This window comes from Notechis scutatus, chromosome 4, assembly GCF_049901735.1.
Source record: "Notechis scutatus isolate UNSWTSFEM ecotype Mainland chromosome 4, rNotScu1.2, whole genome shotgun sequence".
NCBI classification, from domain to species: Eukaryota; Metazoa; Chordata; class Lepidosauria; order Squamata; family Elapidae; genus Notechis; species Notechis scutatus.
In genome coordinates, this window is record NC_142012.1 from 7,649,268 (window position 1) to 7,716,623 (window position 67,356).

At 54.8% G+C, this 67,356-nt stretch overlaps 4 protein-coding genes across 12 annotated transcripts; 1 reads left to right on the forward strand and 3 right to left on the reverse strand.

Moving 5' to 3' along the window:
* Positions 1 to 1,437: 1,437 nt before the first annotated feature.
* LOC113417887 (programmed cell death protein 4-like) lies at positions 1,438 to 7,619 on the reverse strand. The gene is made up of 11 exons (XM_026676501.2): positions 7,504 to 7,619; positions 6,979 to 7,267; positions 6,779 to 6,876; positions 6,239 to 6,352; positions 4,927 to 5,148; positions 4,730 to 4,827; positions 4,489 to 4,603; positions 3,745 to 3,852; positions 3,415 to 3,525; positions 3,152 to 3,291; positions 1,438 to 2,264 (listed from the first exon to the last, which is right to left on the reverse strand). The coding sequence occupies exons 1-11, from the start codon at positions 7,591 to 7,593 to the stop codon at positions 2,213 to 2,215; spliced, it is 1,437 nt and encodes a 478-aa protein (XP_026532286.1). The 5' UTR covers positions 7,594 to 7,619; the 3' UTR covers positions 1,438 to 2,212.
* Positions 7,620 to 10,195: 2,576 nt separating this feature from the next.
* Positions 10,196 to 16,917, reverse strand: CCDC142 (coiled-coil domain containing 142). Its single transcript, XM_026676497.2, has 10 exons — positions 16,746 to 16,917; positions 15,070 to 16,389; positions 14,187 to 14,273; positions 13,896 to 14,054; positions 13,651 to 13,808; positions 13,226 to 13,366; positions 12,522 to 12,636; positions 12,062 to 12,239; positions 11,780 to 11,988; positions 10,196 to 11,476 (listed from the first exon to the last, which is right to left on the reverse strand). Exons 1-10 carry the CDS (start codon positions 16,771 to 16,773, stop codon positions 11,214 to 11,216), a joined length of 2,658 nt encoding a protein of 885 aa, XP_026532282.2. The 5' UTR covers positions 16,774 to 16,917; the 3' UTR covers positions 10,196 to 11,213.
* A 1,411-nt stretch (positions 16,918 to 18,328) lies between these two features.
* TTC31 (tetratricopeptide repeat domain 31) lies at positions 18,329 to 36,242 on the forward strand. Of its 8 annotated transcripts, none has more exons than XM_087965710.1 (15): positions 18,329 to 18,603; positions 19,822 to 20,072; positions 20,463 to 20,546; positions 20,632 to 20,694; positions 20,962 to 21,096; positions 21,441 to 21,578; positions 23,331 to 23,382; positions 26,188 to 26,278; positions 31,994 to 32,135; positions 32,227 to 32,331; positions 33,115 to 33,169; positions 33,333 to 33,426; positions 34,580 to 34,654; positions 34,823 to 34,925; positions 35,503 to 36,242. In XM_087965710.1, exons 1-15 carry the CDS (start codon positions 18,492 to 18,494, stop codon positions 35,611 to 35,613), a joined length of 1,611 nt encoding a protein of 536 aa, XP_087821836.1. In that variant the 5' UTR covers positions 18,329 to 18,491; the 3' UTR covers positions 35,614 to 36,242. The 8 variants fall into 8 exon arrangements, with proteins under 8 accessions (XP_087821836.1, XP_087821843.1, XP_087821840.1 ...); XM_087965717.1 differs by having other exon boundaries at positions 18,331 to 18,603; positions 33,115 to 33,168; positions 33,326 to 33,426; XM_087965713.1 differs by having other exon boundaries at positions 18,340 to 18,543.
* Positions 36,243 to 53,208: 16,966 nt separating this feature from the next.
* On the reverse strand, positions 53,209 to 58,367 carry LBX2 (ladybird homeobox 2). Of its 2 annotated transcripts, none has more exons than XM_026676538.2 (3): positions 57,289 to 58,367; positions 53,935 to 54,413; positions 53,209 to 53,559 (listed from the first exon to the last, which is right to left on the reverse strand). In XM_026676538.2, the coding sequence occupies exons 1-2, from the start codon at positions 57,608 to 57,610 to the stop codon at positions 53,941 to 53,943; spliced, it is 795 nt and encodes a 264-aa protein (XP_026532323.1). In that variant the 5' UTR covers positions 57,611 to 58,367; the 3' UTR covers positions 53,209 to 53,559; positions 53,935 to 53,940. The 2 variants fall into 2 exon arrangements, with proteins under 2 accessions (XP_026532323.1, XP_087821858.1); XM_087965732.1 differs by having other exon boundaries at positions 53,209 to 54,413; positions 57,289 to 57,380; positions 57,414 to 58,358.
* Positions 58,368 to 67,356: the final 8,989 nt, after the last annotated feature.

Here is a 67,356-nt window from a genome sequence, read left to right on the forward strand (position 1 = left end):
CCTATTTGTGCGCAAGATCGGGCCCGCCGGCTGTGCTCTTCAGGCCGGAGGAGCAACCGGCGCTCGAGACGGACAGCCGGCTGACCCCAATGGGGGAGAGCTGGGAAGGCGAGGCTGCGCCCGGGCATCCGCCTTAATCGGGAGCGAAGCGACTCCGCTTTGGCCTCGCAGGGCGGCGCCTCTCCTCCTCCGGCTGTTGCTTAGGAGGCGAAGGCGGCTTGTTCCGAGAGCGGCCCTGCCTTTCTTGAGGACGATCCTCCCCCGTTTTCTCCTCATGATGTAAAAAGAGGCGAATCTTATCGCCGCCTCTTTGACAAAGCGACTAAATCAGTCAACCAGGGAAATGACAGATTTGGAAGGGACCTTGGAGGTCCTCTAGTCCAACCCTCTGCTCAAGCAGAACCATTTCAGACAAATGATAGCAGTCTTCCAATATTTAAGGAACCACAAAAAAAGGAAGTCAACCTATTCTATGAAACAGCCGAGCACAGAACAGAAAGCAACAGATGGAAACTAATCAAGGAGAAATTAGCAACTACCTGTGAAAACGATCAGTGGAACGGCTTGCTTCCAGAAGCTGGGCCTTCTCCAACACTGGAGGGTTTTAAGAAGAGATTGGACCGAAATGGCATAAGGTCTCCTATTTGAGCAGGGAGTTGGATTGGACCTCAAAGGTCCTTTATTATTCTGTCAAAATCTCATACTGCTTTATATCACAATGGTGATAGTTCTGGTCACAATACAAAAAAAAAAAAGAGACCCGCCGAGAAAGCATGCAGAGAAGAGCAAGGAAGATGATAATGGGGCTAGAGGCTAAATTGTATGAATGGTTGAAGGAACTGGGTTATGTGTAGCCCAGGGGTCTCCAACCTTGGCAACTTTTAAGACTTGTGGACTTCAACTCCCAGAGTTCCTCAGCCAGCTGGCTGAAGAATTCTGGGAGTTGAAGTCCACAAGTCTTAAGTCTCCCAAGGTTGGACATTCCTGGGTTAGCCTATTGAAAAGGAGTAGGGAGAGACATGACTATCATCCAGTACCTGAGCAACAATCACAGAACGTGGTCTTCAAAAAATAGACTGGTATGACCACGATGGTTTAAGGCTCCTGCCTTGACCAGGGGGTTGAAGACTTGGATAGCTCAGGAATTCTGGGAGTTGAAGTCCACAAGTCTTAAAGCTGCCAAGTTTGAAGACCCTCGTTTTAAATCTATAATTTCACAATTGAGCATCTCATGTGAAAACAGCTCTTCCTTTGAATCTATTCAGGAGTTCCAGCTGCACATTGAATCCTGTTCGTTTGGGGGTGGGGGGGTTGTTCTTCATAAGACACTCTACACTCGTGTTTTTGCGAGCCAGATGCCACTCTTACTTCCAAAAAACAAAAACAAATGACCAAATAGCCGTGCTGTTTGCAGCAGGAGACAAGAAGCCGGAGTCCTTTTGAGTAAAATCATTTATTTTTCATTTCCCATTAGACTCACCCGTCCCTACCACCTTTGCCTGCAAGACCACTAAGCAGTTTGGCACAATTCCCTCCCAGGACGATGTCCACTTGCTCGGCCTCTCCACCAGTCGTGGGCAGCGCCAAGCAGAAGCAGCTCCCCTCTTTAACTCAGGAAGAATTAGCCCTGCGCTGCTCAGCTGCTACTCCCTCAGCCCTCAAACCCAGCCACCACCACCACACCCCGCCTGCATCTGTGGGTGGCATCGGGGCTTCAAGGGGTCCTGGGATCAGGAGGTTCTTTGGCTGCAGGGAGTCCAGCTGACTTCCTTCCCCACAGTACCTTGGAACTAGCTGCACAGGGCAGGAACCGACTGGTCTGCGCTAGCCAGAGGCTGTGAGAGAGGTGCCCGTCCTCTTGCCTCCTCAGCCCTGCTGCCCAGCAGGTCCAAACAGCCCCACCATTAACCACTGCAGCAGTTCCAGCTAGCCTGAGGCTTCCTGAGATGCATCGCTGGTGCCCTGCAGGAGAATTCTCCCCCTTCTACCGAACTATCGGCCCCCCATCTGTCAGGCAAAGTGCAGGCTCCCCAGCTCGCCTCCCCGATTAAGCTCGACCGACCGCCCGCATGGACACGCTGTTCGGGGGTGGGGAAGGGAATGGTGGGTGCTCAGCAAAGGTTTCTGGGCTCCTCTGTTGACTGGCAGGTCTGACTGGGTTGAAGGCATTGCTGGGGAGGGGGAGCAGTAGGGGGGTGCTGAAAGCTTCCAGTTATTGCTTGATTTGGCCGCCGTCTCCTTCACTGACAAAGCGCTTCCGGCCCCTGAGGAGGAGGAGGGGAGTTAGAGGCAGGGTAGGATGACCAGCATGTCCCTGGGGGCTGTTTGTATAGGCCAGGGGTTGCCAAACTTTTGGACCTCAGGGACCATCAAACTCATTATTTTAAATCCCGCAGACCACTAATGTGAATTTTGACTAACGTGGCTTGCTGACGTTGGTGGGAGTGTGAGGGAGATCTCTCTCTCTCACACACACACACATACACACCCCTTTCACACACACACCCATCCCCTCCAAGGCAGCCACATTCCTAGCCTGCTTTTGAGCTCTGTTTTTTTTTTGGGGGAGAGACTTCTGTCTTCATGCAAGGAAAGCAGCAGAAGCAGCAGCAGTTTTTCTTTCTCTCCCCCCCAAACTCCACCAGAAAGGAGTCTTTGCGCAGCCTCTGGGAGCAGGATGCCTTTGCATGCAGCCAAAAGCAGAAGAAGAAAGAAGCAGAAGTAACAACCCAGTGGCCAGGCAAGTTCCCACCCCCTCTGCCCTTTCCCCGCTCCCCTCACTACCTCGTGTTTTCCTAATGCAAGCGATACAAGCCTTGTGTTCCCGCAGGCCATGTGGGCAGCGCAGCCTTGTGTTCCTCCGCAGCCTGGGTTAATTGCTTTGGGGGTGACACTTCTCTGTGGACCACCAACATTTTCTCACGGACCACCAGTGGGCCGCAACCCACCGGTTGGTGACCACTGGTATAGACCACCTGATCCTCCCGTCCCTCCAGCGTGAGGAACAGCCCTCAAAGAGGAACCTCTGGACACAACGCCTTTCTAAAACAGGCCAGGCAGCCATCTGGGGTGCGGGTGGGGGAGGTCAGTCCTTCCCTGAAGCCAACAAGGTGTCGTCGTCTCCCCACCCACCCACTTGGGTGGGACCTACCGGGCGGGGCAGGTCTCTCTCAGCTGCCTGGTGATGACACCCTCCTCGAAGCAGAGGTCCACCATCCGCTCGAGGATGCTGTGGGCCAGCGGCACGTCCAAACTGATGTCTCCAAGCTCATCGTAGACCCGCTGGAAGCCCTGATAGAGGGAGGGAGAGAGAGGGAAGAGTGTGTGTGGGGTGGGGGGAGGCGCTTGCTGCAGGCAGGAGCCAATGCCAGCTCCCTCTATGGCCCTGTAGGGTGGAGCCCCTCCGGGCCTTACCCGGTTCATCTGATCCAAGGTCACCAGCCCCGTCTGCCACAGCACTTTCAGCAGCTTCACCATCATGGCAACAGCCGTATCTCCCGAAGACTCCATCACCATCACCACAGCCTGGCACAAACACCCCGGGGGGGGGGAGGGGGGGGGAGAGAGAGAAGCACCATGAGCACCCAGCGAGAGTGGGCAAGGCAGGGGTTTCCGAGGGCAGCAAAACAGGCCCAGCATGCCAAGGGGGCCAGAGCTCCCTGTCCTGGGCCTGGCAAGCCCGATTGTGGGCCTGTTCCCTCCCCACCAGCTCCAGCAGAGCTCCTGCCCCCCTTCCTTCTTTACCTCATAGACAAGCTCATGGTGGAAGTGGGGCACCTCGAGTTGGCGCAGGCAGCGCTCGGCCTCGGACACCTCTCCGGAAAGCAAGTATTCACGCAGGAGGAGGTTCATCTGCGGAAGGGGAGTTGGGGGGGGGGGGCTGCAGTCCAGTCAGGCCTCTGGTGCAGCTGCTCAAGACTTTTTGGAGGGCAGAAGAGCTCTGCACCAGGACCTCCCCCCCCCGGGGGGGAGGGGGCTGGATGGGTTCTGCCTTCAGGATCTGACTGCTGGTGTCTCCCAGCTGCCTCCTCCCTTTATAGTTCCTGTGTCTAAACCTCATCCCCACCCACCCCTTCACAGCACACTGCCCAGTCCCTCCTGGGGTCCCCAAGGCCCCTCTAGCTGGCCCCTCTCCTTTATTCTATGGACTTGAGCAGTCCTTCCTAGGCAGAGAGCTGCTCCGTGTTTCACCGGTGCATTTTAATATGTCTTCTGAACTGTGCCAACTTGAATTCATTAACTAAGATTAACGGTTGCTGGAACTGGTTTCTTCAGCAGCTTTGGGTGCTTGCAGAATCCGGCATGGAGCAGCCTCCCTCCCTCCCTCCGCATGCTTGGCCCCAAAGACATCCCTCGGTCAGTCGCCCCATCTCCAACCCCATCTCCATCCGGCAGACGGCCAAGCATCCAAGGGCCGCTCAAGAACCGCGGGAGGGGCAGTAGAGGGCAGACCGAGCGTGCCCCCCGCCCACACTTCCAGCTCTTCACCTCCTTGATCAGGTGCTTGACTGGCCTCTGGCCGCCCCCCACGCCCCACACATTGTCCAGCCGGTTGACGTCTCGCTTGATGCGCAGCAGGACAGCAGCACGATCCAGGGCAGCCCTGCAGGGAGAGGAAAAAGCGTATCCAGCAACCGTCTTTCTCGCTCACACACTTCCTGTTAGCCTGGGGGTGGCCCTCCCTCCCCCACCCCCGAGGGCATGGCATCCACGAGGCCGGCCCTCTCACCGTGCATGCTCACAGTCCACACGCCCCTTGTAGCGCTCGAGGAAGTTGAGGGGGAGCGCATGGTCGGCCACAGCCCGGGCGATGAACTGACCCAGCATCTGCACAGGCAAGACAAGGGGGGGGGCGCGAGGTCAGGGCCCACGGTGTCCAGAAGAGGAAAGCACCTCCCCTTCCCCCCCTTCCTGGGCAGGACTGACCTGGGGCGCCTCGGGCGTGTCGAGAATCAGCTCAGGGAGGTCGTGCAGCATCCCGTCGAAAGCAGCCGCAATGTCCTCGGCACTCAGCACCTTCCCCACCAAGTCCGAGAGCAGGCGGGAGGTCAGCTCCCGGTGGCTGGCCTTCCCCTCCAGAGAGAGAACCACGGCCAGCGACGACACGGTTGCCTTGTGGCCCCCCAAGTTCAGATTCCGAAGGAGCTCCTGGCGAAGGAGGAAAAAGGGGCAGCAGGTGAGAGCTAGGCCTCTGACAGCTGAGACCCCAGAGCCCACCCCATGCTTCTCAGGGCTTCTCCAGGCAGCAGAGACGCTGCTTGTTTCCTTGCCCGCACGAAGGGCTTAAACCAGCTCTCAGGAGCTGTGTGTTTAATAAATGCAAGATTGTCTTCAAAGATAATCACGTGATTTAAAAGGCCTGTACAACGCAGAGGTGCTCATTCCAATAAAAGGCCAAAATACACAGCAGGTCAAACTGCTCCAGAGAAGGTGACCCAATTAAATAAACCGTCTACGTTAAAAATTCTATTACATTTTCAATGTAAAAAAAAAGAAGTTAACTTTTAAAAAGAAACCAGTCAGCTTTTTATGAAGCTTTAACTTCATCTGTCCCTATATAACTGTCTGGTTTGGTTGTGCAACCCAACAGGAACAGACACAGACTCCAGAGAGTAATTAGGACTGCAGAAAAAACAATTACTATCAACCTCCTTTCCATGGAGGACCTGTATCCTGCACGAGTCAAAAAGAGGGCTGTGAAAATATCTACAGACCCCTCACATCCCCGACATAAACTGTTTCAACTCATACCCTCAAAACGACGCACACCAGAACAACTAGACTCAGGAACAGTTTTTTCCCCCCGAACGCCATCACTCTGCTAAACAAATAATCCCCTCAACACTGTTCAACTATTTACAAAGTCTGTATTACTATTACGATTAATCTTCTCAACCTCCTTATCACCCATCCCCTTCCACTTGTGTATGACTGTAATTTTGTCGCTTGCATCCTAACGATTTTTGAGTGTTTCCTAGTATGATTTGATTCCTTATGGCTATTATTAAGTGATGTACCTGATGATTCTTGACGAATGTCTCTTTTCTTTTATGTACACTGAGAGCATTTGCACCCAGACCAAGCAAAGCTGGCCGAGGAACTCTGGGAGTTGAAGTCGACCAGTCTTAAAGTTGCTACGGTTGGAGACCCCTGGTCCAGAGGCTCCCTCTTGCAAGGGGGGGTGGGGTGTTCCCTGCCTGGAAGAACTCGGGGGGATTCCACTCTTGCTAAGACTCACCACGACTTCCAGGGTGTCTCCGTGCTCAAAATATTCCAGCACCATCGGCTGCACCGTCTTCTCCAGCTCCTCTTCCTCCAGCTCAGGCACCACCGTGGCATAGACGGTCTTCCCCTAAAAAAAAAGTGCAGTGGCCATTAAAGCTCCCCCACCCCCAACTTCCTGGGGCTTCCTCTCCGGCTCCTCCTCAGCCAGGGAGCCCACTCCTCAGACCAGGACCTAGGGAGCTGCTGGGCCGTTGCCACTGCCCAAGTCTGCTTCAGCTGGGACCGACAGGAAGAGAGGCTGGGAGCACCGAGCCTACTGAAGAACTAAGAGGCAAGTAGGGGGTTCTCCCGCTTCCGATTAAAGGGACCCCACAAGGCAGGGCCTTTTCCAGGCAGGTCAAGGGGGGGGGGGCTCAGGAAGTAGGAGGAGGATTTGGGGTGGGGATGAAGGCCGACTGGGCCTTCTTGTTCCTTTCACCCGCTCAGTTGGGACTTCCAAGCTTTGCCTTGGGAGGAGCCTTCAGGCCTTAAGCCCAGCCACCCCAGGTGGTACCTGTGCAGCCTCGTCGTAGTTGGGGTCGCGGGCATCCGGCTCCTGGTAGCTGTAGACCACCCCAGGCGCTCCCCAGACGCCTTTGCCCCCTGCCCCGCCTGGAAAGAGGGAGGGGCTGTCAGGCCTGCTCCCCGGGCAGCGCCGCCCCCCCCCAGAGCTCCAGGGCCGCCCCCGGCGAACAGGCCCGGCGGCCGCCCTACCTTTCTTGGGCAGGCCGCGGCCCTTCCCCATGCGGGACTTGCGGTCGTGGTTCTTGTCCTTCGGGCTGCTGGGCTCCGGCTCCGGCTCGCCCTTTTCCGGGAGGGCTTCCCGGTGGGAATCGCGGGAGGAGGTCCGCCGCAGCCGCCGCTTCCCCTTGGCCTTCAGCCGGGCGTCGTGCAGCGCCTTCTCCTGCAGGCTCCACGGCTGCGCCTCTCCCTCGATCCCCTCCTCCAGCTCCTCGGCCAGCGCATCGTCCTCCTCCGCCTCGCCGCCCGCGCGGCCCGGGACCTGGGGGCAAGCAAGGCGTCAAGGTGCCGCGGGGAAGCTCCCGGGGGCCGGGCAGCCCCTGGGCGGGACGGAGCAGGCCGGGGCCCGCCTCCCTGCCGCGCCCGCGGAGTTCCGGCCTGGCTCCGCGCCCGGGGGGGGGGACGGCCAGGAGGGCGGCCAATGGCAGCGCCGCGGCCGGGGAGCCGCCCCGCCCGGACGGGCCCAGTGCGCGGGGGGACGGGGGCGCGGGTACTTGCCGGCGGGAAGGGCCCGCTGTCGCCCCGTAGCAGCTCCCCCGAGTTGGTCGGGATGGCCGAGGCCGACACGAGGCGCGCGAGAGAGGCCATCCACCCAACCGCCACCACCCCGCCCCGCCCCGCTCCACTCAGGCCCTGCTGCCGCCGCGCCGGAAGGGCGCCCGGAAGAGGCGGGGCCGGGGGCGCCGAGGCTGCCGGAACTCGTAGTCCGGCCAGCGTGGCGCTTTCCCGCGGGGGAGGGAGCGGGGAGCCGCTCGGGATGTGGCTGCCCCGAGAAGCCGCTCTCGCTGCGGGGGCTTCTCGGCCTCAGACCCGGGGCGGGCGGGGTGGGGGCGCTCCGCCGGTTGCGGCCTGGCCCGGTTGCGGCACAGCCCTTTTCCCAGCGCTTTGGGATCGTGGGCGCCGATGGAGCGTCTCCGTCGTCCACTGTTTTTTTTCCCTTCAAGAGGCAACTGGACCTCTTTTTTTTTTCCTTGAGAGCGTTTCGCTTCTCATCCAAGAAGCTTCTTCGGTTCTTCAGGCAGAAGGCCAAGGGCTTTTGAAGGAGAAAAAGGATGGACTCGAACCCCGCCACCCCCGCAATTCCCCCCAGCCAGCCGTGGGGGAAAGCCTGGTGGGCAGCGCTCGAGACCCCCAACGTCCCCACGGCAGCCTCTCTTTACGGGAGGGTCAGGAAAGCGGGGCCGCTTCGTCCGGCCACCGCTTTCTTCACCGGCTTCGCTCCCCCCCCCCTCCGCTTAATGGCATTAATGGTGAATGCTCCAACACTGGAATTTTTTTAAAAAATATATTGGATAACCATTTGTCTGAAGCGGTATAGGGTTTCCTGCCTAAGCAGGGGGTTGGACTAGAAGACCTCCAAGGTCCCTTCCAACTCTGCTATTCTATTCTATTATGGGCCGCAGGCAAACCAGACTTTACTGGGGGCCCCACGACAACTACTCACAGGGATAAACAGGTAAATGGTTGATAAAATTAAACATATATTTGCATAATAAACGTATCACATATTTATATGATACAAGGTGCATTGAAGGGTTAACAATACCTTACTTGAAGTGCTGCCAACTACTAAAGTCCCAATTAGTCTTTCCAAAAGCAGAGAACAAATTCACCATGGAGCTTTCAGAGTCCAAACCAATCAGAGTGAATGACGTTGCTTCCTGCAAAGGTTTCTTTACCTTTGCCTGTCCTTTATACCTTATGGGAGAGGCAGTCACTTCCAAGCCTTACTCCCGAGTCGCCTGTTTTGTCTTAACTGTTATTGCCTTCTGGAAGCTCTGCGCGCACACGCACTGGGAACAAGCTCCCCTTGTTCCTCGGCCTCACTGCTGCCAGATTCTAAAGGCTCTGGAGTCGCCACATAACTCCCAGATGGTCCTGGCTCCATCTCTGTATCGGATGCAGGACCCTCATCCGAGTCCTCCCCAGACTCCTGGACTGGTCCCTGTTCTTCCCCACTGTCCGATTGCTGCCGTCTGCACAGGCTGCTGGCAAACTACAACAGGTAGCCTTGCCGTGTTCAGTCTTGCTGGATCAACTCTTCTATCAATAATATTCAGGAAATTTACGAGGTTCAGACTCAGATTGAATAGGGCTGCAATTGCAGCGCGTAAATTTAACCCATGTTCTGTGTCTGCACGTTGCACCAAACCATACACTAACCATAGGCTTGTGAGAAACAGAGTTGTGTTGTTACAGAACTATAAGAAGTCATGTTGGGCTGCGAACAAAATACATTGTGTATCTTCCTAATCTCATGAGCTAGGCTGAATCTTGAGAATTGTGTGTAGGAGCTAAGATTAGAGGCCTTTTGTGCCAAAAACCAGTCATAACAAGAATTTACTGATATGATAGTTACTCTAGAGACAACCCCCCAGGAACTAGGACCATAAAAGGAAATTTATAAGTAAAGGGGGAGATAGAATTAGAGAAGTAATCAGGAGCTGAGATAATGTATTCATTTTAGACACTTTGGATAGGGTGTTGTGGCATCACTAAGCCAATGAAGAAGAGGTGGGAGGTAAATTTGTGCTAGGGAATATAAGGCAAATGCATTGATGTGTGTGCATGGTCGACCCGCTTTGCAAAATGAAGAACAAAATTACCATTGTTTTCTCTTGGAAGTTTTGGCTGGGGATTGCTTATTTCCAAACAAACAATGAATCTAGGATTCAAATAATTTAACCGGTTCTCTGCCCTAACGATTGGCTCGATGGGCATGGCCAGGGGTGTGACAGGCACTTGGCCTCCTGCACCCCCACTGGGAGCAAAAATAGGCCGGGGGGGGGGTCCATGCCACACACACCCGTGCCCCGCTTTGGGCCTAGTAAGCCTCCCTGCAGCCTCCTGGGAGCAAACACAGGCCGCGGAGGGGCTATGCCGCACCCTACCCCCCCCCCATGCCCCATTTTGGGCCTAGTAAGCCTCCCTACACTTACCTAGGAGCCAAAACGGGGATTCCTGGAAGGGGCGTGGCGGGGCCATCCAGAGGTGGTATTTGCTGCTTCTCTGAACCAGTCAAAATTTCAGCTACCAGTCCGCCAGAACCGGCTGAATTCCAACCTCTGAACGAATCCCACAGGCCGACTTCATATAACAAAATCAGCCAGGAAAATAAACCCCAACCAAAGACACCGGATTTCCCCAGGGAGAAAGAGATACTATAGAACAAACCACCTTGGGAAGCTGTGAGGTATATAATGGCCTTTATTTTTCTTTAGCCTTTCGTCTTTCACACGAGATGAATGTAGAAATCAGCAATCCGCTTCTGCCTGGCCAAGGCCTCCAAATGTGTCACTGACAACCAGCCCCTGGAGCCTTCGGGGCAGGAAGGGGCTTCCCTAAGTCCCCCACTCCCTCCCGAGCATCGGGACACCTGCCTGGGCTGGCGCCTGCCTCCTCCAGCAACCCAGCGAGAGCGTAGAGGCAAACTGCGGCCAAAAGCTTCAAAAAGGCCAGCAACCACCCAGGGCTTTCTGATGTCCGAGAGGCAACAGCTTTTGTTAAGGCCTCAAGAGGTTGGATAGTCAGACGCAGAGGGGCCAAAGCGGGGGAAAGGATGTTGAGGGTTGGGGACAAATGGCGCGCCTTCAGGTCCCTGCCTGAGAGAGAGAGCCTGGCCTCACAGAAGCCAAAGCAAGGGACCAAGGACGTAGCATCTGCCTGTGCAGGCGATGGAGGTGGGCCAGGGCTTTGATTCACCTGTGCAGCCCTCCTCCTCCTCCCCCACCTCCCAAACACCCCAAGAAATGCCCCAATTGCACTTACTAGCACCCCGGTTCCAGGTCCCCCCTAAAGGGGAGTGGGTAACAGAACCAAGAGGATGGGGGGAGGGGGGGTCCTGCAGGAACAGCCCCTTACCTGACTTGCTGCTCTTCCAAGCAGAGCCAGACCAGTTGACCCCACTGTGCACCACGGCCCAGCCGAGCCTCCCTTGTCCTGAATAAGGCTCAGCCAGGACGAGGAATGGCTCCAAGTCAGAGCAAGAGGCGGCTGCTTCCTGTGGATTTGGCTCCTATACCAAATCGGGTTGCCCATTGCCGGGGGCGCTGTTGCAGAATGTTGCCGGGCCAAGGAAGGCCTTTGTGGGATTGGGCTCCTTCCCACCCACCCCAGCCCCCACCCCCCACTACCAGGGTGGCCGGAAGGCCCAGCAGCTCAGGAGGAGGGAGGGCAGGTGGAGATCAGGGGCTGGAGGCCCAGCGGGATCAAGCCTCCGAGGGGTGGTCCATGCAGGAGAGGGCGGGCATCCTCCAGCGGCGGGCCCCATGCAGCCGCAGCGCCAGCCACTCCTGCTGGGCCAGGCTCAGGTAGGTCTCGGAGCTTGTGCCACCTCCTGGGGCACGGCTCAGCAAGTCAGCCGCCCAGCTCTCTGGCCCAGCTCGAGCACGGACGGGCAGCCCTTCCAGATGTTCCAGGTTGCTCAGGCTGCCTGGGCTGCCATGCCAGGACCGCGTCCCATCACGTGAGCCTGGAGAGCAGAGGAAGAGGTGGCGGGGAGGACTCGGCTCAGACGCAGCAGGACCAAGGGCACCAAGCAAGAGCGCCAGCCATGGCAAGAACCCTGGGCAGGCATGGAACGGTGGGCACTTCGGAGTTCTTGCCCCGGGACGCCTGGTCCCACCCAAGGGAGGCGCCAAATCCCAGCCTTCGACCGCTCCACCCTAGCCAAGCAAGCGGGCCCCCCTTCCACAGGGCCATGCGGATGAGAAGGAGGGGTACCCCCCTCCCCTCCTGCAGCTCTGCCTCTCTCCCACCCCCTGCCAGCACTCACAGCACTTTTGCAGGGCGTCCCAGCTGCAGGAGGACAAGGTGCCCTTGCTGGGCTGCTGGAGGAGGCAAGCGACGGCGTTGTCCGTTTGCTGGAAGGCCCGGAGGGAGGAAACCAGCTGCTTCACCTCGGCGGGCAGCTCGTAGTCCTCCGACTGCAGGGTTTCCCGCACCAGATCGAAGTCCCGCTTCAGCTGCAGGGCTCCCTGGAGGCTGAAAGGGGTCAGTCGGCAAAGGGCCGGACTGGCCGGCCCAGCCTGAGGCCCCTCCGGCAGGGCCAACTCACCTGAACTTGATCTTCTGGGCCAGGATGTGCTCCATCCAGACTTCCAGGAAGGCCGTTGTGACCCGGCTGAGGACCAGAGCCTGGGAGTCCTGGGAAAGCCACCGGACACCTTGCAAGACCGGCGCTAGGATGGCTTGGGCTGCAGCCTGGGCATACTTGCTGCCAGCGGAGGGTGGTTCTGCAAGGGCAGGGCAGGGGAGGACAGGGCGGCAGTCAGAGGTGGGCAAGGGCTGCTGCCCCTCTTCAGTACCCTGTGCCCCCCCCCTCCACGGCCTCTTGGGATGGTCTGCAACCCCCCCTCCCCCCACCACTGTTTGAAGGAGAAGCGCACATGCCAGCAGGTTCACACCCTCCTGCCGGTCGGAGGAACAGGCTTGGCCAGCCTGAGGGAACCGCCAGTGCCCGTCCTTGCAAGGAGGGGGCCTGGCCCTCTGCCACCTCCCCTCCCCTTCCCGCGTACCTGCCTGCAGGGCAAGGCGCCAGTATTTGCCAAGCGGCATGGCCTGTCCAAAGACCTCGGCTGACACGCGCCTGCAGTCCAGACAAAACAACTCCAGCACGTCATTGGCAAAAAGCTGTGGGTAAGAAAAGGGTGCCATGTGCAAGCCCCTCATGCCCCTAATCTGGCCCGCCCCTAGATTATACACGGATCACGGTTGCTGTGCCGTGAATTACAAGGTTGACGACGCTGGTTACCGGGGACGGGAGGGGACTCTCATTCTCCGGTCGAGGCCCACCAGCATCTCCAGGGCATTCAGTTGCCCCCACCACCACCAAGCTGGCCAACCAGAGGAGCCGAAGATGCCATCGGATTAAGGGCATCTCTGGAGGCCCTTCGCCCACAAATAACTATGGGAAGCAGACCCTGCTAGGCAGACTGCTGCCCCTGCTGCCCTGAAGAGGAGGAGAGGATGCACCGAAGCAACGTGGAGTTTCTGACTCCGCCAAAATAGCCGAGACTCGTTCAAGCAAGAGAGACCAGAGCTGACTTTCAAGCATCCTTGTGGGCCTGCTAGGGCGTCCTAGGACCGGGGTTCCTGCACAACAGGTTGGGAAGCCTATGGCGGCCTCTCCTGACCTTGTTGGACTCCTCAATAGCCCCAGTAGCCTTGTTCAGCAACCTTCCTGAGCCACAGGCCCAGCTCTGCCAGGCCCAAGGCTTACTTGGATGCTGGTAGTTGCCGAATGGACTCGCAGGCTCAGTTCCCGCTCCCGATGAAAGGCCAAAGGGCTCTGCTTCCACCTGTCCTCCAAGGAGGCCCTGCTCACCAGCCCCAACATCTTCCTGGCTTCAGTTTTCAGCAGCTGCAAGAAAAAAAAAAAGGCTTATGTCCTTGCAGGTGACAACAAGGAGCTTCCTTTGGGGCGCCCAGGCAGGCTTCTTGTCTCAACCACCAGAACCCCCCCCCTCCCCTTCTTCGGGGGACCCTCGCACGGCAAGGCCCAACAACAACCCCTGCCCTTTGGGATGATGAGTTCTTGAAGGCCTTCCTTCCAGGCTCCGTTGGATACAATACAAACCAAGGGAAACGGAGGCTGACTGCTTGGGTCAGCTCCAGGCCAGGAGGGCTCAGGTTCAAGATGCTTGCCTGCAAATCACCTTGGGCCACAAGAAGGAATTGGCTGAGGGACCAGGAGGCCAAGTACTGGTAGGCTTTGCTCATGGTCCAGTAGGAAGAGGCATGGCAGGTAGCCACCGCGAGGGAAAGCAGGCACAGGTGGAGGCTGGCAAGGACCAGGCGCTGCCCTGGGAAAGAAGAACCAGCTCAGCTGGCAAAGAGCCCACCCCCGCTTGCCTCCCCTCAGCAGCAAGGCCAGGAACAAGCTGACCTACCTGGGCCACCATGGAAAGGCTGCCTCTCCAGGCATCTCATGCAGAAGGCCAGGAGCAGGAAGAGGCTCTGCAAAACTTTCCCAGTCTGGCTGCAGGCCACAGTCGTGGGCTTGGGCGAGCATCTGTCCACAAGGCTGGTACCCAGAGCATGGCAGAACCCTGGGCAAAGAAGGGGGTCAGGATGCAGGTCTCCCTGCCTCAGTCACCCGGGTGGCTCCCAAACAGGGTGGGAATTGAGCCATCCCAAGCCCAGACGGCCCACAGCCCCCCCTCTCCTGACGAGGGCCCTACCTGGGTCCCATTGCCACAGGGCATCCCGCCTGAGCAGGCAAAGGGCCACATCCTTCAGTTCCTCCGCGGCCTCTGCAGGCAGGCAAGCTAGAGAAAGAGACATTCCCGGTGGTTTCAGTCTGGTTTCAGGAGGCAAAGCCTCGGCTCACCCCGGGAAAGACGACAGAAGCCACTTCATGGGGCAGGTGGAAAGTCTGAGAGCAGGCAAGGTTGGGACCAGAGGTGGCATTCAGCAGGTTCTGACCAGTGCTGGAGAACCGGTAGAGGAAATTTTGAATAGTTCAGAGGACCGGCCAATGCCACCTCTGACTGGCCCCGCCAACCCCATCTCTTCTCCGCCTCCCATTGAGTCCCAGCTGACTGGCTGGGTCTTTTTTGGTTGCCCTGCGCAGGAGAATGGGGCTGGAAAGCAGGTGAGTGGGGTGGGGTGGGGAGGGAAGGGGGATTTTGCAGTATCCTTCCCCTGCCACGCCCACCAAGCCACGCCACACCCAAGTCACGCCACACCCACCAAGCCATGCCCACAGAACCAGTAGTAGAAAAATCTGAATCCCACCACTGGTTTTGAGGGTCACGTACCGAGCAAGGCCAAAATCCCCTCAAGAGAAAAAAAATCCCACAAAATAAGTCCACTGGCAAGAAAAAAAATCTCTCCAGAAAATGGGAACCCTGCTGCCCACGCTATATTTCTTACGCGGTCCGAATTCTTGAAGGTCCAACCTTCACCTGGCCAGGGCAGACCTCAAGACGGCAGAGCCAGGGCCCAAGGAGGCATTTCAAGGTCCTTGCAGAAACCTCCGGAGCTGCCTACATCTGACCGCCACCATCCCGCCGACCCGGCCAGCACCCGGCCCTCTTCCCTGCCCCCCCGTGCCTGACCTACCTTCCACCAGACTGTTGGTCACCCGCTGGCCCAGGGCAGCCCCGGCTCCACTCTGACACTCAGCCTGGTTCGCTTGGAGCTCCAGCTGGCGCACCCAGGAGGTCGACGCCGCTTTCCAGAAGAGGGGTCGGTATTCAGCGCAGAGCATCGCAGCCGCTTCGGCGAAGGAGGCATCCAGCCCATCAGACGACTTCCAGCTGGGCAGTGGGGTAGGGGCCAGGCCCTGGGCTGCACCGGGGGTCCCCTGGGGTTGGTCCTGCTTGGGCCGGTGCAGGAGGCGATGCTTCAGGCCACCAGTGGACGCAAGCAATCCTGGCAGCAGCTCCATGACCGCCTCCTCCTCCTCTCGGCACAAGGCCTGCAGGTGTGCAGGGAGATCCTCGCCCGCCCCGGAAGTGTCAGCGGCTGTGGGCCTCAGGTCGCTGGTCCCTGCCTGCTGCCAAGGGAGCAGCAGAGCCAGCCTGTCACCAGCCAGGCGTCCTCTTTCGGCAGCCAAGACGGCCAGCACCCTCTCCACAGAAAAGGCCTGTACCCCCTGTTGCCCTGGAGCCCCAGGCCCCGGCTTGGCTCCCTGCAGGCCCCACTCACTCAGCCCCTGGTTATAGCTCTCCAGGCCTCGGAAGGCCTCTGAGAGCAGAGGAAGCGGCCCACAGGCCCAGTGCTGCAGAACGGCCTCCAAGCATCTCTCCAGCAGGCAGAGCGCCTGCAGAGCCAGCACCCCGAGGGACCGCTTCATGCGCTGCACCGCCTCAGGCTGCCGAAGCAGCAGGGGCCTCAGCCAGGGGTCCTTGCGCAGGTGGCACTGCAGGCAGCCCCAATGAGAGGTGTGCACCCGCAGCTCCTGGCAGAGTCCCCGCAGCAGCCAGGCCTCCTCAGAGCTCTGCCTGCCAGCAGGCGCCACAAAACGTCGCTCGGCTTCCATCAAGTGGCGCACAAAGTCAGAAGCCGCCTTCAGGCGCCGGCAGTAGTGGCGAGCCAGGCGCAAGCAATGTTGTTGCTGCAGCAGGCCCTCCACTGTCTTGCGCTGACGGGCCACATTGCCCCACCTGGCCCAGTAGAAGAAAGTCCCCCTGGCCGAGTCTGGGGCCACTTGGAGGCCTGGTGTGCGGAGGCTGGAGCTCATCCCCAGGTAGGCGTTGTCCGCTTGGGCAGGGCAGGGCAGGCCACCGGGCACCTCCTCCTGGCCCTCCTCCTCCTCCTCCTGAGCTGGGCTGCCAGGCTGAGCCAGAGGCAGGGGATGCTGGCCTGGGTGCACATGGGCGGGTAAAGGCACTTCAGCTTCCGGGAAAGGCCCGGCGATCTCTGCCCACAAACCCGACCCTGTGGAGAGAACAAGGGGTGCTTACAGCCCCTCCTGGGTTTCCCGCCCCCTCCCCACCACAAAGCAGCTGCTTTCAAGACCCCGCACCCTCCGCCCCCCCCTCCCCGACTGTTGATGCCCTGGGACGGGGGTCTGCAGGGAAGGCCTCCCGGACAAGCAGCCAAAGGAGAAAACAACGGGAGCCCCGGGGCAGCAGACACCCCCCCACCCCCGAAGGCGGCCAAGGCAGCCTGCGCCGGGGCTCTTCCAGAAGGCGGAAGGGTCCCCGCCGCGCTTCAGCCGGAGCCTTCTGGCCGGCGGCGTCGGAGCCAGCGGAGACCGGAGCGCAGCCCCCGCCGCTTCCCCCTCGGCCTACCAGGCTCGGGGTCCCGCCAATGCTCCATAGTCCGGCGTCCTCTTCCGCGGGGGCTCCGGGGAGAGATGGCTGGGGAGGCCCCGCGGGGCTGGGAGATGCCCCTTTGGCCGGAGGAGCCGGGAGCGCCGTTGCCGGGCGTGGGTGGGGTGGGGGTGGGGTTCGGCTCCAGGGGCGGGGCTGCCGGCAGTCACGTGGCGGAGAGCCGGACCAAGGCGAGCCGAGCCGGGCGCGGCCAGCGGGAGGCTCCCCCCCCCCCCTATGTGGGGGCCGGAGAGTGGCCTGGGTCAGCCCGGATGAACGAACCCTCGCCTGGCGGCCCAGATGCTGCGAGGCTGGTTTTCCGGGAGGTTTCGTAGCTTCTGCGTTTTAGAGCAGGGGGTTCCCCAAACTTGGCCGCTTTAAGACTGGTGGACTTCAACTCCCAGAATTCCTCCCCCTGTCATGTTAGCTCAGGAATTCTGGGAGTTGAAGTCCACCAGTCTTAAAGCGGCCAAGTTTTGAGATCTCTGTATTTTATTGTTGCCTTTCGTGCCCCGAGAGAAAGTTACAAACTGGAGTTGCGGGGCTGAGCGAGGGGCGGCAACGAGGCCTCCGGGCAGGCGGAAGTCCAGCCAGGGTGCAGAACCGGGGAGCCCCCGTTAAAAGCAGCAGAAGCTCTCTCCTGCCCCGATGGAGTCCGAAGAACCCGCAGTCACCTTGCTCGTCTTTCAGGGGCCTTCAAACTTGACAGCTTTAAGACTTGTGGACTTCAGCTCCCATAATTCCCCCTCCGGTCATGTTAGCTCAGGAATTCTGGGAGTTGAAGTCCACAAGTCTTAAAGTTGCCAAGTTTGAAGGCCCTTATGATAGACAGACAGACAGACAGACACAGACAGATGGATGGATGGACGATAGACAGACAGACAGGTATAGATGATAGATCAAGGGTCTTCAAACTTGACAGCTTTAAGACTTGTGGACTTCAACTCCCAGAATTCCTCCTCCAGTCATGTTAGCTTGGGAATTCTGGGAGTTGAAGTCCACAAGTCTTAAAACTGCCAAGTTTGAAGACTCTTGTCTTACATGTTTAAGCCGCTCATGTTCCCAAGCATGCCGCTTCCTCCCATCTCCCCTCCATCCACCCCTCTTGTGCCCCCATTCCCTTCCCCACCGCTGCCAGAGCAGCAGCATCTCATGCCTGGTGCAACCCCCATCCCCCCGAATGTGGTGCCAACCGCAGAACCCATTGGGGGAAAAACACCGTTGCTCCTTGCAGCGGAAGCCTCTCGGGCAGACACCAGGGGCTCATTCCACCCGCTCATTCCCCTGGTTTTCCTGCTGGCGGCCGAATGGGTCAGGGAAGCTCTCCGTCCCAAGCCCCCGACCCAGTTTGCTAGGCAGAGCCTTTCAATTAGGAAAGGCCCCGATCCGCCCTTCGGCTCAGTAGTCTCCAAACTTTGGCACTTTAAGACATGTGGACTTCAACTCCCAGAATTCCCCAGCCAGTGCTGGCTGGGGAATTCTGGGAGTTGAAGTCCACATGTCTTAAAGTGGCCAGGTTTGGTCAGAGGAATCCGAGAATGGTTGAAAGCCCCGCCTCTCACGCGGTCGGCCCCGCCCACCCAAGATGGTGGCCTGTTGCTGCCTGCCGGAAGGAGGCCGCGCATTCCGCTTCCGGAGGGAAGGCAGCTGCGGCCCGGGCCGTTTCTCTCCGCCAGAGGGACCCTCGGGAGGCGCCGCACCGGCGCCGCCCACCTCGGCGGGATCATGGAGCGGCTGGTGGTCGAGGAAGAAGAAGGAGAGGAGGAGGAGGAGGAAGGTGAAGGAGCCGTCTATGTCCGGCAGTGGGAGCGGTCGTGGCGGGGCCAGCCTTGCCCCTGTGAGCGGCGGGCGGGGGGGGGAGACGTTCGCTGGAGGCAAGCGGGGCGGGGGCTTGCGGGGCTGGCCCGTCCGAGACAGGCGAGAGACGCTCGCCACGAGCAGGGAAGCAACGGAGAGCCCCGGGCGTCGTCTTTGGGGCGGACGCGGGTGGGGGGAAGAGGCGGCGGGTCCGCAGCCTCGGGCTCGGTCGGAAAGCCAAGGTGGAATAGAAATCGGTTCGCTTTGAACCCTCCCTGCTGCATAAGGTCGACTGGCAGCAGGCTGTGAATGTGGCCCTGGGGGCTCCCGGACTTTTTAGAACCGGAGAAGGGGAGCAAACAAGCCAAAGAATAACTGGGATAATCCTGGAGGGGGCGGGGGAGGTAACCCAGGTGCAGAAAATGAAAGCAGAAAATGCCTTCAGGGGGTCTCATTCACAGGTGAGCCCAGAAGAGTGTTTCAGTGCCCAGTTTTGGGAATTGCTTGGCTTGTTTCAACAACCCAAAGTAATAAAGGGGTTTCTTGGTGCCGACAGACTATACCAGGGGCCCCCAAACTTCTCATCTCACAAGGTTGTTGTGAAAATAGGAGAAGGGAGGAGTATTAAGTATGTCCTCTGCCTCAAGTTATTTATTTAAATAATAATAATAAAGGCAGGATAAAAATAAAGAAGTAATCATAATCCTAGACAAAGAGTTCCCAACTTAGCAACTTTAAGACTTGTGGACTTCCAACTCCCAGAGACTTCAACTTCAGTTCTGAGAGTTGGAAGTCCACAAGTCTTAAAGTGGCCAAGTTTGAAAACCCCTGGACTATACTGTTTCTGCGTCTGCATTCAACTTTATGAATAAGGCTTTATGAATGTTCATACAGACTTTCCAGGTTGGTGTCTGCCCTTGAAGCACGGCCGGATCAAAAAACAAACTGCAGGGATTCCGGGAATGCTCTTGATGGTTGTAGGAAACAAAATTAGAGAATCTTGCCCAAGTTTCTGTCTCCCATAGTCCGCTAAACAAAACAAAGGCAGGATTATTTTGACTGATCTTCTTTCTCACCCTTTCCACTTTCTGGGGCAGGCGGGGGAGTCTAATGCTTGGACCCTGCCTTCCCTGTCCAAGGTCAGATCCACATTTTTTGTGCTCTTTTGTGCAACACTGGATGGCTGAGGATGGCTTCAAGATTTCAGTCAGATAAGCTTCCGTCTTGCTTACTCTAGCCTCTTGTGGTCCCCTTTCAGATTTGAATGGAGAGCCCTACTGGTATAGTGTGATTAACTATGCCAGGTATGAGACCTTGGAAGACATCATTGAGGAAGCAGAAGAAGACAGCGACAACGACGAAGTTCAGAATGGTCCTTACACCACATTCTCTGGTTTTCAGAGGGCCTTTCTTTCTCCACCTTCTGTCCCTCTCCCTCCCCAAAGCAGCAATTTGGACCTTGCTCTTTTGGGCTCGGCCTTGCCCCAGAAACCACAACTTACAGCTGAGGTGAGTCAGTGCTTATTTGAGTTCCTTCCCCTTTGTAAAGCTCCCAGGTCGGAATTACCACATTCCCTGATAGCTATTGATGTAAACAAGGCCACTTCCCAGAGGGTTCCAGAAACTGCTGCTGAATCAAACATTTTTAAAATGTGAAACATTGTGGCCTTCTTAAGGAAGAATCCCATTCATTGTTCTGGTTTTTCTTTCATGAAATCTGTTTCTATGGTGGTGGTGCTTACTTTACTGGCAGGTTATCCTTGGTGCCAGTCAATGGCCAGGTGTAGCCCTTGGCCCACAGGGGTCCTTCCCATCGGTTCCTTGTTTGGCTGCTCCTGGGAGACAGTAGTGTGCCAGGAGGTCAGGTGGGTGAGGAGGCTGGTCCCTGCTCTCTTTCAGGAGGCTGAGCGGAATGCAAAATTGCTGGTCGCTGAGGAGGAACGCCTCAAGAAGAAAGCTGAGAAGAAAAGGATGAAGAAGAAGGTAGCCGTGCCAGTGCGGCTTGTTTGCCTCTTGGAAGGGGGGAGCTGAGTGGCTGGGGAACCTGATGCTGTCTGCTTATCCTCAGAGACAGAAGGACCGGAAGAGGCAGGAGAAGCGGAACCTGGAGCTAAAGGCCAAGAGTGAGGCAGTGAGTGAATCGCCTGGCTGCGCTGGCAGCTGTGCCCAGTGGGCCTCCTGCCTGCAGTGGGTGGGTGGAGCTCAACCCTAATCAGAAGAGAGTAGCCCCAATTGGGAAATCACCCTCAGTGCCAGCCTTGTGGTAAGGGCACTCCAGCCAATCGCTTTGCTCGGACAAGAGATCTGAGCAGATCGTGCTGGTTTCCGACTGTGCAAATTAGTCCAGATGTCCAGGTTAATTTCTAGATCCTTCAAGGTTTTATTTTGCTCTCCCTAGAATAAACCTTCAGCCGGACAAGATGAGGGAACTTTGACCTTGAGTGATGGTCTCCCTGACTCAGAGGGGAGTTTCAATGAGGCCTCCCCAGCCAGGAGCCCCAGCAGCAGTATGGAGGAGGTAGAGGCGGCAGAGGTGAGCCTGGGCCGGTGAGTGGACAGGAGACAAGGAGTCCACAAGGAGGCTGAGAGTCTGCTTGAGATTTTGACTGATAACAGGAAGCATATTATTTGGGGGTGGGGGCGCGTTGAAGGTATCTGGTCCCGTGTGGCTTGTTTGTTTGATCCCTACCTTAGAGTGCAGCAGGAGGAAATGCTTATTTTCCACCAGCCAACCAACACCAAGCCATTAGCGCTGCAAGCGAGATGGCTTTGGCCATGTCAGTCCCAGCTTTGGGTATCCCATAAGGCCGGTGGCAGTGCTGGTTTTCCTTCCAGAGAACGGTCTGAAGCTTGCTGCTTTCCGCCTCTCGCCCACAGGATGACCTGGATTTCTCCAGCACTTTTGTCTCCAAAGCTCGCCGCAAGGTGCGTGCCCAGTCTCTGCTCCCGAGGAAGGAGAAAGAAGGGGGAAAAACCAGGGAGACTCGGAAGGCAGAGACGAAGCAAAAGGCAGAGGTGAGGACTCGTGTGCCGATGCTGGGCCAAAGCGCTCTCCAGGCCCATCCGGCTTTTCTGACGGGAGCCAGACTGGCACCCTCCAAGCAGGGCAGGAACCCTCTTCCTTTCCTGTCTCCCGCATGCGGATTTAAAGGGAGCGTCTCTGACTGGCAGCCGTCAAAATGCCCATTTTTCCGTGATCCCATTTGGTGGTGTAGCTGGCGCTCTTGCTTTTAGGACGTGACTCTCCATAGTCGCTGTAAGATGTCGCCATTCGCTCACCAGTTTGCTCATATGCCCTGAGCTGTAGAACAGGGAAGCGGGCGGGGGGGTAAGGCTTCTAATTTCCCCATGCCATGTGTGCCTTGATCGGCCGGCCACCCTTTGACCAAAGCTAAGAACCTAAAAAGTGGCTCTTAGGTTTCCTAAGACCGATGCTTCTCCTGTTCCAGAAGCATTTTACTTGCTCTTTTCTCTACGTTGTTCAGCGTTGTGAGATCCTTGAACCCTCTTCCACGGATATCGCCTTTTGCGCTGTCCTTGCAAAGCAAGCCGATGGTTTCACTTGGCCACAAAGCCGGAGTTTCTCCCTTTTTATCAGCTTCCAGGATTTGAAAGGAAACCCACGCAGGGGTGGGGTTCAAAAATCCCACCGCTGCCCGGTTGCTGGGTGGGCGTGGCCATGGTGGGCCTACCGGAACTTCCGGGAGGGCTGTTTTTTCGCCTTTCCCAGGGTCCAGAGGCTTCCCTCGGGCCTCTGGGAGGGCAAAAGCAGCCTCCCCCGGGGTCCAGAGGCCCTCCAGAGGGGCTGGGCGAGGCCAGCCAGTCGGTCGGTTCAACTATCAGGTCAGTGAACCAGATGTAAATTTAACATCCGGTACGCCCGAACCGGTAGAATCCCACCCCTGAACCCATGGCTGCATCAGGGAAAGGCCAGCTGAAAAGAATGCAGTCTTTAGAGCCTTCATGGCCAGCCCTCACTTCCCACTCAGGTCTGCAGCTGGTTGGCAGAGTTTATGGTGGGTGGGTGTCCCTCCCTATCCCACTAGGGCTGGTTCATATGTTCCTCATTTACGCCTTGATTCCCCATTAGGGACAGAAGTGATACTGGTGGAGGCATCAGGCTAGAAATCGGGAGACCCTCGCCTCTCGTTCCACCTTAGCCAAAGTCAGCTGGGTAACTTTGGGCCAGTCCCTTTTTTCTCAGCTGAACCCACCTCACAGGGTGGTTGTTACGGGGGAAAATAGGAGGAGGATTTGGTAGGTTGGCTGCCGTGAGTAAAGTATTAGAGGCGAGATAAAAATGAATTTCAAAATCCGGCATTTGGTGGATTATTTCCTGTCTTCTGGAAACCAGCCTCCTAATCTGATGGCCTCCAGATGTGCCTGGACTACTCAGCTACCCATCCGGCGTGAAAATACTCAAGTCTTCCTTTTCTTTGAGGGCGCCTCCCGTGGAAATTCTGGGAATGAAACCCTCAGCCGTGAATTTGAGTCACTGCCCACTGGGGTGTGTGTGGTTATTTTCCCCAGTTCTGTTCAGCAGAACAAGGCCTGATTTCAAAGGTTGCTGCTCTCGTCTGTCTTTCATTAATGTGTGGGCCAAGCCATCGCATACACATGACTCTGCATGACTCACAAAACGGAATAAAGCCCACAAAAATAACATAAAAATAGTAGCCGGGGAAGCTTGCAACCTCTCGCGTTAGCCATGGGGCGGGCGGGATGGCAATGTCAGGCGTCTCCTTTTCCTCCTCCTTCTATTTTCAGAAGCCTTCAGAGCTCCAGTTGACTCTAGTGCAGCAGAGCCTGGTGCTGGCAGGTGAGCGGCTGGAAGTGCCTTCTTCCCACCAAAGCTGAGCTGCTGTGGCCTTTCCAGGCCTGCCCAAGCGGGCCGTTTCCTGGATTTGGCAGTGCCTCGCCATATTGGAAAAAGTGGGGTGCTGCAAACTTTAATTCTGGGTCCCTTACTAAATAGAACGAAGCAATAGGTTGTGCTTATCGTGTTTTCAGGTGGCATAAAATTGAGGGATAGAATTCCCTAGAAGACAGAATGAAGTTTAAAATTACTTAGATAGGGGTAAGGCATGGCTCTTCAAACTTGACAGCTTTAAGACTTGTGGACTTCCACTCCCAGAATTCCTCCTCCAGTCGCGTTAGCTCAGGAATTCTGGGAGTTGAAGTCCACAAGTCTCAAATAAGTTTAAAGACCCTTGTGCTATTCTATTCTGCCCAATTTTCCTCTCTGTTGGAGGCACCAAAATAATCCAAATGATATATAAGGTCTCCTGCTGGAGCAGGGGGTTGGATTGGATGGCCTCCAAGGTCCCTTCTAACTCTGCTATTCTATGATTCTGTAAGCATCTCCTGCTGGAGCACGGGGTTGGGCTAGAACAGGGGTCTTCAAACTTGACAGCTTTAAGGCTGGTGGACTTCAACTCCCAGAATTCCTCCTCCAGTCAGGAATTCTGGGAATTGAAGTCCACCAGTCTTAAACTTGCCAAGTTTGAAGACCAAGTTTGAAGACCAAGTTTGAAGAGTAGGAAAATGAGCTGAATTTTTTTAAAAAAAATGAAATTTAAACCGACCCTCCACTGAAAGAACGAAAACCAAACACGTGCTTGCAGAGTAGAGGACCCTGCTCGATAACGATAGTAGTGAAAACTGTTTTAGAATAGGATTAGATAGCAGATGGAATATGAGCCAGCCATGGGAAGCAGCTGCAAAGAGGCCCATGGAGGCTTAGGCCACCTCTGCAGAACGACAGTTTCTACAATCCCAATCCTGCCTCGACTGAGTCCGCCTCGGTCAGCTACTGCGGCCAGTTCTTGGCACCAGCTATAAAAAAAGAGTCATAGAAACATGAACTTGTTCAGGGAGGGCGATCGGGGGGGGGGGTGGAGGTGGGGCTCGAAGCTTAAGTCCCACGGAAGAGATGGAGACCAGATGGCTGGGGGCGATAATGGCCCCTCTTCAAGGGGAGCTAGAGAGTTACTTGGTCTGATTTCCGACTCCTGGGCTGGGTTTGATTTTGAGGTGGGGGGGGGCTTCCCAGCCCCTTCCAATGGGAGGGCTGTGCGTTGTAAGGGCACAGGCTAACAGGGCCCACAGGGCCGCAGGTCCCTCCACGGAGGTCCTTGGTGGGGGCTTTTTTTGCTTGCAGAGTACAGAGTACATTGGTCTAGGTTGGGTGAGGGCTGGGCAGGAAAGTTTGGTAAGTTGGAGGGATGCATATAATGATTGTGTGTGTGTGGGGGTGGGAAGATCAGTCATGGGCAGGGTAGTTATTCCAAGTGGGACAACCCGGGTGGATAGTTCATTTCTTGTGGAGGCCTGTTTTTCTTTTTTCTTTTTTTTTAAAAAAAGTCCAATTGGTGCGTCCACTACGACAGAGTTATCCTGCATTTCCTGTCTTTAAGGGTTTTGGGCAGAGCATCCCAAGAACCCTGGAGACATTTGGGGAACTGCCTAGCTTTCACCTAGACCCGGGGTCCCCAAACTTGGCAATTTTGAAGCGGTTTTACAATAAGGCGTAAAAACACTTAACTTAGTATTACTTTCAGTAATCATGAAAACGATAACAAAAAGGAATTTGTTGTTCTGCTCATCTTGACTGGATCCTTTGGGGTCATCATTAAAGGATTTCCTCGCTCTTTGGAAATAGTGAAATTATCAAAATTTTACAGGACTAATATTTTACAAAGAGTAACCCACCCTGCTTCCAATTGCCTATATTCTTAGAGGTAGTTTAGGTCAGTGGCCCCCAACCTTTTTTGTGCCACGGCCCGGTACCAGCATCACAAAATGATCCGCGGCCCGGTACCGGCATCAGCACACATGACAAGGCAAGGCGAGCTGAGCGACCGGCCAGCCAGCCTTCCCGTGCTTCTCCCCGCCACCTTCAACTCCTCCTCTGTACCTTTTTTGTGCTTTCTTAATCTCCTCCGCCATCGGGACGGCTCTTCGTTCGAAGCCGCCCCCCCCCCCTCGATGAAACTAAGGCGCGAGGATTCCTTCAGGACCCAAACGCCGCTTTTCGAACGGAAAAGCTCACCTGGACGCACTTTCTCGTCGAAACAAGATGGCGGCGCCCAGCAAACCGGCGGCCCGGTAGAAAATGATCTACGGACCGGTATCGGTCTGGGGCCCGGTGGTTGGGGACCCCTGGTTTAGGTCCTTGGTTGGGACTTGAATTACAGAGTTCCCACGAGTCTTAGATGGTGAATCTAACTGTAGATTACCCCCAAATAATTAGAATATAATTGCAGCAGCAGCAGCTGCCTGCCCCTTTCTAGAGCGATTCCAGGGCAATCCATTTGGAGTGTGGATGGGCGCCCAGGAAAACTTTCTCTCTGGGAATTAATAATAATCTTTATTGTCATTGTACATATATATGCAGCGAAATGGATTTAGCCTCAGTTTCCTTCATGGAGCTTGCAAAGATTCATACGTGAAGGGGGCAAGAACAGAGAAAGGGTTATGCTGGCTGGAGAATCCTGGGAGTTGAAGTCCACAAGTTTTAAACTTGCCAAGTTTGGAGACCTCTGATTCCTAGACAGTCCAAAGGTTAATTCCACCTCTACGATCACAATTTTTCCTCGTTTGAAATAATCCTTTTCTCCTCCAGATTGTGGGAATGAAACCGCCAAGCAGGGGCTCTTCCATCAGGCCGTGCTCCTCTTTACCGAAGCTATTAAGCTGAACCCCCAGGAATACAGGTGAGGTCGGGTTGTTGGAGGGCCTTGCCCCCACCCCCAACCCCAGAAGTCTGGATGGCATCGGTGCGTCTGGACTTGAATTCGAGCGTATTCGGTTGACACACGCGCACACACACACACACACCCTCTCAGCTCCCCCAGTACAGGCAGTTGTTCAGCCTGAATTTGGTCTTGAGAAGAAACGGTGCTCATGGGCAGGAAGAAGCTTTGGCTTCTGGGGGCATCTAGCACAAGGGGGAGGGGACGTGTGTAAAACAGTTTGTGGATCAAGTAACTCCTGCCTGTCTGTAGACTGTTGCCTAGGCCTTCATCCTGTTTCCCACAAGCCATTCTAAGTGCTTCCCTACTGTGTACAAGCGAGGTGAAATTCCTGTCAATGGCCAGGATGAGGAGGATGGTGGCAGCAAAGTCTTCCTGACTGAAGTCCAGGTAAAGGTCCCCCTTGCACCTCCGTGCTAGTCTTTCCCAACTCTAGGGGGCACTGGTGCTCATCCCTATTCCAAAGCCGAAGAAGATCCAGCGCTGTCTGAAGACGTCTCCGTGGTCATGTGGGCCGGCATGACTGAACGCCAAAGGCGCATGGAACGCTGTTCCCTTCCCACCAAAGGGGTCCCTATTTTTCTACTTGCATGTTTTACGTGCTTTCGAACTGCTAGGTTGGCAGAATCTGGGACAAGGAACAGGAGCTCACTCCATGACGTGGCAGCGCTAGGGATTCGAACCGCCGAACTGCCGACCTTTCTGATCGACAAGCTCAGCGTCTTAGCCGCCGAGCCACCCGTGTCAAAATATGTGTCCTCCTTAACACAAATCAATTCAGACCTTCGCTGGCTGAGGAACTCTGGGAAATTGAACTCCACGGGTCTTGAAGTTGCCACAGTTGGAGACCCCCTGCTCCATGTGATTGCAGACAACCAGACAGTGGCAAATGAGTACAAATGCAGGTAGTCCTTGACTTACAACAGTTCATTTAGTGACTGTTTGAAGTCACAGTGGCATTGAAGAAGTGACTTCGGGCTTGGAGACAAAAACGTAAGAACGGTTGCAGGAAATGCGTACGGCCAGTCTAGAGAAGAGAAGGATTAGGGGTGACACGACAGCCATGTTCCAATATCGGAGGGGCTGCTCCAAAGAAGAGGGGGTCAAGCTATTCTCCAAAGCCCCAGAAGGCAAGGCAAGAAGCAATGGATGGAAAATAATCAGGGGAGGAGCCCCCTGTCTTGAGCAGGGGGCTGGACTAGAAGACCTCCAGGGTCCCTTCCAGCTCTATTCTGATTGATTGATTGACCTCCTGCCTTGGGAAGCCTTTCTGAGCCCACCAGCCCGTTCCTTTGGCACTCAGGGCTTGGAGTGCCAGCTGCAGGGAGGAGGGAATTGGCTTTGCTTCCTGCTTCCAGGCACCTCTCCCTCCGAAAAGGTGGGAAGGAAGGACTGTGGCCGGGAGGGGGTGCTGGCAGGCTGGCCCCCACTCCCGCTTGGTGTCCCAGGGATGGGAGCAAGAGAAAGGGGCGCCACACCCCAGAGGGGACCCCAAGGACCTGTCTGATCTCCCTTGAACCCAAGGACCTGATGGGAGGGGGTTGCCTAAGGGGGGGACTAAGCCCGCTAAGAAGCTGGCTGCGGGGACCAGGATGCCCGGCGTGGCCTTGAGGGTAGAGTTTTGGCTGTTTGGCAAACTATGGAATGTCTCGTGCAAGAAGCTTCTTGCCTGATTAAGGCACATTGGTATGTGCCTGGCTTCGCTACACACACACATTTTGTTGGAAATTTATAAAATGGTGGATATCTGTTAAGAAATGCAGGGCGTTGTTAGAGGAGGTTGGTGTTGTGTTTGTGCTGTGTGGAGCCAGGGAGGGTGGAGGGTGAGGCTCCCTGGAGAAAGGAGGGGCCAGCAATACCAGAAAGGGAGCCCTGCGGAGTCAGCTGGCCTTGGAAAGCACTGCTGCCTTTGCAAAGGAGAGTCACACGGAAGGCTTGGCCAAAATTCAGGAAACGGTGACTTCCCCCTCCTGCCATCCCCCCCACCCCCACCTCTGGGCTGTAAGCCAGCCAGAAACGGAGATACCGAAAGGAGCGGTAAGAATTTCAGTGTAGCGATAAGACATATATGTCTTATCTAGCCAGGGAGGAGTAAGTAAGTAAGACACGTCCCTGCAAGGCAGACTCCTGCACTTGGTGTGTTAGGAAAAGGCAGATAAATAAAAAGGCATAATAGTTTGTTAAATTAAGGAGGCTGCCAGCTCAACCTGTTTATTGGAAAAGCACTTTACGTGCTGTGATTTAGAGAGGAGCCCCCCCCTCCCCCTCCCCCTTCTGGAAAAGCCCTAACAAAAGGGGGGAGGAGGAGGAGGAGAAGAAGAAGTCGTGTGTCCAGAGCATTTCTGATGGTTCAGGAGGAGCAGCCCCAAAGGGCCTCTCTCTCCCCACCTGGACGGAGGCCTTGCATCTTAGGCCTGTAGTGGCTAGAATGCCTGGGCTAATCTGGCTCGTATCCCGGCTCTGTCCTCAGTGGGCGGGAGCAGGAGGAGGCCAGTCTTCGCAGCAGAGCAAACCACCTTTCAAGCTGGCAGGCTAAAGTTTGCCGGCTCCTCCGCCTGGATGACAACGCTCAACTCTTCCTCTTCCGCATCCTCGGCAGCCCCCCTCTGGTTTATCGCTCCATCTGCACCTTCAGAAAGAAGAAAGAACAAAGTTGCAGGCTTTCAAAGTTGCAGGTCTCTTCCATGTGCTGGAGAAGGATGTGGGAACCCCCTTCCAGCAAGCCCAAGTGCACAGCTAAAGGACAATGCCAGCGTTACCCTGGAAGACGAGTAGAAGGCTTAGGAAAGTGGAGAGCGAGCGGGGCCAGCCCTGGGGCCTCTCGGGGTGGCTGGATGATCTCCAGGAGGGTGCCCAGCTGCCGTGGAGAGGCAAACGGAGAGAGGTTGCTTCTGCCTGCGTATCCTTGGCCCGGAGAAACGTCACCTGCTTGAGCAGCGAGGTCAAGAGTCAGCCTTGTCCCTTGGAGAACCAGCAAACTTAAACAATCAGGAATGAGTCCCTCCACATAACGAGAGTCAGTTAGCTAGTTAGTTAAAACTTAGTACTCGAACACAACCCTCAAAATCTTTGACTCGCAGTGGTGTATGAATCATTAAGCAGACTAAGCAATGTGCTTAGGGCACCAGGCCCAAAGCGGGCACCAGAAAGTTCTTCTTTATTGGCCAAGTGTGATTGGACACACAAGGAATTTGTCTTGGTGCAAGTTGGGAACATGGCTTTGTTTGTACAGTGCTTACAAAGAAGGCGGGCACCAAGATTTGTCAGTGTTTAGGGCACCAGTGAGCCTTAATCCACCCCTGCGTTTTGAGTCCAGGCTGATCCTGTGTTTCCATCTTCAATGCAGAGGAAGTGGAGGCTGAACAGTTCTACGGTGACTTGGAACTCTTTGTGACATCTTAATAGAGTGAAATGCTTAAGTTAAGACATAAAATCATGCCTGGAATAAAAGCAATTTCAGCCTTTGGCAAAACAAAGGGGGAGAAGAAAATCCATCCAAGGAAATGCAGAAAGTTCGGCGGTTCGGCGGTGCATCCTGGAGTGAGCTCCCGTTCCTTCTCCCAGCTTCTGCCAACCTAGCAGTTCGAAAGCACGTTTTAAAAAAAAATGCAAGTAGAAAAATAGGGACCGCTTTGGTGGGAAGGAAACAGCGTTCGGCGTTGTGTCCTTTGGAAGGCGTTAAGTCCTGCCGGCCACCTGACCACGGAGACGTCTTCGGGCAGCGCTGACTCTTCTTCTTCGGCTTGGTAACGGAGATGAGCAGCGCCCCCTAGAGCCGGAAACGACTAGCACGTCTGTGCAAGGGGAACCTTTAAATTTCCCTATGAAGAAGGGGCAAGTGCTAATGCAGTGATGGCTAACCTATGACACGCGTGTCACTCGTGACACGCCGAGGCACTTTGACTGACACGCCTGTTGGTGTGGGGAAAACCTGCACATTTAGAGGCTGCCTGTGCTCTGCTCCAATCCCTGCTCCCTGCTTGTTGCATGGAGGTGTGGTGTCACCGCTGCCGCAAGATCTTTGCAGCAGAGAACCAGCTTTAACCGCCATAAACTGAGGTTTGTCAGTTTCATTACCTCAGGAACGCTACAGGAGGAAAGGAGATCCATGAGGTTCACAGCCCTGTAAGGTGGCCTTCCGATCCCCACATCCTGCACCTGCAGCCCTGAGACCAGGGAGACGAGTTTCACAGCCCTGTGTGATCACCCCAGCCCAGTCCGTCATAAACCAAATTATTGATATTTCTTGAAGTGACACACGACCCGAGGAAGGCTACACTTTTTCCCGATTTTTGACACAACAAGCTGAAAAGGTTAGCCATCACTGTGCTAATGGGTGAGGGGCATTCATCTCCAGTTCTGCTGAGATCAAGGTTTGCAGGCCACAGAACCACCGGGCGGGCAAGCTGGATTCTGAAGTGGCAGAAACGCCTAACATCACATGGCTGCCCCCCCCCTCCCAGAGAGCAACAGGAAAGGGTCCCAGAGGTTGAAGGCAACCAACAAAGAGGGCAGCTGAAAACAAGGCAGCTGGATCTCTCATGGACGAGACAGGCTGGGGGTGGCAGAAACTCAGAGGGGTGGGCAGGTGGGGGCAATCCTGGAGAAATGTTGTCAGGAAGGTTGGAAGGGACTGCACAGCCCCAGCGGGCGCCTGGAGGTTTCTCTTCCATGTCACGGTTCCATCCCTGTTGGTCCTTCAAATGGGGCATGTCAGTCACCAGCCTGGCTTTTTGCTGGCGGGGGGTGGGGTGTGGTTCAGAGGCACGGGGGGGCTTTTGAGAGGCGGCTTGCAGCCCTTTGCTCTCCTTGGAAGCGAGCGGCTTGCTCCAAGAGAAATGGGCTGGCACTTTTCCTGACAATGTGGGGGAATGCTTTGCTTGCTAGGGTCGGATGTGAGGGGAGGGCTTAGCGGCTGCCACTCGAGCGCCCTGCCATCCCTCGCTTCATTTTGTGCTGTCAAGTTGCCCCATCCCTGTCCTGGGTGGCCAAGGTCAGCGGCCAAGGGCATGGATGTTCCCCTCCAGCGCAGAAGGCAGCTGTGGAGGCAGAGAAGCTGAGCCGAATCCGCACGACGGCTGGGTTGGACCCTGTCCTGAGCACCCCGGAACAAGGGGGCAAAGCTTGAGGTGCTGCTCTTTGGCCCTCCTTCCTTCCCCAAAGGAATCCGTGCCCCCGGCACTGCCGTTCCTCGTTTCTTTCCACAAGAACCTCGTGCTGGAGGCAGGACTGAGGGAGAGAGATGGGCCCCAGGGGCCCCAGAGGGTCCCATTGCACAGCCAGGTGGTGTCTTCCGAGCCTTCACACCTGGGTCCTTGGGGGGAGAGCGAACGCTGGGCTCCCTTCCCCAGGCCCTGGGCCTCGGGGGCTTTGGGGACTGCGTCGAGCGTTTGGAAGGTAGCCCTGAGCTGATCTTAAGAGGGAGAGGAAGGGACCGGATCATTTTTGGCTGGATTCTGCTCCCGGCCTTGAGCCCCAGGGCTGCCTGGGGGAGAAGCAAGTTCTGCCTGGAGTGGGCTTTGGAAAGTTCCATGCCACCTGTGTGTGTGTGTGTGTGTGTGTGTGTGCGATGCAAATTTTTCCGCTGGCGATACCGGCTGCGGGTAAGTGGCCACAGACAGGGCTCCCTGGGAGGAAGAGCGCCTGCCTGACCTCTGCCCCTCCTCCTGCCCCCAGGTTCTTCGGGAACCGCTCCTTCTGCTACGAGAAGCTGCAGAGCCACGCAGCAGCCCTGCGGGATGCGCAACAGGCCCTGAGCCTGCAGCCGGGCTGGCCCAGAGGCCTCTTTCGCCAGGGCAAGGCGCTCCTAGGCCTCAAGGTAATCTAGAGGGGCAGGGCAGGGCGGGGAGGGCCCTGGGGGACCCCGGGCGACTCTCTCCTGTCTGTTTCCCCCCCCCCCCAATCCCCAGCAATACGCAGAGGCGGCAAGGACCTTCCAGCAGCTCCTGCCCTTCGATGGCTTCCGCGGCGATGCCGCCATCCAGCTCCAGAAGTGCCAGATCCAGCATTCCCTGGTGAGCGAGGAGAGGCGAGGGGGCTTCCTTTCCTAGCTGGGCTCTTGAGGTCAAGCCGGGTCATTCCCCTGCAGGCTTGCCTGGACGGTTTGGCCCAAGCCAGGCGGGCGTTTGGCCCGTGAGACAAACCTGTGTGCTTGGCTTCGGTGGAGGAAAAAGGGCCGGTTGGCCGGGAGGAGGCCTTGAGGGGGCGAGCCACCCTCTCAGCGGGCCCTTTCTGTTCCCCTTAACGGATGCTCTCTGCACCCCTTGGAGGGGAGCCTCCCCTGCATCCTCTGAGGAGGCCTCCTGGCCCCCTTAGCTGGTGGCTCCGGCGCCTGGTTTTCTCTCCTGCCTTCCTAACGTGGGCAGCGGAGGAAACCCCGCCCCCCCCCAAGAGATCTCTCAGGGAGGTCAGTGGGATCGTTTCCCTGGCTCGGCCAATAAGCCACTTTGGACTGCCTTCAAGCCACAGTTTGTGGGTCTCTGCCCCGAGCAGACAAGCCCTGCTGGGCTTAACAATACTGCTATCAACCCAGCATGCCGAGCAGTGCAACGTGTATGATGCGTGAATGGCCAGCTTCACCTGACGTGCAGACCGTCACATCCTATTGTGGTGGCATCAGGAGCACAGCTGGCTTCTCCGGACACGCACACACACACACACCCAATCCCACTGATAACATCTTTCGCTTGTGGCGGTGGTTGGTTTCATCCGGGGAGAGAATGGCGCCTTGTGTGAAAGAGCCGGCCAGGACTGCTGCGCTACTGGCCGAGACTCAGCCGGTCCCCTTTCTTTGGCAGGAGAGCCGGCTGTACTGCTTCCGCCGTAACTGGGAAACACAGCTGCCTCTGCCTGGTAAGTAGTTTGGGGGATTGGAGCTCAGGAGGTCAGTGCCTGGTCAGTTCTAACCCCAATGATGGGCACAGGTGGACAGTGGCTGCCTGGCAGGTGTACAGAGAGACCATGCCGTCGCTGGCCCTCCTCACCTGTCGCTCTTTTTTTCTCCCTGCCGGTCAAGGAAAGCAGCCAGGCGGGCAGCGGTACCCAGACAGCAGTGCCCAGGCCATTGCCACCACCCGGCTGGCACCTCCAGTTGCAAAGGCCCCAGGCAGGTGAGGAGCAGGAAGCCCTGGAAAGCGGGAGGAAGCGTCTTACCGGAAGATTTTGAGTTTCTTCCCTGCACGTGAGCTGAGGCAGCCCCAGCAGGGTCAGGGTCAGTTTGGGGGAGGGGGCACAGACTGACTCTTAAAAGAGCGAAGCTAAAGCAGAGGTCTCCAAACTCAGCAACTTTAAGAGGTGTGGACTTCAACTCCCAGAATTCTCCAGCCTGCTATGGTTATGCTCTGCTCTGCTAGCTGGAGAATTCTGGGAGTTGAAGTCTACACGTCTTAAAAGTCGCCGAGTTTGGAGACCTCTGCTTCAGGGCCACAACACGGCTGTCGTGCTGGCTGGAGAATTCTGCGAGTTGAAGTCCACCAGTTGCCAAGTTTGGGGACCCCCTGATCTAAAACAGCAAAATTAGAGCCCAACGTTCGGCCAGGGTCCAAGCACAACGAACGGTTGATTTACCTCCAGGAAGAATCTGTGTCCGTTCCGCTGTTCCTTCTCAACAGCTCCCTGCCTCCTTCCGGCTCTTTGCGTAGACTCTTCTGTAGGCCTCCCCAGGCCGGTCTCTCTCTCTCTCTCTTCTGGGCCATTTCTGCTGCTCAGGGGACCTTATGCACGGCTGGGTCTACGCCCCTTCTTTCCATAAACTCAGCAGCTGCGGAACTGGCCTCCCTGTCCCCCTGGGGGGGGATTCCTAGCACTGAGGCAAGCCTGCAGTCCCAGAGCTGCAGCACAAAGACCCAGAAAGGCCCCGGGGCAGGCAAGGCTGGATCGTCCCAGGCCCAGCTCCACAGCAGAGAGGTGGATCACCACTGTCAAATCCAGAGAGCGCTGCAGCTGGTCCGCCAACCCAGAGTCTGCCAGCTGCCCCTCCCAAACTGCCAAGGACGGGGAGGGGGGGGTTGGGGGAGGAGGAAAAGGGAGCCCCTCCCAACGCTGCTTCCTCGGGAGGGGTGGGCTATTGGCTCAGCTGCAGCAGCTCTGCCCTCGTGATGGCTGCTGCCCCGGAGCAGGTGGGCTGGTCCGATGCATTCCTCAGACCTTTTGAGGCAGGGGTCCCATTGGAACTGGGTGAGGGTAGAGCGGCCTAGTGGTCGTTGGAGGCTCGGGTGGGGCCTCCTGTTCCTGAGGCATGTGATCCCACATGTTCCCTTGCAGAGACTGGTTTGCCGTCTGGGTGGGGAACCTGGCGCCCAGGATCACCCAGCACGTCCTGCTTCGCTATTTTCAGCCGTAAGTTGGTCTGCTCTTGTGTGTGTGTGGGGGAATGGATCTGGGGGGCTTGTGGCTCCTTCCCTCCTTATCCCCCCCCTCCCTTCTGGTGACCAGTAGGCACCCCATGGAAGTAAGGGGGCCGCTAGGGCAAGACCAACTTTGACACCCAACTTTCTCCTGGGGCAGGTTTGGACCCATTGACTCCATCCGCTGCCTCCCTCACAAGTCCTGTGCCTTCGTCAACTACAGCCACAAGGAGGCCGCCGAAGCTGCTTATGTGGCCCTGCAGGTGCGGCTCCCTCCCTCCCTCCCTCCCTCCCCTGGCCCTGAGGTGGAGAGGTGGGCATTGATGACGTATCCACACCCAGGTCCCCCTGGGCCTCCGGCAGCGGGTTGGAGGGCCCGCCTGCAGAGGAACCGGCTGTGGCCCTCGGCCTTTCGGCTCCCGGGTGATGAGAAGGCCAAGAGCCAAAGTGGGGCGGCCTCACTGATGTCAGGGCAGCTGGATGGGAACCGCGGTGCGGGGTGGGGTGGGAGGGGAGTGTCCCGAGGCCGGCAACTTCTCTTGGTGGCCGCTGGCCTGTTCATGGCCGGCTTGACCAGCTGGTCCAGGCAGCGGAAGATGCAGTCGGAGGATGTGCACAACAGCAGGGAGGAGGGTGGCTCTTCCCCTGTTTTATGGAAGCACGCGGGGATGGGGCTCCGGAGTGGGCGTGGCGAGCAATCTGGGGGTGTCCTAGTAGGGAAAGGGACAGAGAAGGGGAGCGTCCTGCACAGAGGACGGGCCCTTCATAGGGAGGCGACTGCATTTCCAAGCGGCCGTCCAGTCCTCTCATCACCAGAGCTTCCTCTTGCCTTTCTCCCAGGGGGCGGAAGTGGAAGGATGCAAGCTCGTTCTGCAGCTGAAGCACCCTGCGCACGCCACTGCGCCCCCCTCCAAGGCAGCCCCCCGCTACGGCTTCTCCTCCTGTGTGTGAAGACTGGGCGGACGTCAAGGCTTGCGCGGACCGTCTTGGGGGGCCCAGGTGGGGGGCCCCGGGAGCTGTGGAGAAAGGGGAGGCTCTTGAAGGCATCCCCAGAGGGGACCGGGCAACATGGCCACCACCACCCCTCTGCTTTCTCTGAAGCCCGGCCCGGCCCGGTCTGCTTTCGGGGCTGATCTGGCCCTCTCCCGTAGTCAGGAGCTGCCAGTCCAGAGCGGAGGGTCCAGGCCAGGACGCGGTTCTGCTCTGGGGGTGAGGCAGTCCGTGGAGAGGTTGAAGGGGGTTCAACTTCCACCCCTGATTTGCAGGATCAGCCTCCCCTCCACCCTCTTGAGTGGGAGCAGAGACGGATCTGGGGGACCCAAAGGGGAGACGGTGGCTCCCCTCCCCCTGCCTTGAGCCACGTCTCCTCCCTTGTTGGGGAGGCCTCTGCTCCTCCAGCCCCGCAAATCCTTGCGCTCCGGGGCTCCTCCCTCACCTGCACCCCAAAGGGGACTTTCCTCGGGCCTTCATTGAGGGGGGCCCCTTCGCCCGGCCGGCCGGCCCGCCCCGTCTCCTCAGCCTGCTCAGGAACTGATGTCGGTTGCCTTATTTTTATACCGTTCACAATAAACCGAAGAAAAGACTTGTCCGTGTCCTGCGTGGCTTCCCCCCCCCCCTTCTCCCCTTCAGGGCTGCTGGTCCTCCCACCCAAGGCTGAGGCCGTCTGGCCCCAGGCCTGGTCAGAATCTGGGCCCTCCCTTGTGGACACACCTGGTCCTCTGGTGACAGGGACCATCATTCCCTTCCCAGATACAGGGGCTTGGAAGCGGCTCTGCCCTCAGCCCCTCCTCTCCTTTGGGCCTCTCTGCTGGGGCTTCCTCTTTCGCTCCTGCCTCTCCTGTCCTGTGGCTTGAACCCCCCAGACCGCCATCTTTCTGTCCTGTGGCTTAGATGCGTGTTTCTCCCTCTGTGCCCGTTTGAGCGCCTCCGTTGCTCCCGAGTCTTTCCTTGCTGCCAGCTTTCCTCTTCCCTGGCGGAACTAACCTCCTGCCCAGCCGTGCTGCTTTTTTTTCCTCCTGGGGAAATCCTTCTGCCCGGGGCCAGGAACACTTGCCGCCCTTCTAATCCCCTCCGGGGGGCTTTGCCCAAAAGAGCAGCCCCCTCACTGCCGCTGCCGCCTTCCAGGCGAACCCAGCTGGCCTGGGAAGGAGCAGCCCCTTGCCCTCACAGGCTCTCTCTGTGCCGCCGGGGGAGCAGGAGGGTCCCGCTGCTTGACCTGCCAGCAGCTGCTGCCGTCGCCCACCCCTCCAGCGGGGCCCTGCCTTTCCCACCCACCCACCCCCAATTTCATGGGTCTCCGTTTCAGGTATCCGCATTTCCGTTCCCAGGATGAGGGTTTCAGGCAGCTGGGGAAGGCCAGCCTCCCAGGGAAGGCTGAGGCCGCCTGGGGTCTTGAGCCGCCTGCCCCCCATCCCGAGGGAGAGAGCAGTGGGCCAAGAGGGGCACGGGGTGATGGGCCGCGCCTGCTCCGGAGAGGAAAGTCGGGCTTCTCACAGAAGCAGAACCTTCCCTCCTTCAGAAAGAAGAGAAACGGGCTTCTCTTTGGAGCTCCTCGGCCTTTTTTTTTTTTGTTGGCTGGATCTGCACCAAGGCCGGGGGGAGGGGGATCCCTGCCTGTCCAAAGCGCTCCTGGCCTGTTTGGGGTCCTTTGCCAGGTGGGGTTGCTGCGTCTCCCGGAGCTGCTTCTCCACAACGCTCCTCCCATCTTGGCCAGATTGGCAGGGGTGTCTTTCTGTGCCTCCCCTGAGCCCCTTCTCCTCCCTTGGCCTGAGGAATAGGAATAGAGTAAATTAGAATAGAATTAGAATTAGAATAGAATAAAATAGAATTAGAATTCAATACAATACTAGAATAGAATACAATACAATACAATACAATACAATACAATAGAATAGAATACAATAGAAAATATGGAATGGGGTAGAATAGCATAGCATAGCATAGCATAGAACAGAACAGAATAGAATAGAACAATACAATAGAATACAATAGAAAATATGGAATGGAGTAGAATAGCATAGCATAGAACAGAACAGAATACAATACAATACAATACAATACAATAGAAGAATACAATAGAAAAATATGGAATGGAATAGAATAGCATAGCATAGAGCAGAACAGAACAGAATAGAATAGAAGAATACAATAGAATACAATAGAAAATATGGAATGGGGTAGAATAGCATAGCATAGCATAGCATAGAACAGAACAGAATAGAATAGAAGAATACAATAGAATACAATAGAAAATATGGAATGGAGTAGAATAGCATAGCATAGCATAGAACAGAACAGAATACAATACAATACAATACAATACAATACAATACAATAGAAGAATACAATAGAATACAATAGAAAATATGGAATAGAATAGCATAGCATAGAACAGAACAGAATAGAATAGAAGAATACAATAGAATACAATAGAAAATATGGAATGGAATAGAATAGCAAAGCATAGAACAGAACAGAACAGAACAGAATTCTTTGTTGGCCAGGTGTGACTGGACACACAAGGAAGACAAGCTTTCTCCTCTTGAGTTTTTAATGAATTTTGAAATGTGGGTTTTGGTTGCTCTTGCAACCATTTCATGAGATCTTCCTCTTTTTGGTCCAGCAAGGGAGGTTTTAAAGGCTGCAGGATCTGTTTTATCTGATGGCCCCTCACACACTCTGGGATTTGGACAAGACCGATTCAGGTCCTGCCACCTATGCTCGGTCTGTAGTCAGTTTCCCTCATGGCATAACTGGTTTCTAATGACATTTGAAGGGGGTGGGGGGTATTGCCAAACCTATTTCTGTGTCAAGTTCAGCTGAAATCTGATAGTTCTGCCTGACTTCAAGAGACAGAATTTTATCTCTTTATTATCCGCTGGTAATTCACGTTTTCAGCTAGAGTATTAGCTATGGGGTCAGTGGTGACCTGGGAAAATCCAGGGTTATGGGTAGAGGTTCCTAAAGTCTATTTTTAAACTTGAAATAACTTCTTTAAAATTCTCACTATTCACTATCTCACAATATCCTTTGAAAAGAAATCTTTTTAAAAAATTTTATTGGTTTTTAAAAACAAACATAAACAAACAGAACATAAAAACATCAAGCTATCTTCCATAGGCGTACATACAGTGTGCCGGTTGGTTTACAAATTGTTTTGTGCTTCCATTTCGTAGTCTTCAATTACAATTACATTACATATAATCTCATATTGTCAATCAAAAATTAAATACCTTAGTATTATTGTCATTTGACTATACTTTTATTCATTCATGTTTTACAAGATAACCATAATTTACTTAATTTATTTTATAACAGTTCATATTATCATCCTAAATCTATCTTAAAATCATTTTATAGTTATAATAAGAAAGAAGTACATCTTTATATATTTATTATTTTCTAAAAATCTACATATTTCATTACTGTACTTTATTGTCTAACCATTGATAGAAAAGATCCCAAATTTTATAAAATTGTTTATCCTCTTGTTCTCTAATTTCAAATGTCAATCTACTCATTTCAGCACATTCCAATATTTTCTTAATGATTTCCTCTTGTGTGATGGTATTTTCTCATTTTTCCAGTTTTTAGCAAATACAATCCTAGCCGCTGTTAATACATTTACAATCAGGTATTTCAAGTCTTTACTATATATTTCAGGTAAAATTCCCAATAAAAATATCTCTGGTTTCAAGTCTATATGTTTTTTTGTCATTTTTTCCAACCACATGTGGATTTTAGTCCAGTATTTTTTAGCATCTACACAAGTCCACCACATATGGTAATATGAGCCAGGTGTCTGATGACATTTCCAACATTTTTCGGATTTATTCTTGAACATTCTTGCTATTCTTGTCGGGGGGAAATGCCACCTGTAAAACATCTTATACAAATTTTCTTTATATGCTGTTGACATTGTCATTTTATAATTTTGAGACCACAATTTTTGCCATTTCTCTAAATCAATCCCATATCCAAAATTCCCCCAAGCAATCATAGTTTTTTAACTTGTTCTTCTTCTAGTTTAATTTCTAATAGATATCCATACAATTTTTTAATCACCTTTTCATCAGTACCTGTCAAAATCTTATCTAAATCAGTCAGTTTATCATAGAAGCCTTCTGTTTTAGAATCTTTATCATACCTTGAATGTATTTGCGCATATGAAAACCAATTCATCTTTATACCTTGTTCCTCTAGTTTTTGCATAGATTTAAGTTCACCCTTTTCATTCAGTATTTCACCATATCTAACTGTTTGTTCCTTTTTGTATATTATAGCAGGGGTCCCCAACCACCGGTCCGCGGACCGATACCGTCCGCGGAACAACTCCTACCGGGCCGCTTGCTGGCGCCGCCATCTTTTTCATGAAAAAGTGCTTCCGGTGAGCTTTTCCGGTAGAAAGCTCACCGGAAGCACGTTTTCATCAAAAAGATGGCGGCGCAGCGCTCCGGTGAGCTTTTCCGGGTAGAAAGCTCACCGGAAGCACGTTTTCATCAAAAAGATGGCGGTGCCAGCGCTTCGGTGAGCTTTTCCGGGTAGAAAGCCATTTCTACCGGGAAAGCTACGAGCGCTGGCGGCGCTATTTTTGATGAAACGTGCCCGTGAGGTCACCGGAAGCACTTTTTCATCAAAAAGATGGCGCCGCCCAGCTGATGCCGTACCGGGCCCCGGCGCCCAGCTGATGCTGGTACCGGGCCGCGGCGTCAAAAGGTTGGGGATCACTGTATTATAGGATACGAGAATGCTTCAATAGTCGATAACCAGACTGGAATTTTCAAATAACATTGTCTTTTAATCTTCTCCCAGTTTTACCACAGAGACTCCCGTATATAATGTCTTCTAAAATACCCCTGTGTTTTAGTTCCTTTGTACCATAAAAAAGCATGCCACCCCAACAACAAATCATGTCCTTCTAATGTCAACAATCTAGCATTTCTTAGTGTTATCCATTCCTTAACCCACATCAGATTTGTAGCTTGGTAGTACAATTCCCAATTAGGCAAACCAAATCCTCTAATACTAGCATCTTGCAAAAGTTTTAACTTTATTCTTGCTTTTTTACCTTGCCATATATATTTCAACACAATTTTATTTAAAACTTCAAAGTAGTCTTTTCCAAGCCTAATTGGAATTGTTTGAAACAAATATAAAATTCTGGGTAATATATTCATCTTGATTGTTGAGATTCTCCCTATTAGTGAGAGTTGTAAGTTTTCCCATTTCGCCAAATCTAGCGCTATCTGCTGTTTAAGTTTAATATAATTATTCTCTTTTAATGTACTGCTTCTTGCTGTCAAATATATCCCCAAGTACTTGATCTTATTCGTGACTTGAATTTCCAATAGGTCTGCCAGTTCTTCCTTTTGTCTTAATAGCATATTCTTTGTCAAAATCTTTGTCTTTATTTATTTTCAAACCAGCCACCTTTCCATATGTCTCTATCTTTTCTATCAATTTTGATGCTGTTTCTAAAGGGTCTTCTAAAATGAAAACCAGATCATCCGCAAATGCTTGCAGCTTAAATTCTTCCTTTTTGATTTTCATTCCTTTTATATTCTTTTCATCTCTAATATTTCTGTTTAATAGTTATTACAAAAAAAGATTTTAAAAAAATACAATAAAGCTGGTGAGGAGGGATAGCACAACTTAGGAAAAGTAAAAAGGGCACACTGCACTTTATTTAATTATCCAAGGCTCTTATTATCGCTCTCTTCTCCAAAAACTTATCACCTTTTTCCCCCCCTACATTTTAACACGACTCCAGCTGTTGATAGAAACCTAGAAGAGCACCTGCAATAATACTCTCCCATGCTCTTCCCACTATCTTATCAAACAGCAATGTCCTTGAAAAAGAGTCTCAGTTCTTTCTTTCTCAGCTTTGTCTGGTCACAGGGAAATAGAATATTTTCAAGCCTCTAGTTGGCAGTGTTACAAAGTTTCTTTGCTCTCACTTTCCCCCCTCCTTTTCTGAGTAGGATATAATGAGAATTAATTTTTAAAAAAGATATTTTTTAAAAAAGAATTAACTAAAGGGAGCCTCTAGCCTAAAATATTACAAACTCAAAAAGGAGAAGAAAAAAAATAGATATGAACGAAAAAACCAGTCCAGTTTCAAAATACAAGATCGTATATAGAAAATCCAGCAATGAGAAAACAAAAACAAAAACATTACTTTGACCTTCCTGTTTAAAATCACCGCTTAATCACTTCTGTCAAAACTTTTACAGATTCTTTCTTTTCCTTAGGGTGTCCTTTCAGATCTTAGAGTTAAAAAAAAGTTCTCACCAAACCGGCACACTCTCTCTCTCTGCTCTCTTCCGTTTTGGAGCTGTCCCAACTTCAGCAGCTTTAATGGCTGCCTCTTTGCCGCTGGCAAGAAGAGCTTCTCCTGGATCTACCAGGGACTCTGCGGTATTCCTGGGATCAACAGGATGCACTCTTTACTTTCACAATCTCTTCGGGACGGTTTAGATACGATAGGACCGGTTTAGATACGATAGGACCGTCCAGGAGCAAAGATATCGGCAGCGATCTCAGACCTCCAAGATCGCACGCCGTATCGTTGCGACGCCAGCTCTGCCCTCGCCTGGAAGAAGGTATTCTAAACCATCCTTTGAAAAGAAATCTTATGTCCCTACTACTATTTAGGAGAGCTGAGGAGAAGGGAAACACCTGTACGCTCACACAGCCGGGGGGGTGAGCATGAGGTACATGCGTGCACACAAGGCTTTTCTACATGGCCCTGGGGGGGTTCCTTGTGGGTGACTGTACCTCATTGTTCACAAAGACAAATAGACCAAATAAATGCACAGAGAGTGAAATCAACCGTTAACTTTTCTTTTTAGTTCCTTTTTTTAGTGTGAAGGGTGAAGCCTGAGTGTTCTGACCAAGGCTTCCCGAGACCATTATTAAGCACATGCTTCGTTAAAACAACTTGTTTTTATTTCAACACTGGGAATTATTTTCATTCCCAACCTGTAATGAGTCCCAAATAGTCCCTTCGAGATTAGCACCCACCTTTCTGTCCTTCGAATTGGTGCCAACAGCGAGAGTGCTAAATGAACTGTAAAAAAAAACAACTGAAGTGCAAAGTCCACGCGGAGCTTCAAGGATTAATCTGAACAGAGTGAACAACTTTGCTTCCTGCAAAGGTTTCTTCACCTTTGCTTGTCCTTTATACCTTATGGGAGGGGCAATCACCTCTCAGCCTTACTCCTGAGTTGCCCCTTTTTTCTCAGCTGCTCTCCTAGCAGCTGTGCTCACACGCGCACTGGGAACAGGCTCCCCTGGTTGCTCTGCCTCGCTGCTGCCAGACTCCGGAGGCTCTGAAGGCAGCACCCCACTCCCAGATGGTCCTGGCCTCATCTCTGCATCAGATGCAGGATCTTCGTTCGAGTCCTCTCCAGACTCCCGGACTGGTCCCCGTTCTTCCCCACTGTCCGATTCCGCTGCCGTCTGCACAAGCTGCCGGCGAACCACAACACCGAGAGCCACCATCTCCTACCCTTCCTAAGAAATCCTCCTGAGGAAGTCTTGGGTGCAACTGGCACAAGGCAAGAGGCAGATGCACAAGTAACAGCATACTTAATACATAGTTAAGAGCCACTGTTGCGCAGTGGTTGAAATGCAGTACTGCAGGCTGCTTCTGGTGACTATCGGCTGCCTGCAATTTGGCAGTTCGAATGTCACCAGGCTCCAGGTTGACTCAGCCTTCCATCCTTCCAAGGTGGGTAAAATGAGGACCCGGATTGTTGGGGGCAAGAGGCTGACTCTGTAAACTGCTTAGAGGGGGCTGGAAAGTACTGTGAAGCAGTATATGTCTAAACGCTATTGCGACTTGCAGAGTAGCTTGTTCAAATTACCGGAACTGTAACTGTACAACAGAGGAGGCCTTCCAATTGTCCAACCAATCAGCAGGAGGCCTTCTGCCATTCATTTCTTACACATCTAGTGTTGGAGCATCCACAAGGTCTACACTGGCAAGTCATTCCACCGATTAATTGTTCTCATCATCAGGAAATTTCTCCTTCGTTCTAGGTTGGATCTCTCTTTTAATAAGTTTCCCTCTGTTACTTCTTGTCGCCGTGTCAAGAGGTCTGCCCCTTCGTCTCTGTCGCAGCCCCTCAAATATTGGAAGACTGCTCTCATGTCATCCTTTGGTCCAGGGATCCCCAAACATGGCAACTTTGGAAGAGTTGTGGACTTCAACTCCCAGAATTCTCCAACCAGCTGGCTGGAGAATTCTGGGAGTTGGAAGTCCACAAGTCTTCAAGTTGCCAAGTTTGGGGACCTCTCCTTTGGTCCTTCTCTTTGTTAGACTGGATGCCACCATGATTTCCTCGGCTTACTCTCAAGATACATTCTAGCTTTGGCTTCTTTCCAACCCAGCCACCCCACTCACTGCATCCCATTTAGAAAAAGGACCGGCCAGCCCATCTGCCTGGAACTCGCAGCAGGCTTCCCTAGGAAGACGAGCATCAGGGCCAGCAACCACCATCTAAACCATGCGCCAACTACCCCAGTGCATAAAGCTACCCTGGTGGCAACCTAAACCCTTGCAGAACTCCCCCACTCTACTTGGTCCTGTGCAGGCTGATTCATGGGAGGAAGAGATGCAAAGGATCCCCTTGGATCCATGACCAGAGCTCTCTGGATCCCACTTGATCCCACTTCTGACACCATAAACTGCTCTGGATTCGGCTTGAAGGAGAACTTGGTTTATTGCAAGGATCCTTGCAAGGCGTGTGCTGTCCAGACAGTTTAGAGTTAATGGGATTTGGGATAGTTAAGTTAGGAATTGAGAGCTGTCCCCTTAAGGGAATGCATCATGGTAAATGTAGTTAAGGCATCCTGGGAAATGTAGTCCATGTCATGTGGCCACATCTGTAACCCTGATTGGTCACTGAATTGACCCTTGGTGGGTTGGGGGAGGCTCCCTCACTCTTGCCTGAACACACAGCCTCGTGGTAGCAGCTCTACCCACTGCCTCTATGATATGGGATGAAAGAGATAACCATCTTTCTACACCACAATTCAGATGTGCAAAGGATTGGACCTTAAGAAGAACCTCGTCATAAATGTGAGTTGATAGGATGCCTGATGAACCAATAAAAAAAAGACTTCGTATGGATGCTTTGTGGAGTTACTCTGCTTTACGCCATCCACACATTAATAAGCAGAACAGATCAACTCCACAAAGCATCCATTCAAAGTCTTTAGTGGTTCATCAGGCATCCTATCAACTCACCTTTATGACGAGGTTCTTCTTAAGGTCCAATCCTTTGCATATCTGAATTGTGGTGTAGAAAGATGGTTATCTCTTTCATCCCATATCGTAGTGGGAAATGATGGAAGAGCAAAGTCTTTGTGGCGGTGGAGGGCTTCAAGGCTGGCCGCTTTGGGGGACCTGGGAAGGTCATCGTCCACCTCTGACCTACCTGGGATTATTTCTGAGGTTGGGCAAAACTGGCCTTTCAGGAGGGCAGCTAGACTGGGAAACCCCAATGAAGAAGGGAAGGTTGGGCTTCTCTAGGCCAGGTCTCCAACTTGGCAACTTTAAGATTTGTGGACTTCAACTCCCAGAATTCCTCAGCCAGCAAAGCTGGCTGAGGAATTCTGGGAGTTGAAGTCCACAAATCTTAAAGTTATAAAGAGTCTAAAATAAAAACAACTCCCCCCCCCGAGGCCCCCCCCTCGGCCCCCCAAGGTCCAACAAACCCCCACATCCCCCCCCCCCCCCCCCCCCCCCCCCCCCCCCCCCCCCCCCCCCCCCCCCCCCCCCCCCCCCCCCCCCCCCCCCCTCCGGCCCTCCCCCCCCCCCCCCCCCCCCCCCCCCCCCCCCCCCCCCCCCCCCCCCCCATATTTATACTTTTTTTCTCCCCCCCCCCAACACCCAAACCCCCCCCCCCCCCCCCCCCCCCCCCCCCCCCCCCCCCCCCCCCCCCCCCCCCCCCCCCCCCCCCCCCCCCCCCCCTGCGTTCATTATATAAGCTTTTTTCTTCAAATCTTGGAGACCCCGCTCTAGGCGGCAATTCCTCAGGTAAAAATCTTTTAATTTTTCTCTACCACCTTTACAACAAAAATCCCCCTTACTCCCATCCCCAGGTAAGAAATATCACCCCCCCCCCTATTTCCCCCCCCAAAATACAATCCCATCCAATAAACAAAAAAACACCCAGTAAAAAAACCCCCCATATATTTAACCCCCCATAAAAAAAATTTCTCCTCCCCCCCCCCCCCCCCCCCCCCAAAATAAACCCTTTTAAAAAAAAAAAAACAAAATAAACAAAACAAAAACACCACCCCCCCCCCCCCCCCCCAACTCCCCCAATTTAACAAACCCACCAAAACCCCCCCCAACCCAACACCGGGCCAAATAACCCCCCCCCCCAAACGAACCACCCCCCCCCCCCCCAACCCCCCCCCCCCCCCCCCAACCCCCCCCCACCCAATCCCCCCCCCAAATCCATTATTTTTTTTTATTTTTCCACCCCATTATTTTAAAATTTCCTACCCCCCCCCCCCCCCCCCCCCCCCCCCCCCCCCCCCCCCCCCCCCCCCCCACAGCTGTCCTCTGCTGTGGCGGGCGAGGAGGCTTCTCCCATTCAGATGGGCTCCTTGGAGGCAGGAGGGTCAGCGAGGGCTTGACGCATTGGCCCTGATCCCCTCAAAAGATGGGGGGGGGGTTTAGCTGTCTTTATTTATTGCATCTACTATTTCTGGGGGAGGGGCATCTTGCCTCTACTGCCTATAGGGAGCAGCAGGTGGGGAGGAGGGGGCGGTGCCCTCCTGGAGGCAGGCTTAGGTGGGTCTTGCTTCCCGGGAGCCCCCAGGTAAGGGGGCTGGAAACCCACCCACCCTGCCCTCTCGGGGCTACGGAGAGAATTGGATTAAGATGCACAGGACGGAGGAGGCGCGAGAAGAGTAATTAATCACCAGTTAGAGGAAATTAATACCAACCACGGAGGGTGTCAGGAAGCAGCCAGACAGCTAATCAAGCGGAAAATTGGACAAGGAGCCGGGCTGGGAGCGGAGCCGCGGGGCGGTTCGGTAGGCAGGCAGGCAACTGGGGGGGCGCCGGATCCCTCCACCCCCTCTTCGCCCGCTGCCCCCTCGAGCGGCTGCCACACTGCTGACGGGACGCCCTCCCGCGGCGGCCGGTTCCTCCACGCCGAAGGCAGCGATGGCCGCGCCTTGCACTCCTTTCCGGGGCTCCGGCTCCCCGGCCCTTGGGGAAAGCGGCTGCGGCGGGGGCTGCGCCGAGCGGAGCAACGACGGGCGAGGCAGTGCGAACCGGGGGCATCTCGCCCGCCGCGGACGGAGGGCTCCGGTCCGCCAGCTCGCATTCCGTGCTGCTCGTCAGCTTTCTGCCGGGGAAGGGGGCGTTAATGTCCCCGGGCGGGCCGCTTCCCTCCCAGGAGGCACAGCAAGGACTAAAGGTGTGTGTGCGTTTGGCCTTTTCTTTGACTCGGACAGTATTCGCAGGGGTTCCCGCACGCTTCACCCTCGCCGCCGGGGGCTCCCAGGGGCCCCGACGGCATAAGAGCGGCCAGAGAACAGGAGGCCTTCGGTGGGACCGTCCGGCTCTCTCTCCCTTGCTCGCCCCTCATGGAGCTGCTGGACGACCGCTTTCCTCCGCGAAGGGCTTCTCTCCTTCAGAAGCGGCCTCAGATAATCAGAATTGGAAGGGACCTTGTAGGTCATCTAGTCCAACCCCCCTGCCCAAGTGGGAGACCCTACACCATTTCTGACAGATGACAGTCCAGTCTCTTCTTGAAAGTCTCAAGTGATGAAACTCCCACAACTTCCAAGGGTAACTTCTGTTTCATGGGTTGACTGTTCTCACTGTCAGAAAGTTTCTCCTTATTTCTAGGTTGAATCTCTCCTTGTTCAGTTTCCATCCATTATTCCTTGTCTGGCCTTCTGGTGCTTTAGAAAATAGCTTGACCCCCTTCCTCCTCTCTGTGGCAGCCCCTCAAATATTTGAACATTGCTATCCTGTCTCCCCTGGTCGTTCGCTTCACTAGACTAGCCAGGCCCAATTCCTGTAACCGTCCTCCATCGTATGTTTTAGTCTCCAGTCCCCTCATCATCCTGGTTGCTCTTCTCTATACTTTTTCTAGAGTCTCAACATCTTTTTTATAGTGTGGGAACCAAAACTGGATGCAGTACTCTAGGTGTGGTCCTACTAAGGCTTTACAGAGTGGTATTAGTACCTCCCTTGATCTGGATTGTATCCCTCTGTTAATGCAACTTAGGATTGCATTGGCTTTTTTGGCTGCTGCTGCACACGGCTGGCTCTGGGTTGCATGCTCTCCAGGGAGCTCCTTTCCACCCACTGTGGGCCCAGTAGGGCCTGCCTCCACCTGGGCGCTCCAGGAGAGGCCCGGATCCTGGCAGCAGCTCCCCAATGTTCAGGGTTTCTTGTCCGCGTACCTGAGGGGGAGGGCAAGGACTGGTGGATGGAAGCCTGGTTGAGCGGAACCCAGCTCAGGCATTTTGGCAGCACAGCCCACCCCTCCTGGATGGGGGCGGGGGGGGGGCAGGGGGCTTCCTAGAGGAATTCACGCAAAGGTTGGATGGATGCCATTCATCTGGGGATGAACCAGGACACCTCCAACGTCTTTTCCAACAAAGACTCTGTTGAGAGGGAGATTTCCTTCCTCCTCCAATCCTGACAACCCTTTTTCATCAGAGGAGGGGTGAACATGAGAGCAGTCTTCCCATATTTGAGGAGCTGTCACAGAGAAGAGGGGGGGGAGCAATGCAGCTTCTCCAAAGCAGCTGCACGCAGAATAAAAACAATGGAGAGACAGACACTTATTAAAGAGAGATTAAAGAGAACCTACCTAAAACGAAGAAGGAATGTCCTGATCCGGAGAAAAAAAAGGAATCAGTGGAACGGCTTACTTCCAGAAGCTGTGGGTGCTCCAAACAGTGGAAGTTTTAAAGAAATGGTGTAGGGTCTCCTGCTTGGGCAGGGGGTTGGACTAGATGACCTACAAGGTCCCTTCCAACTCTGTAAGCAAGTAACATTGGACAGCCACGTGTCTGAAATGGTTCTCTGCTTGAGCAAGGATTACAAGAGATCCCTTCCGACTCTGTTTTATTTACTTGCATGTTCTTATTGTATTTAGTTCAAGATTTTTTCAAGTTCATTCCTTTTAAAAAAAAATATTTTTATAGGTTAAAAACCAATCTCATGAACAGAACAGAGAAGAAAATAAAGAAAAATGATAGGGCAAGGAAAAAGAGATTTTAAAAGGCTGAAGTAGACTTCTGGCATTCTTTTCAACAAGCCTTAACAAACCCACCATCTCCCCTCCTTCTTAATTGTTCCAAAAGCTCTTCAGCCCTTCGGTTCTCATATTTTCCAGTCATTGAATCTATAAATCAGAATTAAACTTTGCTCTTCTTTTAGTAAAAAGTCCAAAAAAAAAAAAAAGTTCCCAATCTTTCAAACCAAGCCTTTCTTTTGGTCCAGTTTGATTTTCTCCAGTTCATTCCTCCACCACCTGCTTAAGCTGATAAAAAAGAGATTAGTATCAGTCATGTGACCAGACCAGGCTTGCTGGATGACTGACAGATCCCCTCAGGAGGGGAGGGGCCATGTCTGAGAAGGTGGGGGTGGAACAATGGGTGTGTTTCAGCCAATCCAGCCTCCAGGATGGCCTATCACAGTCTCAAGGAGACATCCCTCAAGGGCTGCCAAGGGCACCTCCTGAGGAAAGACTCGGGGGTAGTCTTGCGCTGGGATTGGCCTGGGGAAACAAGAGTCAGGTCCCAGCAGAAAAGCTGACCTGGCCTCCCCTGGAAGTTTGCTGTGGGTCCCCAAACACAAAGCCAAAATGTGATCCTTGGAAGAGATGCCCTCTTCCCTCCTTGGCCATCGCAGGCTAACCAGGGGTGGGATTCAAACCGTTTTACTACCGGTTCTGTGGGCGTGGCTTGGTGGGCGTGGTGTGGCGTGGTGGGCGTGGCAGGGGAAGGATGCTGCAAAATCCCCCTTCCCTCCCCACCCCACTAACCTGCTTTCCAGCTCCGTTCTCCTGTGCAGGGCAACCAAAGAAGACCCAGCCGATCAGCTGGGACTCATTGGGTGGCAGAGAAGAGATGGGGTTAGTGGGTGGGATTTGCCGGTTCTCCGAACTACTCAAAATTTCTGCTACCGGTTCTCGAGAACTGGTCAGAACCTGCTGAATCCCACCCTTGATTCCTACCCCATTCCAGGGGAAGGGTACTGTAAAATCCCCCTTCCCTTCCCACCCCACTAACCTGCTTTCCAGCTCCGTTCTCTTGTGCGGGGCAACCAAAGAAGACCCAGCTGGGACTCAATGGGAGGCAGAGAATAGATGGAGTTGGCAGGGCCAGACAGAGGTGGGATTGGCCGGTTCTCCAAACTACTCAAAATTTCCGCTACCGGTTCTACCAGTCAGAACCAGCTGAATACCACCCCTGCAACCATGCCCCTTCCTTCCACATCGATTTTGGGTCCCTGACTCCTTCTCAGCCCCACCTCCTTCGCTGGCTCCTATTAAGGACCACACATCAGGCAAAGTGTAGTTGCCTTCCTGCCTGGGAACCTCTTGTGTTGCAGGGCCTTCCCCCCATTTGGGACGCCATGGCATTCTGGTCCCCTGGGAGAACTTGCTGTGCAAAAGCCTCAGCAGCTGTTCATGCCAGGCCAAATCCAGGTAGCACCCTGGGTGGGGGGTGGGGTGCGGGCTCCTTTTGGGCACCCAGTCCCCAAGCCGACTGCACGATCCCTCAGGACACATCTGGTCCTGGTGCTTTTCAACATCTGTATCATCTGGCAGAGGTTCCCAGGGTTTCGGATGGCACTCCGAAAGTCCGGTGGAAAGAATTAATTCCTTGGAATGCTGTGAAATTCCATGGTGGGTATAGAGAAACAGGTGGCCTCGATTTCAGAGGCAGATGAAGGTGGTCCTGGCAGGGCAGACTCCTCCTCGAAAGAAGGTCTGGGATTTGGGCACATCGTTCTCTGGAGCAGGGGTCTCCAACCTTGGTAACTTTAAGATTTGTGGACTTCAACTCCCAGAATTCCTCAGACAGCACAGCTGACTGAAGAACTCTGGGAGTTGAAGTCCACAAGTCTTAAAAAGTGGCCAAGGTTGCAGACCCCTGAACTAGATGACCTATAACTGGGGTCTCCAACCTTGGTAACTTTAAGATTTGTGGACTTCAACTCCCAGAATTCCTCAGACAGCACAGCTGACTGAAGAACTCTGGGAGTTGAAGTCCACAAGTCTTAAAAAGTGGCCAAGGTTGCAGACCCCTGAACTAGATGACCTATAACTGGGGTCTCCAACCTTGGCAACTTTAAGATTTGTGGACTTCAACTCCCAGAATTCCTCAGACAGCACAGCTGACTGAAGAACCCTGGGAGTTGAAGTCCACAAGTCTTAAAAAGTGGCCTAAGGTTGGAGACCCCTGGCCACGCAGATGACCTATAACAGGGGTCTCCAACCTTGGCCACTTTTAAGATTTGTGGACTTCAACTCCCAGAATTCCTCAGCCAGCAAAGCTTTCAGTCTTCAAGTTGCCAAGGTTGGAGACCCCTGCTCTGGAGCCACTCAGCTCAGCCGCTGAGGAAAGGGCGGTTTTGGCCCACTTTCACCGGGCTGCAGCCCTTCCTAAGCCCACTGGATACACCCGAGGTCCTCGCGCCTTTCAAAGACATGCAGTTTACCTGCAGGAAGACCACGGGGAGGAACGTTTTCTTCCTGCTGAGGGCGAAACCATTGTGGAACAAAGAGAAGCCTAAAAGCTCCCCCCCCTCCGCTCCCCACTTGCCCTTTTGGGCTCCCCTGGTCTTGGGCAGGTGGCCTCTCCCCACCGCTCTGCCCCACCCTTCCCATCTTCTTCTGGGGCAGCCATAAGCATCCGAGGGCCTCGACCCTTCTCCACGACCCCTCCCCACCGCTCCCACCTCTCCGCCGGAAGGACCCGGGCCCAGGCACCCTGAACGTCGAGGAAGGGCTAGGCAGCCACCTCGTAGAAGAAGAGCTCGGCGGCGGGAGCCTCCCTTTGTGTCTGGCTTGTGAAGTTTCTCTCCCAGCAGACCTGGGCAGAGAAACCGGGAAGCTTCCTTCCTTCCTTCGAATTATTTCAGAATATCCCGCTTGGCTATTTCCATATTTTCGTGACCCCAGACTGAGCCAACGACTGTGCCTGCCTGCCCTCTTGCCTTGCAACCCCTCCGAGAGGGTGGATCCGGAAGGCTCAGTTCGCCTGTCCAGACGAAGGGAAGCCTCCTCCCTCCTTCTCTCCCCCCCACGCACATACACACTTCTCTTGCTCTTCATCCCGCCTCGCTTTGTTCCGCCGCGGTTTTCTCTCTCCCAGGATGAGAGGAGAGCTCCGCCCCAACTTTTTCTTCGGGGGGAAGCCTCCGTCCCTCTCCCCCGCGGGGCCTGCGGTCGTCCTCCTGGCGGAGGGTTGTCCAGAAAGGCCTCCGCTGCTCTGGACCGAGGGATTCTCCGCGCCGCTGGGCCTCCTGCTGTGGACGACGGAGCTCGAGAACCGAGGAGGAGTTGCCTGCGGGCGGTGTGGCGGGGGTTGGGCTGGCTGTGGCGTTCCTCCAGCCCTCCCCTCCAGGGCGATCCTTTCGATTGCAGCCGAACCCCTCTGACAACCCTCCGTGGCAAAGGTGTGTGTGTGTGGCCCTTCCAGCTCCGACCTTCTCCCAGCCAGGTCGCAAGCGCGGATCCCGCAGCTCCCCCCCCCCGTCGTCTAGCCCTGACTGGGCTGAAAGCCCCTCCCGTCCAGCCTCCCCGGCAAATGTTGCCCGTCCCGAAAGCTCCGTGGGGTTCCTGGCGATCCAGTCACACGGAGAGAGGGGCAGACCAGCGGCCCTTTGGCCTTCGCGGGGTAGTAGGACCGTGCGCGTTCCGGGCTAGAGGCTACCTGGCTCCCGGCTTGGGCTGCCTAAGGTGGCCAAGCGTTCTAGTCCACGACCCCGCCTCTCCCGGGGGAGCCCTTAGGAAGCCGCCAGCACCTTGGGTCATCGCTCCCTGCCTTCTCCGCCCCTCGATGGGACAGGGTTGCTCTGTTTCCCCGGCCGAGCAGATGGCAGAACCGGCGCCCGGCGGCTAATTGAATTGTTCTGGATGAAGGCGCGGCGGGGAGGAGCCCCCCCCCTCCCCCGCTCAGCTTCTGTCTGAGCCTCGGCTCGGCTCCATTTTTCTTCATTAGGGAGCCCTCCCCAGCACGGGGGTTTGGATTCCTGTGAAGCTGCTTCAGTTCGGAAACAAACCCTCAGCTGGGAATCCAGGCCAGCTCTGAGATCGCGAAGAGCCCCCCCACCCAGGCCTTTTCTCCGAGGGCTTTGAACCCCTCCAGCTGAGCCAGGCGAGGTTCCAGACGTTACCTCTGCTGACACCAAGAAAGAGTCGGGCCCCGATCCCCCGCTACTCACGAAAGGCGTTCTGGCCTCCGGTATTTCTTCGACAACTTTAACTAGCCTTTCGGCTCCCCACCTCCCAAGACTTTCCCCGCCGGCACACAAACGCTGGAAGCGAGTTTGGCATCAAGTATGTCCTTTTATTCCAAATATGTACACGCACACGCGACCGAAAAAATGTGAGGGGCAGCGGCGGAGGGGCAGAAGGCCGGGTTGCCATCCGTTCCTGGACGGGTGTCGGTGGGCTGGGTTGCAGGCCCAGCGATGCCGGCCTCGGGTCTCTCAAGAGCCGGCTTCTTCGCCCCGCCACAGCTCCGAAAGGGCGCCAGCAGCTTACTCTAGCCCGGCCGGCCATCTGCTCCATGTCACCCGCTCTCCTGCTCCGCAGGTGCCCCGGTGGCGCCTCACCCAAGGAAGGACACGAACTCACAGACAGACAAAATAGCCGAGGCCGCAGGGACAATGGGGCGCTGGAAAAATAACAATAACGACAATAATAATAAAATCAAACTTTTAAAAATTGCACCAAAACTTCCCCATCACTGGAAAAAAAGGGGGGAGAGGGGAGGAGAGCAGGAGGACACAATGCGGGGAGGAGCCTGGCGATCGTCCAGCACATGCGGAATTGAAAGGGAATGGGAATGGGAGGAGCGCTTAAGGTGCGGTGCATGGTGCGGGGAGGGAGGACGGGGCTGCGGGAATCCAGGAGAGACAGATGCAGCCGGGGGAGGCAGGGGCGATAGGAACGGCCTTGTATCCTCCTCAAGCGGCCTTGTTATCCAGAGGCAAGAAGGGGGAAGGCGGCAGCTGGAGGGGGAGATTCTCCCTCCCGTCTTGCCCCTCACCGGCCCTCAGTCTCCCACGTCGATCTCTTCCTCCTCTTCCTCCTCCTCCTCTTCCTCGCCGTCGGAGAAAGCGTCCGTGGTGTGGTGGGAGGCGCTGGGTGAGGGCGGGGGCGACGAGCGGGAGAGGCTGCCCCCGCGGGCTCGGGAGGGTCCGGAGATGCCCGGGGGCTCCAACTCGGGCATGCTGGCCAGCTTCTCCAGGGCGGCGGGGGGCAACTTCTTGAGCGACTCCACGTCGGCCTTCATCTCCTCCAGGTCTCGCTTCAGTTTGGCGCGGCGGTTCTGGAACCAGGTGATCACCTGCGCGTTGCTCAGGCCCAGCTGCGCCGCGATGTGGTCTCGGTCGGCGGGAGAGAGATACTTCTGGTAGAGGAAGCGCTTCTCCAGCTCGTAGATCTGGTGGTTGGTGAAGGCCGTGCGCGACTTGCGCCGTTTTTTGGACGAAGGGCGCGGCCCGAAGGCGCCCAGCTGGTCCCGGCCTGCAAGAAAGGCAAGAAGGAGCCGTGGTTGCGTCAGGTTACTGGGCCCGGCTGGTCTGCCCTCGCTCTCGGCCGCGCCAGGGCCAAGGAAAGCGGAGCTCAGAAGGGCAAGCTGGACTCCGAAGGGCGCTGGGGTGCCTACACCAGCTTCCTCCTCCTCCTTCCAAGCCCCCGAGTCCCTTGCAACCACTAAATTCCCCCTTCTGTTGTGTAACTGTGCATGTGAGGAGGGGCACCTGGGCAGGAAGGTAAAAGCACAGCCACAAGCACCCCTACAACCAGAGAGGACCCCCCTCCTACTCCCGAACCTCGTGTGGAGGCCTTCGGGCGTCAAGAGAAAGGACCCTCGTACACCCCTCCGGAGCCCGCTCCCGTCTGCAACGCACCCCCACCGCAGACTACAATTCTTTCCTGCTCCAAAGTTTCCTGCTCCCCTTTTTGGTTGCACCTCCTCCGATATTGGGAGCCGGACGCCTGGATGCGAACATTTGGAGTCAAACAGGCCCGAAAAGGAAGGGTAATAATCCCCACCCGTTGCCTTTAGTTTGGGGAGGAAGGCGGGCGGAGGCTCTCAGCGCCCCCCCGAAATTCATGTTTTAATTGCAGCCTCCCCTTCCTGGCAGGGCCTCGGATTGAAAACCCTGGACAGAACACAGGCCGTTCAGCCCCTTCGGAACTGGACCTGGCGAGAATCCCTTGAATCTCCCAACTGATCTCTGTCACCTTTCAGGCGGAAGGGATCAAAGCCGTCGCAGGCCTCCCAGCTTGGCAGGGTCCCTCCGCCCCTGCCGCTACTGGGCAAATGTTTTTGTCGCCGGCCACTGGGAACCCGATTCTCCAGCGGGGAGGGGCAGGAAAGGGGGGGTTGCGGGGGAATGCGGGGTTAGAGGTCCGCAGGGGTTAAGCCCGTCCTGGATGCGTTAAGAGCCGCCTAGAGAAATTCATTCTAGAATATGAAAAAAAAAAACCGCTCTCCAAAAAGCAGGATTCAAGACCGGCCAGCAGCTATTTGCTCGCTCGGATTTCCTTGTTTTGCGAATCCCGCACTTGCTCTGAATACAAAAGGACGCTCGAAGGGCCGGCCTCTCCCGCCGAATTTTTCTCAAATGAATAAATGCAGAAACGCCGTCCAAGACCGCGTTTCAGTAGCGTCTAAATGAAAAAAAACAAAGAACTTCACAATAAGCTTGAAGTTAAAGCAATCGACTGATTTGATTGATTGAAGAAAAGAAACGCAAATCAGCCGACTTTGCCTGCCCCATTTTCAACCAAAACAAAAACCTGAGCGCAGGAATTAATTTGGGAGGCATTTTTCTATTTGCGCTTTTGAAAAAAATAATAATAGCCCAAGGCTAAATAATTATAAAAGCTGAGCAGGGAAGAAGAGGGCTGCAAAATATTCCTTGGTTTAGTAAGGAAATAACGGTTTCTTGAAATAGCTAAAGAGTTCCAGTAGAAAAAGGGGAAACAATTTAAGATAAATAATGTAAGGTGAATATAATTTAATGATTTGTAATAATTTCTTAAGATTAGATGTGTTTGTGTACTATATTTTAATATAGAGTAAAATAATAATATAAAATTTTGTAGAGTTAACTGCATGGTGCAAAACAATGTAATAAAAATATTTATAATTGTACTTGTATATAGTATAACATTATTATGATTATAATAATTATAGTTACAGGTTCAATAAACTCTCATCTAGATGACAGTTATCTTTGCAATTTCATCCTTATTTTGAGAAGCAGATTTTGCAGGGAGAAAATTTCACAATTTGACTGCCCAAACAAATTTCTAAGCACCGCTGCTGTTAATTAATTATTTTGTTTTATTATCTTAAATTGTATGTTGGCGATTTCCAAAAGATCTGAAATAATATTAGTTATTATTAAATTAAAATACTAAATATTATTTATTATTGAAATAACTCTGACGATGATTTTAAATGAAATCAACATCAGGGTTTGTTTGTTTTTTTAATTACAATCAGGATAGATAAACGATTTAAATGAAACATTTTAAAATTGAGATTCAGATGGAAAATTGTTTTGGGGAACAAAAATATATATATATAAACAGTGGTTGCAGATTCTGGCTAAGAGTTTCCCACCGAGTAGGAAGGACCGTTTTGATTCCGGCCGGATTTGAGCTGGGCGTGGATGGCTAGGCCTCCAAGCTGAGGCCGGGCAGGCTCCAGGCTCCCTGAATGTGGGAAACGAAAGAATGGGGGTCCTTAAAGACGCCGGGCCGAGGGTCGGAAAGGTGGCGGCGGTGGCGAGCAAGGGAGGCCAGCTTCAATATAGAGCGGGACTTGCATCCGAGCTCGGCGGCTTGGATTCCCGGATACTTCCGCTGAGGCTCGACCGACTCGGTCTGTTTCTAGTCGCCCAGCGGGAACGGAGAAAAACCGTTCCGGTAAGAGTTCCGGAGACAATTGCGACAGCGCTCTGCCCCGCTGGGAAGCCTGGAGCGGAATACCGTCGGAGCAGGCAGGGCTTTTGGGGCTCAGCCGAACGAGCAGGTACGAACAGCGGCCTCAGGAAATCCGCGGGCTCCGGATTGGGCTTAGAGCAGGAACGAAGGCGCCACCGGGGTTGTTTTTGTGGATCGGGACGCGGGGGAAATTCTGCGGCCACAAATCCCTAGTGGGGCGACGGGCGACCACCCTACGCTTCTTCTCCACACCGAGCGCTGCCGCGATGGGGTCTTCCAGGGCACTGCAAGGTGGAAGCAGCCCCTCCTGCTTCCTCCAGACCCTCAGACCCCACTTTTGCAGCAAGCGAGCCCCGGGTTCCCGCAGAGCGAGCAGGGAGCAGCCTGGCCCACTCCGGCTTTATGCCCGCACCCATTCCCGCCCGTCGACCGCCCTTACCTTCGGCCGCCTGAAGCACGTTGAGCTCCAGCCCTTTGAACATCTTGCTAGCCAGCTCTTCCAGGGCGCAGAGCGGAGAGTCGGGGGCGGGCACCCCGTTCCGCGGGGCTCCAGCCGAGCCTGCAACCTTTTCCCGAAGGCGGGCGGCGGGGGCTTTGTGCCCGGAAGGTTTGCTGAGAATGTCTTCGATGCTGAAGGGGGTGAGGGGTTTGCTGGAATTGGCAGGAGGAGGGAGGTGGTCCAGGGGGCTCCGGCGCCTCTCTTCTGCTGCGCCTGGCTGCGGCAGCGCGGGAACAGCCTTCCCTTCCTTCGCGGATGTCATTGCGGGCGGGGGGAGAGGAGGGAGGGAAGGGGGAGGACAAGCCCGGGGCTTGTCCCAAGCGCCAGAGCGGGCCGGGCGAGGATTCAGCACCCCCTGCGGGTCATTGCGAGGCTGCCCTCGGGCCTCAAGAAACCAGGCGCGTTTAGCCCTGGATGGTGCGGAGCGGCCCTGGAGCCCGGCCTAGGCGTTCAGAGGGGCACAATGCCCCCGCCCATCCCGCTTCTGGGCCGCGTCTGTTGTGGCGCCCGGGGAGGGGGAGGGGGCGCCCGTCGGGTCTTCTGCGCCTCGAGCCCCTACAGTCGCAACCAAGCCAGCTCGGGCGCTCCAGCCTTAAAGGCGCACAGGCTGGGCCATCGGCTGGGCACGGCGTAGGAGGAGCCAGCGGCGAAGTGTTAGCAAAGTTCCTGAGTCTGAGAGGGGAGGCGTGGGGGGGAACGGGGGGCGGGAAGGGGGATCCCCGCTTCTCAGGCCTACTGGGCGAAGGAACCACCGTCTCGTCGCTTTTCCGGAGCTTGCAGGCCGGCCCGGAATAACCTTTGCGCAGCTCCGGCGCCCGGGCCTTGGCGGCCCCAAGCTGCCCCAGAGTGCGTCTCCAGGGAACAAGCTCCCTTCGGCCGTCCGTTAACGCCTTGCATTAGGACTTCTGCTTATCCGGGCAGTCCCGCGAGAGAGCCGGAGGATGGGGCAGCTCCTCCCTCCCTCCCTCCCAGGGAATGGGCTGCCTTCTCCGGGTCTCCCAACGCCCGCAATTCCCGCGGCGAGGCCAGGAGAAAAAAAAGCCCCCAAGGCTTGGCCGCTCGCGTCCCCGCTCGACCCACGCCTTTAGCTCTGCGGGAGGGGCGGAGGCCATTCCCGAGCCCCTTAGCGTGCAGCGGATGAAGCCCCCTTTCTCCTCCCTCCCTTTCTTTGCAGGAGGGATCGGGAGGGCGCGCCGTTGTGCTGGGGTCCTGTGATACAGCCTTCCAGCCCGGCCTATCGCCCGGCCTTACAAAGGAGATGCTTGGAGAGATCCGGTCCAGTTCCCAACGGTTTCCTCAGACCCGAGGGGAGGATCGGTGCGGGAGTGTGAAGTAGACAGAAGCGCCGCTCTGGCTCCAGCCTTCCAGGGCCGCACCCGGGACTCCCGCTGGTTGCCCGAGGGTCAGTAATTGCCTCCCCCCCCTCCCCGCCGCTTGTTTAACGTTTGCTATTTTTAGCCGCGCTGTTGTTTCTCCTTCCCGTGGCCGACGCTTTGCTCCCGTTCCTTTCCTCGCAAGGCTCCTTCCATTCGCCTCTACCGAAACCTCAGCTCTTGCTCTGGCGGATCCCGGACGCACTGCGGAGAGGATCCAGGCCGCACAGTTGTCTACGCCCTGCTGCTATTTTTCGCCCAGCCTGGGGCTCCCACCGCCCTTTTTGGTTTCCTCTTTGCGCTGCCCGTTCCTTCCCTGCCTCCTTTCGGAAGAACCGCTCTTGCGCTCCTTTCAGGGCCAGGCCAAAGACTCGGCCGGCTTGCGCCGCTGCTCAGGTTCGCGAGGATCAGGCCCTGCTTGCCTGGGTCGGCTCGCCGCCTGTGGCCCAGCTGGGCGCTCAGCCCCCGCCCCTCCCGCCGCTGCTAATGCAAGGCAGACGTGCAATATCCCAGTAAAAGGGAGTCGTAAAAACGAAGGTCCCCCTCCTCCTTCGCCATTAAAGAGCTTTTCAAAGTCCCCCGCGCCCGCCTGCCTGAAGCTGAGGGCTCCGGAGCTCTTGGATGGTGAGGCCAGGCCAGCCTCCCCGAGGAAGGGGCCCCTTGGGGCGCCCCCATCCCACCGGAGGCGGCACCCCGTGTTCCTCCCCTGCTCGGGGCTCTTGCCTGCCTGCAGTTTTATGGGCTCCCTCGCTCTAAATGGCCCATAAAAGCGCCGCGTCTGGGAGTGATTAAGACCCGCAGCGCAGGATTCTTGGGCAGGTTTTGGATTTCACTGTCCCGGCAGGCCGTAAAAACCTCAGACAAATAGCTCCATGATCCCGCAAGCTTGTAAACCTTGCCGGTGCCCTCCCCGGCCAGCTGTGGAGAGGCCGTTTCTTCCGGGAGCAGGGGAAGGCAGGAGAACCGCCGGGAGGGAGCAGGGCAGCCGACAGCAGGCAGAAAATTGTACGCCGGCCCGCAGGCCCCAGCCAGGCCCTCTCCGGGCCAGATGCACCCCCCCCTTTCCCGTCCTTCGGGCAAACGGAGCTTGGGCCGCTAGCTCGTGGCGGGAGATGCCCCCCTTCCGAGGGAGATGCGGGCAAATAAGAGACGCCGGCGCTTTTTCTCCAAAGCTCCCACTGCGTGGAAGCTGCAATGCCTTGCTCCGGTATAGCCACCTCGAGCTATTGGCGCTATGCCAGAACAGGGCAAGACTGGCTCAGGGCAGAGTGCCAATGGCCACCGGCCGCCCGCATTTTTCGACTCCCCCCCCCCCGCAATCCCGTAGCAGAAGACCGAACAGACCGGCAGGTCCACCCATCCCCGTTCTTCTCCTCTGCTCCCCTCTCCGCCTCTATCTTCTAGAAAAGGCTTCGCTCCCTTGGAACTGGAGACGAGATCCGTGCAAGGGGACGGCGAGCGGGGCGGGGACCCTCTTGGAGAGTCTTCCACAAAGACGGAGAACTCCGCAGCTGCTGTCCCGTCTGCAATGACCGGAAAGGGAAGAGTGGAAAACGCACGTGCTATTTTGTACGGTGTGACTTCTCCGACTTCTAGTGCCCGAGAAGTCCTAGTCAGGCATCGGCTTCGGGTTTGGTTTTGATTTCCCCCCTCTAGCCATTTGCAAGAACACGCCGAGCCTTCCCGGGTTGCGGCCTAACATCTGGGCGCCAGCCTCCTGCTCTGGTACTCTATCCCACAAGCGCAGCCGGCGCTCTGTCAAAAGTTGCGGAGACCGGCTAGAGATCGCCCGACCGCCGAGGCGCTCTCTCTGGGCCCAGGGAGAAAGAGCCCGAGGACTGCGGCCGCCTCGGTCCCTCGTAGCAATATACCGCTGCGCTCCAGCCCAAATGCCGCGTACCGACGTTCAAGACAGACGCGCGTTTCCCAGCCGGTTTCCCCCGACGCCCAGCCACTGCGGCGCTTTGGTCTCAAGTTGCCTCGAGCTAGCTACACGCTTCGATGCGAGGAAACCAAAGGCCGCCGGCCCCGCTTGGCACCCCTCGCCTCGCCTCCTGCCTTTGCTTCGCCCGGAGGGTTTGGAGGAGGGGGAGAAAGTAGGAAACGAGCCTCTGCTCGAAGTTTTGCCCCGCGTCGAAGACGGGACAGATTCCGGCGGGTGCTCCGCAGTTTGCTCCCTTACCCGGCCCTTCCCGCCAAGAAACCCGGGCGCTTTCCTCCGTCGGGCCCTGGCGCTTCCTCGTGAGGCCCGACGGCATCGGCCGCGGGAAGACAGCCGTTCTCCAGCGCCGCTTGGGGATTCCTCGGCCCGCCGGCTGGCGGAGAAACGCGCAAGGGGCTCCATCTCAGCGCCGCCCTGGGACGACTCTGAGACAAGGAGTTTAGGCCAAAGATCGTCCGGACGACCAGGCCCCGGGCTCGGGATCTGGCGCAATACGGGCTCTCGCCTCGGTTTCGGGTCGGGATTTCTCGCCCGCCCAAGAAGTTTGTCCCAGGCCGGCGGCGGAAAGTTCAACGCAGCTGTCACTCTCCCTGGGCTCGCTCGCTTCTCCAGGCCGGAGCCTTTAATCCCCGCGTTGCAGTGATAGATGGGCCGTTTACACGAGCGATTAGGAACGGGCGGAGGCCACCGCCACTCTGGGAATGGGGGCGGGGGGGAAAGAGTGTGGCATAGATGACAACTTTCTTGCACGGACAAATCCCACCGCCCCGCTTCAGCTGCTGTGGGGCGAGAGTGGCGGAAATGTGTGGGGATTTTGGGGCCCCCTGTGCCCGAGGTGGCCCCTCGAGACGCCTTGGTGGGAGGGGCGGGGGCGGGACAGAACCGCACAATGGGATTGACGGCCCTTGGGCATCCTGGGACCAACAGTTTTGCCCGATCCCTGACAAAGGCCAGAATGGGGGGGCGGCAAAGGGGGGGATATCCTCCCCCACCCTCCAACTTCTTGTTGTTTTCTCCCCCTCCAGACCCATTTTCGGGAGGGGAAATGGCGGAGGGGCTGTAACCAGCGGTTCGGCTCTGGCTGGAGAGGCAGCCCCTCACCCCACCCCTTGGGCCAAGTCGGATCCTCTAAATGCGACGAATATTTCTGACGCTGAAGCGGGCCCAATCCCGAAGTGCCCGATGGATTGCATCTTTCTTCTTCCACGCCAGGGACCATCGTTGCAAAGTTCGAGCACCGCCTCGCAGCCCACGGCCGTCGGGTGAGGAGTGGTGGTGGGGGGACGTTGGCTCAGACCCCTCCCACTGGCGCTTATTCCAGCTTGATGGGGGCAAAGGATGGGGCCGGGACCCCAGCCAAGCCCCAGCGGGCGCAGGGATCGGACCCGGCCCGCACACGCGTCCTGGAGGAGGCCAACGGGGCAGGAGACCAGGGCCGGAGACGGGGGCCGTCCCTCGCAAGGCAGCCCTCCGAGGGGCCTGCAGAAGGAGGCGCTCCTAGGGCTCCTCCGGAAAAGAGGGACTCTGGAGAACTGTGCGGCGGCGTCGGGGCTCCGCGGCCTAGCGTGCCAAGAGTCCCACCGCAGGTTTCTATATAGGATCAGCAATTCCCAGTACGATCCGTTTATGAGCCATTGGAAGGACGGCCTGCATCCGGCCGTCTGTTTACAGGATTTTCAGTAACGTCCATCGCTTCTGTAAGGCGGAAGTGGCTGCCACGGTTTGCCTGGACTCCACCCCCCACCCCCCAGCGGAACAAGGCCTTGCTTGCCGCCCCGTTCTGGAATAAAGGTGAGCGCCACCCACACACACACACCCCTCCCTCCCTCTCTGCCTTCGGAGCTCCTTCTCCTGGGGTGCGCCAGCCATTAACTTGCTAATTTCTTTGGTAATGGATTGTAGAATACTGGTATCCTTTATTCCTATGCGGGACAAGGGTCCTAATCTCCCCCCCTTTTTTAAAAATCTCAATATTTCGGCTTTCATTTCTTTTGTGCAAATTGCTCGATAAACAAGCTAGGATCTTCACTAGCTCCTGCAGATGCACTCCCCCGCCCCGCCCTTGCCCCCTGCGCCGTAGACAACAGGAAATATTGGCTGCTAGTAAGTAGCCTCCAGGTTTATTGTCTTATTTAATTAAAATTATACGAGGCCCATCTCACTATCAAGCGAGTCTGGGGTGGCAAGTAACCTTCCGGTTGAAGTTGTTGCAACCTGCTCTTTGTGAGGTAGCTTTGGAAGACCCTCTGCAACTCCCAAAAGGTCCCAGCAAAAGGGTCGTTTTGCATGAAATGGATCGCAGGATCTGCTGTCGCCGGGGTGGAGGAATGGGGGGGAGGGGTTTTGATTTTATTACACTATATTAATGCATTTTATTCTTTTTTATTAGTTTTATTGTTCTCAATGTTGGTTTTATATTCTGTAAAGCTGCCTTGAGTCACCGTGGGTGAATGGGGTGGCAATGTATATTCAATAAACAAACAAATAAATAAATAAGAATAATAATAAATAAATAAAAGACCACGCATTTCTGGAGGTTCCACATCATCCCTTTCCCACTTAGTGGCTGGTTGTTTTCCTGTTCCGGGACCTTTCTCGGCCTTCCCGTCTTGGGTCAGGAGGCTTGAAAGGAGGGCTTTGGTGCAACCCGTGAGCAGAGCGGAGGCAGGCATTGGACTCTTGAAACTTCTGATCGCCAAGTGCGGAAGCTTCTCCCGCGGCAGCGCAGTTCACATTGTCTCCTGGAGTAGGGGAAGGACTTCGCTGTGGCCTTGTTTTCTTCTGGGATTCCTTCCGTGTTTTATGATCTCAATGTACTTAAGTAAACCGGCCAACTATTGGAGTGAGACAGCATATAACTTTGCGAAAGAAATGAAGTTATGGGCACAGTCTCATAACTCACCTCATTTCTTTAATGTGGCCAATTATTAAAACAATAATTGACCAGAGGCCACTGATGCGCTCCCCTGGATGCTCCTTACTACCACAGCATTTCTTTGTCATGTGTTTGGGGAGAGGGATGTATATTTATATAGTTGGACTCTTGAGTAGCCACTGTTTTATTTATTTTTCAGGAGCTCTCAGATCTGTGCAGCCAAGAGACCTTCTCACAATGTAATGGCCAAAGAACCAGGCGCTGCTATTCTTAAATAGCTGGGGAGACAAAAATAATCAAGTGGCAGTCATGTGTGGGGCATGAATTTATTTGTCAAATTACAAGAAGTGCTGCTATTAAACTGAACCAGACTTACAATATTTATGGCAACTAAGGAGGACTAAAAATTCACTACAAAAAAATATAACAGCAACTTAAATCCTAACAACCATGTTGCAGATTAAGTGGTTAAGATAATGGTTAAATCACTAGGCTAGAAACCAGAAGACAGTGAGTTCTAGTCCTGCCTTAGACATGAAAGCCCGCTGGGTGACTCTTAGCTCATCTCATCTCACAAGGTGGTTGTTGTGAAAATAGAAGGAAGGAGTATTAAGTATGTCCTCTGCCTCAAGTTATTTATAGACAAATAATAAAGGCAGGATAAAAATAAACAAGTAAGTAATCATAATCCTAGACCAGGAGTTCCCAAGCTTGGCAACTAAGACTTGTGGACTTCAACTCCCAGAATTCTCCAGCCAGCAGAATTCTGGGAGTTGAAGTCCACAAGTCTTAAAGTTGCCAAGTTTGCAGACCTCTGTCTTAGACTCATCAAAAAACAGACTGGCTTTGGCAACATGTTCTTGCGCTGTAGTCTCTCTGGACTAATTGACTCTTCCTTCTTCCAGAAAGTCACACCTGAGGGGGGGTTGCAACTGCTCCTCGAGGAGCTCCCATCGAGGAGCTGCTCCTCCCCAGGAAGGAGGCTTGTCCACAGAGGTCAGGGGAAGACTGTCCCGGCCCAAATGGGGTAGCTGAGACAGTCCCACAAAGTGTCGCGGCTGTACAAGTGAGGACCAGAGGACGGACTGAGCCAGAAGCGGATTGGAAGCCAGCCTGGGACCTGCTCTGCCACGTCAGAGAAAACAAGAATCCCTTTGGGAGCAACTGCTGTGTTCTAAGTCTCCGAGCCCTCTTTGAAGGCACTTTCCTTACCAATGGAACTGGGGTGAGACGTGAACATTGGGGTTTGCAGCGTTCCATCTTCCCAAGGCTCCTGCGAGTCCCTTGGGCTGCAAGGTGACCCAACCGGTCAGTCCTAGAGGAGATCAACCCTGACTGTTCTTTGGAAGGCCAGATCCTGAAGAGGAAACTCAAAGACTTTGGCCTCCTCATGAGAAGGAAGGAAGGACTCGCTGGAGAAGAGCCAAATGCTGGGAATTGAGGGCAATAGAAGAAGAAGGAGATGGCAGAGAAGGAGGGGGCTGGATGGAGTCACTGAAGCAGTCGGCGTAAGCTTAAATGGACTCCAGAAGATGGCAGAGGACAGGAAGGCCTGGAGGAACATTGTCCATGGGGTTGTGATGGGTCGGACATGATTTTGCAACTAACAACATCTATCTATCTATCTATCTATCTATCTATCTATCTATCTATCTATCTATCTATCTATCTATCTATCTATCTGTCTGTCTGTCTGTCTGTCTACCTACCTACCTACCTACCTACTTACCTACCTATCTGCCAAAGAATGGAGGCCTTTGAACTCTGGTGCTGGAGAAGACTCCTGCGAGTCCCTTGGGCTGCAAGGCGATCCAACCGGTCAGTCCTAGAGGAGATCAACCCTGGCTGCTCTTTAGAAGGCCAGATCCTGAAGAGGAAACCCAAAGACTCTGGCCACCTAATGAGAAGGAAGGACTCACTGGAGAAGAGCCTCATGCTGGGAATGATTGAGGGCAATAGAAGAAGAAGGGGGTGGCAGAGAAGGAGGTGGCTGGATGGAGTCACTGAAACAGTCGGCCTGAGCTTAAATGGACTCCGGAGGATGGTAGAGGACAGGGAGGCCTGGGGGAACGTTGTCCATGGGGTCGCGATGGGTCGGACACGCAACTAACAACAACAACCATCTTCCCATTTAGCCAATCGATATTACTTCCTGGCTTTTCTTGAGCAGGAGAGTCTCTCCTACAGTGTTCATTGTGGATCAATTCCATAGGTCCGATTTAGGAGCCCCTGCCTCTTTCCTCCCCTGTAGCCAAAGGCTCCCAGAATCAGAGGCTGCCTTTCAGGTTTTGATTTCTTTCGGAAAGTGCCACAGAGGCCCCCCAAGCACCCAGGCCAGAAAGGTGCAAGGATCCCCACCCTGTCACGCTGCTTACTTTGGAGAACAATCTTTTCTGCCAGGAATTAAGAAGTGCTGCATATGCGGCTGGGGGAAGGAGGAGGTGGGGCGAGGGCCGTTAGAGATAGCCGTGTTTCCCTTCCCTCCGTTTTATTCCATGCCTCAGCCAGCTGGCTGCCAGCACGCTGCCCTGATGAAATCAGCCTGTATAAACGTGGCAGCAGCCCACGGTGGGTCTGACAGCAGTCCTCACTGGAGATGCCACGTTGGAGATCTGGGCAGCGCTGCTGCCTGTGGCCCACAGTCTCCTCGGGTCTCCTGTGGGCAGTGGGGGAGGTTCTGCACACCCAGATGGGCTGCAATCAGCGACCCTCCCTCTCAAGGCAAAATGTCTCCAGCCAGGGGCGGGGGAGGGGGGCGACCCAGACACAGGCCTGGTGAAAAGGCTGTCATGGAATGGGAGCTGTAGCTTAACCAAACACAGACACACGAGAGAGCACCAGAGGTAGCATTCAGCAGGTTCTGACTGGTTCTGGAAAACCGGTAGCGGAAATTTTGAGTAGTTCAGAGAACCGGCAAATCCCATCTCTCTGGCCCTGCCCCCATCTCTTCTCTGCCTCCCATTGAGTCCCAGCGGATCGGCTGGGTCTTCTTTGGTTGCCCTGCACAGGAGAACGGAGCTGGAAAGCAGGTTAGTGGGATGGGGAGGGAATGGGGATTTTGCAGTATCCTTCCCCTGCCACGCCCACCAAGCCACACCACGCCCACTAAGCCACACCCACAGAACCAGAAAAATTTTTTTGAATCCCATCACATGTTTGGGTGGTAAAGGAAGCCTCCCAAAATAGAGGACTGCTGTTGACATCTACAAATTTTGTCACATATGGGTTTCAAAACATGGCCTTAAAGGCAAAACTGTCCAAAACTTAAGAATGATAGTGGAATACATCCTTGCTGTGTACTACCCTTGCTGGTTCAACATCAAAGTAAAACATTCCTGGGATTGAAGGTCTACAACCGTGTTGTTCCAGCTGTAGCAAATCAGACTGCAAAAAGAAAAGAAAAGATGGTCGAAGATGCTGTTTTGCCAGCCATTCAGCACTCAGCATGGTAGTCTTTCAGTAAAATGATAATCCAGATACTCTTGTGTTCAGATGACATTCAAGAGAGTAGAGCTGGTGTGCAAAAGATCCGTGACTTGAGGGGTGCAGATGATGATGCACTTGGAGATTTTTCTCTATATGCCTTTCATCAATGCAAGAGCATCCATTCTGCTGGAGTTGATTCACAAGGTTCCATCTTAGGCCCAGTACTCTTCGATATCTTCATTAATGACATAGATAAGGGAATAGAAGGGGAACTTACCAAATTTGCAGATGATACTGAGCTGGCAGGAATAGCTAACATCAAAGAAGATAGGCTCAAGATCCAGATGGATTTTGACAGACTAGAACACTGGGCCATATTTAACAAAATGAAA

Bases quoted from the DNA above. Each gene is read 5' to 3' on its own strand.
- LOC113417887 (XM_026676501.2), bottom strand. From the start codon at position 7,593: ATGGCCTCTCTCGCGCGCCTCGTGTCGGCCTCGGCCATCCCGACCAAC. The intron at 6,877-6,978 runs GTAGGGCGGCCG...CCCTCTTTCCAG, and splicing joins CCGCGGCCTGCCCAAGAAAG to GCGGGGCAGGGGGCAAAGGC. The intron at 4,828-4,926 runs GTCAGTCCTGCC...TTGCCTGTGCAG, and splicing joins ACACGCCCGAGGCGCCCCAG to ATGCTGGGTCAGTTCATCGC.
- LBX2 (XM_026676538.2), bottom strand. From the start codon at position 57,610: ATGACATCCGCGAAGGAAGGGAAGGCTGTTCCCGCGCTGCCGCAGCCA. The intron at 54,414-57,288 runs GTAAGGGCGGTC...CCTTTCTTGCAG, and splicing joins CGTGCTTCAGGCGGCCGAAG to GCCGGGACCAGCTGGGCGCC.
- TTC31 (XM_087965717.1), top strand. From the start codon at position 18,492: ATGGAGCGGCTGGTGGTCGAGGAAGAAGAAGGAGAGGAGGAGGAGGAG. The intron at 20,547-20,631 runs GTAGCCGTGCCA...GCTTATCCTCAG, and splicing joins AGAAAAGGATGAAGAAGAAG to AGACAGAAGGACCGGAAGAG. The intron at 34,655-34,822 runs GTAAGTTGGTCT...CTCCTGGGGCAG, and splicing joins CTGCTTCGCTATTTTCAGCC to GTTTGGACCCATTGACTCCA.
- CCDC142 (XM_026676497.2), bottom strand. From the start codon at position 16,773: ATGGAGCATTGGCGGGACCCCGAGCCTG. The intron at 13,367-13,650 runs GCAAGCATCTTG...TTTTTCTTGCAG, and splicing joins TGGCCCAAGGTGATTTGCAG to CTGCTGAAAACTGAAGCCAG. The intron at 12,637-13,225 runs GTAAGCCTTGGG...TCTTACCCACAG, and splicing joins CGGCAACTACCAGCATCCAA to CTTTTTGCCAATGACGTGCT.